We start from the raw sequence: 61,478 nt of genomic DNA on the forward strand, positions 1-61,478 counted from the left end.
TCTTATGTCAGTCTGGTTGACACAAGAACGCCCACTGCAGCACATACAGCTCTCCAGCCAAGAGCACAGGAGTCATTACAAATGCTGTGCTGTGTATTATTCATGGACACACTCAAACCATCCGTCCCACTACACATTTCCCGGTGAGCACATGGAAAATTCTGTCCTGCCACGTTTCGCATGGAACCTGATTTTAAGATAGCACGGAGAATTAATTTAACATTCACACTGGGACTCGAGACATCGTCAAGGAACACTTACTGTAGGGTCAAATCATCATTTGAGACTCTGTAAACACATTCGGCTGCAATTATAATACAGCAGCAGAGGTCATACATGACAAAGAACGTTTCCATCTAAGTCATGCCAGCCTTAATTTAACATGGCCTGAGAGTGTAAATGTTGTCCTGGGATCCCATTCTGTCAGATGAATTCAAATAAGCCTCCTGGGTGAAAAGAACTACATGCAACTTGGTGACCCAGACAAACTTTGTTGTATTTGGTTGAAGATGCTTTAGACATATTACCTTTTAGTGAACATTCCTTTTTAAGAAGGCAATACAGTAATATAATGCTGTGCTTGTGCTAGAATAACATCCAGAAGTAGGAGAGGTGTAGCCAGAGCCTGACAAAAACATGGGAAGATACATATACTCTATAAAAAATATGAATTGCTCCACATCCTTCTTGAATTTAACATATTTTGTTGTCTTTACAGAATAGGGTTGCACCAGCTGCAGGCTATATATTAAGTTGTAAGAAATGATCATCAATAGGAGTAACAATGTATGAATGAATGAACGCGCACTTTGCAATGGAAACATGTTGTTTCTGATGTTTTAGCTTCAATCATCAGTATGTCAGTTTTTGTTTGTTGTTCCTGTGGGGTATGACTGGAAAATGACAATTTACTAAAACCACATTTTAAAACATTTTTTGTGAGGCAAACACAAAACTACCGATTGCAGCAAAATGTGTAAGGGAATGAATCAGAACAGGGTCAATGCAGGCATGAAAAAAAGAATATGCTCAGGAAACTTTTAATCCTGCAATGTTTATCATAATGGCTCCCTCTCAAGGATGCCATTACGATCGCTTCTGTGAACCCTGCCAGCACCTTTGGGTTGTTATCAGTGCAGCCACGTGTTCCTGCAGTCTCTCTCTGTTCTGTTCTGTAGGCACATTTTTGCTAAATATTTCTGCTGTCCTGGCTCTGAGTCCAAAACTAGATTCTGTTCAACTGGCCACACTGTCGTCAGCATGCATTTGAGTGTCTAAACTCTGTGTTGACGAGTGCCCAGATACTGGCGCCTGTGATCGACCTTCTGTTCAAACTGTTTGTTGATGCCAGAGCTGCAGGAATGGGCGCTGTCCTTCTCCAACAGGGAAATAATTACAGATATGTGGGCATTTATTTCGCAATTCTATTGGCAAATGCATGTGCATGAGATGGGTGACATTGTATCAATATGTGTTTGTGTGTAATCTGATTTGTAAATGTGTGACATTAACTTTAAATGCTCACTGAAATCTGTGATCGTGTGCAGGGATCTGCAAATGTTTATTCTGAACAAGAGTGTGCATAATGGGATTTGTAAATGCAGGAAAATCTCCAAATCCATATTTAGATTTGAAAATGTAGCGAGATTCATACACTTGTAGATAGATCTGCACATATGTACAGTATGCATGAAGAATCCAAATATCCACGTGTAACAGTTCGGCGCCAACACAGGCTTTTAAAGTCCCTCATTTACTCATGTCTTGTGCAACACAATATTGTCTGGGCCTTAGTAGTGATGCCAAACTACTAGTACAACAACTACTTTGTTGGTGGCAGCACATATCAGACTAGGCTTCTTCTATCTAATATTCCTCATCATCATCACCTCTTAGACATGTTTGGTTCCACCTTTGAAAATTCCATTCAGCGACATTGGCAAGTGTAGTGAATGAATGCTTGAAATTGTATGTATGTGTTTTGTCGGTCTTTCCTTACATCTACATTTTGCAAATATTGATGTTATATGGATATTTGTTTTATAAGTATTTGTTGGTAGTACATGCAGCTGGTTGAATCTGATTAAGCTGGTAAAGCATGTAAGGTCAGAGAAAGTGTTCTCGCTGACATGACATCTCGCTGCTAGTTTTGATGTGTGAATCGTTTTTGCTGAAATCATATGATTTGCATACAGATGTGCACTGCTTCCAGTTGTTTTCTCTTTCTGTCTCCGTCAGGTGGACTACTCTCTAGCTCCTTCACACCTTCCCTTTCTTTTATCCAGTGTGCAGAGCACCTGAAATCGTTTCTCCACCAGAAATGAGAGAACGGGAGGAGAGGAGCAGTGGGAGGAGTCACACGCAGAGAGACAAACAGCAGAAAGAACAGTTAGGGGATTGCTTTCTTTGTCCCTTAATCTATTTTCACCCTGAGCGTTTTTACACCAGCCTGTTTATATGTGTGGCGTTTTCGTTTGGTTTGGAGCTCCCTGGTAGTTCATTTCCAAGAATTTATCTTGGTTTAGACTGGATTCCATGTTTTAGGTAGCTGGAAAAGCTGGGTACAAAGTCTAATTGGGTGGCTGTCCCCCCCCCCCCCCCCCCCCCCCATCTTTTGTCACTTTTTGATCTCTAACCGCTTTTGAGCTGAATGCTTCCAAACTATGTATTTCCTTATAAATAAAACTTGTGTTTTCTCTTTTCTGATGATTTGATGAGGCAAAACACTTCACTTTCCTTTACAGCTGCCTCGTTCTATTTATATGTCTATATTTACTCGTACTTGTACTCGTTGCCTTCTGCGTATCCGGATTTGGGTTGCGGGGGGGCAGCTGCATTAACAGAGAAGCCCGGACAACCCTTTCCCCAGCCACTTCCACCGTCTCTTCCAGGGGAATTCGGAGGTGTTTCCAGGCCAGCCGAGATATATAATCCCTCGGCTGACTATGTGTATATGTATATATATATATATATATTGGCATTTAAAAGAATAAGACATCACCATGGCAGACAGCAGAGATGAATAAAAAATATGAACTCCACAGCTGCTGCAGCTTTGAGCACATATTTAAAGCAAACTGAGCTGCATAGTTTTAACATAACTTAAAGAAAACACCACACTCTGGCTCATCATGTTTTTTGTACTCACTTGTATTAATGCCATCCTCTGAATCTTCTGCTACATAAAGAGTTCCTCATAACGGTGTCTGAACGTGTCTCTGTTTGAGCGCTCTACTGCCCAGGAGGCTCAACCTTTACGGGCTGACCTATCGTGGTATTAGATACTAGCATATTGGCCCTAAAATATTTTTCTGATTTTTTTTTCATTGACAACTTTTGAGATGCTAATAATTCCCTCTTAACCATGCTGCCTATGGAGAATTTAACTTGTTGGTCTTCTTTGATGTCCCCAAAATTGAAAGCAAATGTTTCCTCATTCACCTCCAGCTGATTGTGTCTGACTTGAACCCTTTGGTTCTACTTGTAAAAAGTTGTCATGAAGGAGAAATAAAACTTATGCCCCTGTGGAGTGGACACTTCACTTTTTTCATGAAATACAAACAAACAGACTTTTCGAGGTAGATGATGATAGCGGGGCTCTTTTGACCATCAGCCTGTCGCTAATGCCTCGTGGAAGTAAACTGTGAGGTCAAAAGGGCATTAAACCAGGTTCTCTGGAGTAGGAGCCGGAGAAAGAAGATGCTGACCAGGAGTCATAACTGACAGACCTGAAAGCAGGGAATCTGTTGATAGCATGACGTGCAGTTTTGGTGTTGATGCTTGTTTTCTCCAGATGCAGTGCACTGACCCGGGAGGAGGGCAGAAAGTGTTCTGGAGGACTGGACCTGGATAAGTCCAAAATGATCGATGTAAACTGGTATAAAATAGGCAGTTCTGCCTTTTATCATGTCAAGTTATGTATCTGTTTGAACATTTTCACTTGCAATTATTTGAATGACACGTTCTTATTATATTGCAAAACTACATTTAAGAATGCATCGATTTGCAATACGTACTTAAGCATTAAGAGGCTCACCGATAGGGGTTTGGAGCCAATCCCAGCAGACAAGCAGTCACACCATAGACATAGAAACCAGCCAATCATTCAATAATGCAGGCAGAGTCACTGGTGAAGCTAAATCTTGATGTTTTGCAGGTTGTGGGACAAAACCAATGTAGCTGCAGGGAGGACATGAGGCTCCCGCAGAGATAGTCATCATCACCCACTTGATGCAAGGTGACAGAATCAACCACGGCTAAACCACAGTACCCTATGCTTACATTTTATTATTAAAAGCTGTTAATGGAGCGTAGCCGACAAACCGAGTCGGTGCAGACACCGCGAGAAAATGCTGCCATACGCATAATACATTTATGTGCATGATAGACCAATTTCTATTAAAAGACATCAACCCACTCTCAATTAGTGGTGGATTTAAGGTGCGACAAATGCTGCTACGTACATGTTGCTGCCGCACCGTGAGCCCAATCGCTACCCCATAATTCACCAATAAGCTTCAGTTAACAGGTCTAAGATGCAAACTCAAATTACGTTATGCTGCCACATAAAGAAAATGTTTTTCATTGTTTGAAATGTTTTTTTTTAATGCCTAATGCATAATTTCAATATTTGTGTTGTAGGCTCATGTGGACATAAGAATGTATCAGGTGGCTTAATGTCAGTGAATCGAAGATGACTTGTATGCATCAGTTTCAAATCGCAGGTTGACTTTACTTATAAAATGGCTCCCTTTATACATTAATTTAATATTTGCTCATCTACAAATGTCTTTTAGTTGGCTTTCCTTCAACCTTTTCATAAACCATTTCTCTGGCTGTTTAAAATATCTGGATTAAAAATGCAATCCATAGGAATGAAGGAGACAGTTGGCGAGCCACAATTTGCAAGGTGATTTCAAAAAACAATCAGAACAGAACAAACTCGTTTTGCAGCCTTGACATGCCTTAATCTCCGAGCAAGTCTGCTGCCTTTTGTATCTGCTAAAGCCAGTAGGCACACGTCTGTGCGGCGTCAATCACACAGATGCTGTGCATTAGGTGGGCTCTTACGAGACATCAATCACAGAAAGGTAACTCAAGGCACCAACATTATTCTCTCTAGGATTAAGCTGCTTTTAAATTGGTTGCGGTGAGCAAAATGAGCTGCAGAGCAAAGAAGTAAGCCGAGGATGGGGGGGGGGGGGGGGACAATGCAGCGGGTAATGAGCTTTGTTAAGGATGGAAAAATTATAAACTATGATGCTGTGTTTAACTCTGAGAATTATAGTCCCAGTTGTGTGAAATGAGGAAAAACTTCACAATTCACTGTGAAACTTTAAATCGGCTAAATAAATTGCTTTCTCATTAACTGCTCTTGATCCCTCCGGAGTGCAGCATCCATTCTTATTTGTTTCCTTCGCCATAACTTTGTTAACATCGAATGTGATATGTTATTTTCTTATACTACATTGACTGAAGTTACAGTCATTAAGAAATAATAAAAAGATTCGGAAAAAGGGAAACAGAACAGAGTTTAGAGATAAATATTTCACTTGTTTTAAATTCTTTCCAACTGTGCTTATAAGTTAAAATGTCAAAAGTTTCTTTAAATGGAAAACTTTATGGTGTTTGGTGCATCTGCTGTGATACTGTCAAAAGATCGCTAAGGCTTAATCTCCATCATATTTACAATAATAATGTGTGCAAAACAATTCAACTGTAAAGAGCGATGTCAGAGAGAGTCCATTACACCCACTGGATCAATAAACTGATGGAATCTGTTCAGCATATTGATTTTTTTTCATTTTATTTTTTCAAATATAGTAAGTTAATATGTCTGGTATCTTTTAAAACTGATTTAAACGGGGAACTGTTACAAATGATAATAGAATAATAGAAATAATATTTAAACCACAATATATACATGTTCTCGTATTTAAGTCTGAGGAGTTTTCGTTACAATTAATTTAATTGTCACTGAAGGACTGTATTTAGTACATTTCCTGGTTGATTCCATTTCACTTGCTTTTGTTATTTTTTAATACATAATGTCATGCGATCTTATGAAATATATACTGGAGCATGCAGTATGCATGAACACAGTGCGTACGACTACCTGGCAACAGTGTGATTTGAACTTTGACATGCTTCCTCATATATCTACTGCAGTCTATACACAGTCTTGTATTATGTGGTAGTCATTCGTATGAGTCGCAACAGATATGTAGGCCTTGTAATTACAATTGAATTAATGAATCTGTCAATGATTCAATGAGCGTCAATGAGCCATCTGTCAGGGCTCTACCGGCAGTTGACTCAATCTGACATTATCTTCAGCTGAGCGGTGATTGTGAGTCAGAATAATGAGAGAAGGAAGCTGAATCTGAATGGGGCAATTATTAAGTAGATGCACATTTTATAATCTGTATATGAAAAATATTGCTTTTATTAATTATAAACTTGATCACTTCCAGTATTATAAAATGTAATGAATTAAACTTTACTGGTATCAAACCAAGACATTCAAACGCAACCCGAGACTGGATGAATTGGAATCGTGCTTATTGTTTAAGGCAGGCGGATCGCCTTCAGTAGACACGTGTATCAGGTTTACATCTCATTGTCTTCGAGATATAAGCAGCATGTTCCTCATGTTTTCATGCCCTTCTTTTCATAATTATTTTAATAGGCAGCTTCAAAGGCTCTGCTGATGGAAGGAGTTACCTCCCCAGTCCCCTGCAACTGACACTCCTTCAACACAAAAGGAATCACGAACACAATTGGATTAATTGCAGAAGAGACAGACAGCTGGCAGGAAGGTGCTCAGGCGACCACTGGCTGTTTAATATTAAACAGATCATCTGCACAAGATGAGAGGGAGAGAGCACTGTAAATAACCACTGCACACAGTCAGAAGCACAAATGGCTCTGACAAACTGTGTAACATGGCACAGGAGAGACACAACACTGAAAAAGAGAAGGGTGAGGTTTTCAAATTACAATGGAGCCCGTGAGTCCTTCGTGTCTGGGCTGCAATGAGGGTTGCTCAATTAGCCATTAGCTATATATTAACTACGGTCTCCTCCCTCACATAGAGAGATTTTTGTTTAAATTCAACATGGCAATTTTGTTTTAGCTAAAGCAAATACTGCATCTAATTTGTGACCTTTGGGAACTCCTTACAGTCCAAAAAAGGCTTTTAATGGAGCAACATTTAAAGCCTGTTTTCACACCGCCGTGTTTTGTAAAATGAAACTCTGCTCTGCTGCTCACGTAAAAATCCATACTAATGTGCATCTTAGCAAACATACACACAAACAAAAAATGCCTTTTTTTATTTAAATGTATATTTGCTTGCTCTCTTAAAATTTAATGACTAGGTAAGGTCTCTGACAAGGTTCACTGCAGCATCACAAGATGCACACTGCTAAAGGCTATCTTCTATGTCGAAATATAGTGCACATAACCCTACAGTTCTAAAATTATTCATTATCCAAAGTTATTTTGGATTCATTATATTTGCTTCATTTCAGAAAACTACTGCATTTTTTATGGTAGCGGTATGAATTCACAATTTTTGTTCTTTACCCTTTTGCAGACCGTGAACACATTTCTCAACTCTTTATTCATTTTGAGGTCAAAACACATTATGCAGATAATCCTTATATCAGCTATCCACCCACGATTTCCACAGATAAACTCCCTGCTCTCGAAATGCAGGTTATCTATTATTCTGCCGGTTTCGGCAAATGAAGGAAAATTAAGATGAACTCTGCTTCACATATAACTCGGAAGGAAATTAGAGGTGGTGGTCAGGAGGGCCGATGGCGCAAAGTGGCAGCCTCATTCCTGTCAGTCTGCCCCAGGGCAGCTGTGGCTGCAATAGTAGCTTCACCACCAAGCATGGAGTGAATGAATAATGCACAATGTAAAGCCTCTTTGAGTGTCTAGAAAAGCGCTAGGAGGAGTGGAGGTGCAGCTGTGGTCAAATCATATGGTCTGTGCTTCGATCCCCTTCCTCCTACAGTCAACATTTAACTTCATGTCATAGCATTGAACCGCAGTTTGCCCGCAATGGGCGTTCCATTTGTGTTTGTCGAAACAGCAGGCGAATGCAAACGTAGCGCTACACGCTGCATCCTATATATACGTATCCGTCTTCCTTAGCGCTCCATCGCTCTCAGTCAAAAAACCTTAAGCTCCTGCTGGAATGGCTCTTTTATCTTCAGTCAAAGGTCTTTCATCCTACGGAGTGGGAGGAGAACTTCTGAAAGATTTTCCCGAAAATAACAGCGAAGAACCGACCACAAAGCTGTCATAATAAATCATCGGCTGTGTAGATCACATCTTCTAGCCAGTGGAGTTTACCTTTCCCTGAGGATTCCACAGTCGAAAGCAGTTAGTGTATCGTAAGATGACGTCCTCCGGTGAAATCCCGAGGAACTATTGATGGCCCTGAACATGAAAACCCTATTGTTGTATAATGTCAGCACAATAACGTAAGTGGACTAAAAATACTGACTGACTGAAATGATGGGACGTCTGAGAAACATAATGCATCTCAGTATTTTTTTTTTTGCTGAAAAGTTGGGCATTTCACTCCCATCTTTAAATCTTTATAGAGGCTCCAGCATGCTAAAGATATGTAAATTAAAGACAACCTTCTACGAACTGAATGACCTGACTCCACGAAACAGCCACAGACCCGATTATCTGCTACAGAAGTTCCCATTGTTATTTCGGCTCATAACATTCCTCTTCTGACAGGTCCTTTATGAGGGTTTTTTATCAAAGCCCCTGTGCGTGCGTGAGAGTATGAGCGCACGCCCTCGGCATTGGACATGAGCAGTGCTACTATTCCTGCGAGTCACGTTGAGTTTGCCTTTTTTAAGAATGCATAAGGGGTGAACAAAATAACAGGGAGGATCGAGATTAGACTGTAAGCATATATCACCTGTGAAATATGTGAATAATAAGGAAATAGTTAAATGTTTTTTTTTGCTTTCGTGCAAAGTTACATGGTTAAAAACTAGGTCAGAACAATTTGTCCGTCCCACTCCATCTCCTGTCCTGCTCTCTTCTTCGTAAACGACCACCTCTGCGGTGAGAGATTCTAGTAATCCGTTTTCACACACATTAGCTCTTCCTATGTATTAGGATCCTGATATCAACATGAAGTGAAGGCATATTTATCTTTGTTACTTCTGCCTCCGTTCTTCTGAAAGGGAGGAAAAACAATAATTGTTTGTTAGTATAAACTTCAGGATATTCATCATATCTTTACATTAAATCTCTATCTTTTATACAAATTGAATTATGTGGCCTCTCCCCATGTGCAAGGGGCACAATGTTTCACTTTGTCTCTTCTCCTCTTCCCTGCATGTGACCTTCTGAGCAGGAATGTCATTCCCTCATAACTTTTATTCCCAAAGCACTATTCCCATTTGACACCCCTCCACCCCCCCCATTTTCCTCTCTAATGTGGATTTAGTGTTACGTGTTATTTGAGTTCACTCTTATTATGTCTCCCATAACGCAATAAAGGTTTCAAATGGCATAAAAAAAATTACAAAGATGTTGCTCCCCAATATTAGACAGTCAGCCACTGGGACTTTGTTGCCATGGGTACACATATAGACAGCTGCCCTACGGTCATATACTTTACGTACGGACTAAACCTTGACTCGCCAACATACATCGGGCATTACTACTTTGACAGCTCAAGTTGTAAACATTTGATGCTGTGTGATCACAGTGTGCTACCTGAAGGATTTACAGGAAAGCATCCCAATGAGAGGATGCTTTGCTATTTATGATTCACAAGAGGAATGTGTTTCAACTGTTCAATGACAAAGCAGCAGGTTTACAGTCCTTTGCTTTTGAGAGCAGCTGACGTTGTTTCCGAGTCCATGAAGGATAATGAACAGGTGCAAGTTGTCAGCACACCTTTAACTCTGCACTAAATATTTTTAATTATTAACATTATTTAGCTGATGTCAGAAAGTTGACAGATTACAAGGATGGCGGGGCTGAAATGAAGATGAACATTTTTCTTTTTTTTTTAAAACATCTGCTGGTCATGATTGATTTCCAGGATTAGCATAACATAATGAAATCCCCTCCATCTCCCAGCTGATTGATTAAAAACAACAGAGTCATGCGCCTCCTTCCTGGCCAGTGCTAATTTAAAACAGATGGCATCACCCCTTTTTGGCAGAGACCTTGGAACAAACAGAGCCATTAAACAAGTGAAAGTATGTATACTATATAAGAGTCTACTGGGATTGTTTTACCCTCACAAGGACTCATTAATTACTTGTTAAACGACAGTGGAGGCTGTACAGTAGATATCTAAAGGTCATCTAATCTGAGGGAGCCCATGAGGTTGAAGCGCATCAGTCAAAACACTTAAAGCTGATTACGTCATGATCGTATTTAAGGTTTATTCAAATCAATCGAGAACAACAGTACATAATTCAAACGGTGGCCGCTAATAAGGATAAAAGATGCCAAGAATGTTAAAATATTGAATGTTTCACAGAACTGGGCTCAATTCTGTGAAGTTTTCAGTCGTAGTAAACCTAAATGAGTAACCGAAGAGTCAGGACAAGTTTCAAAACATTCACTTCTGTGGAGTAATTATTACTAATTAAGTCATGAGGGAAATAAAGTAACTTTGAACATTATCTCTTTTTTTTTACACATAAAAGTCTGTTCATCCAGTATGCCATCAGATAGAGGCACTTGTGTAGTCAGCAAGATATCTCACAGTCCCTGCCAGTATCCCCCCCTCTGGGTGAACGCTATCTTGTAATGCTGTAGCCAAAGCAGTGGGATTGAGCAGGGCAACTCAATGAATGCAGATATATTTACTCGGAATTCTGCTCTGGGAAAAATCAATCCAATAGCCCCTGTTCCTATAAAGTTTGAGGATCATTAATCGGAAGAATGTGCTAAACGATTTAGGAGTAAGCACGCCTCTAACAGCATATATGTTCCACCCAAAGGGGCAGGGCTTATTAAGAAATACGCATTGAGTTTGTGTTTATTCGCAAATAAAAGAGCGTAAACACTTCACCAGTCAGAAAATGGAAACAGGATAGAATCTCTGAGTAGATCAGTCACACGGAGCATTGAAAGTTCTGAAGTCACATACATGCATAGTTAATTGTGTTTTGCCACTGGGTTGTCTCAGACAATCTAAGACTTATCTATTATATCAATGTATGATTGGAAATTAATATATAAGAAAACAGACACACAGCAGCAGCTGTGCTACATTTTAAAACATTCAAAACTCAACGAGTCCTTCCTGAATGTTACAGAAGGTTTTTTTCATTATGTTTCTTTAGCCACTGCAGGAACTTAACTGAGTTTATCCACTGAAATGCTCTGTCGAACCTATTTCAGCAGCAATCCTATACATGCATTCATTTTTTTCTGTCCCAAGAGGGCCTTTAATTTGAAACAAAAACATGTCTGAAACATCTTCTAGCATCTTTAGATGATGGTACTTGTAACAGCATTCGCTAATTAATGTTTAAACCTAATGTGCAGGCATGGTGTTGACATTCTCATCCTTTTTAATTTGAACAAAAAAAGAAAACAAATATCCGTTTCAGTTTCTGCAAGCCAAATTTCTCCCCCGGCTAAGAGTTTAGCTCCGACTTCTCATTCACAATTTATGCTTATCGCTTGTATGCCCATACAGCACACTTCAATTCCTCTCCTTTTTCTTACCCCATCCCCCAAACTGCACTACTGAGACTCAAAACACAAAATATGTCTTCATCATTCCATTTTGCTCTCAGCTAATGGCTTGTGATTTCTGGTACGTGTACCACCCCTTGTCACTTCCAGGGCAGACTGTCATTCATCAGCAGAAGACATTCAGTGTGCTCTCTGCAGCATTCTTCAAGTCTTGTTATCCTCTCAGCTGTGGGGACAAGAAGAAATGGCTATAATGGCAGCTTCTTCACATAAGAGTGGGCTGAGTACATTTTTGAGACAGAGTCCAGGGTTGTGCAGCCAATCTGGTGTATCAGTGATAGTTATCTAATCCAAGTACTGCTCTCAAGTCACTCTCTAATATGCCTTCAAATTGCTTTAGTCTCCGGCAGAGTGTTTTGCAGAACACACTGTGTACAATTTGAATGCCATTATTTAGAAACAGGCGCCCAGGGTAGCAGAAGTAATAACCTTCCTAATGCCCCTATCCAATGTCAGCATTTTATTCTCTTCCCACATGTTGGCAGCCAACAAACTGTTTAGTGAAACCAAACCTCCGTGCTGTGAGAAGCAAATTAAAATGCAGTTGGACCAGTTGGCCAGTGATCCTAATTAGCTCGCTGTGTTTAACTTGTTGGAAAATACTCACATTTCCCCCCCGTCAGTGGTGTAAATACATTTCAGAAAGGGAGTAGCCAGAAAAAATTCAGCACCTGAGGAGTCACGCTGGGTCAACACCATTGTTACGCTGGGGAGAAATCTCGCGTCTCAAATGGAATGCGATGTGAAAATGCAGGAGATGTATAGCAGCTCAGGGAGAAGGAATCGTCTTTTGATGTTAGTGTTAAGAGGCGCAGGGATAATAATCCACTTTGGGACTTTGGAGCAGTCGAACATTTTCTCCCAAATCATTATGATATTATAGGTGCCGGGTGATGGGCAGTGCAGAAGCTGAGACATGTATTCAGGATTTAATACATACGGAAGTCTATAAAAACAGCGATGCATTTTACCATGAACCAGTGATTTAATCCATTGTAGCCAGCAAGCTAAGTAGCACGAGCTCTCTTTGGACAGGGATTGCACAAGAACGCCACATTGCCGCTCTCCACTGTGCGATGTATGATAGTACCAGTATGCAGGAATTCGGAAAGCAAAAGAAACACGGAAAAAAAAAAGCACAGAAAGCGCAGACCTCCGCCAAGCAGCTCATTCCCCGCGTAATTGGATTTACACCAACAAAATGGTGATCCGGATCATCACCAAAAGGTTCTGCATTGTTATAACAAATACTTTTTTTAGGTAATATTTTTTTCCTCACCTCATTCTAGATCTGATCCAGATGAAATTCGGGGGGGGGGGGGGGGTGAGATAAAGGTCCCCAGCATACATGACTGTGTCAAATTCCGAAAACATTGGTCAATAATCAACCGTGATATTGAAGAACAAAATTTTAAAGCTTTCTTTTTTAGGCTCCGAAGTGTTTTAGGTCCCCTAGTTGTGGGTCACACACAACCCACCCCACTGGGTCTCTCAGTTATGTAGACATTGATTCCCTATGCTGCTGGCTCAGAATCTGACCAATAACCCATCTGTGAAACATTTAAATCGACTGGTGAGGAACAAGTCAGACCTGTTCTCTGTTCCTCCTTGATTCTAACATTTTAATTTAAATTGTCCCAAAATTACCCTGAGGTGTCACATTTTAGTCAGATCTGAATCTTAAGCAAATACCTTCCAAAGGTGAACTAACATGTAACAGAAGCGACACTCGCTTCAGACTCCTAGCAGATGAAAAGATGGCTCTGCAGGATGCAGCGCTGGAAGCCTAGTGCACTACTGACCACGGGGATATTTCTGGGAGGGGTTGGAGGAAAAATTCATAAGGCAAAATATTTGCACCAAAAGATAAAAGCGAAAACCCAGGGATTTGAGACCCACACCTCACTGAGCACCACTAGTTTGGTATTTATTTCCCAGCTCGATGAAGTCAGAATTTAGTGGAAACAGATTATTCACCCGTAACTCTGGCACAACCACTTAGAGCGTCAAAGCTCTACAACAGACCAGAATGTAAAACTGGCTACATTGAAGATGCTGATTGATGCTCAATGAAAGCTATTCGACATATACACTCTCCCAAAACCTAATCAGGCATTCATATCATGTATATTTTTTCTTACTGCTACTAATAAACACAGATTGGCATGGAAGACGCATTATTTTTTTGACAGTACAACGTGATTGCTTGTTTTTATAAAGGACGACTGATATGGAAAACAGCATCCCCCAAATACCAATTTTCAAATTCTGACATGATCTGGTGATTCTTAAGTGGGGGTGAGCGGGGGCTCTGAAACACTAATGAAAAGGGAATGGCTTCAAAACAGCCGAAAATGAAACAGAAATCCCAGAGTACATCCACCACAACGCCCCCCATCCCCCCTCCAATTGATTTTGTCCTCTCTGAAAAGCATCTCTCATTCGTTGCCATAGAGATGATGATTATTTGCAGTTGTTCTTGTGAAAACTTTGGCTCAAACACTTCGGGGACGGTAGCAGCATAATAGATATGCAGAGCCGGGTGGAAAGGAATCAACAGAATGCTTTAGAGAGAGGCTGTGTGGATGATTTATCGGGTCAAGAACATCAAGAGGAATGAAAAAGGAAAGAAAGAACGCTTTGAGAGAGTGATGCTTGAATTAGCATGAGGTCATGAATAATAATAGTATCTAATATGATGATACAGGTACCTTATTGTTCTTCTATTTAGTATCATATATGTAAGAAGATTTTAGGCTTTAGCCAACCTCAACAAGGCCACTCTGAAGCACGTCTGTCAATGTATCTGTTCTCTTTTTTTATCATGTTTCATGCCTTTTCAGCCGTGAAATTAATTCTTGATATTCTTCCTGTTTTATGCTTTTGCTTTAGTTTTGTGGAGTGTTGTGTGACCTCTGCTCGCTGTGGTCGTTCTCCTAAGTATCTTCTGTTTGGAATATACTATTGTGATAATCCGGATTTTAAATTCTAAATATCAAGTATCGAACAATTCTGATTTGTGCGTATTTGAAGGTGCAGGACTGGATCTGAAACACAGAGTACCAGATAAGCTGGGCTGAACATTTCCTGCAATTTACCCTTTTTTTCTATGTGGACTTTATTTAACAGAATTTGATAGTAACCATCTCCAGCCTTGGAGATGCTGTTATCACTTTGGCCCTCTGTAAAAACACTTGACTTGAGCTGCTCCACTGCTGATGCTCATTTTAAGCCTTCAGCTATACTAGGTTATTCCCACACGTGAACATAAACAGGACAGATGGTGGGAAAAGTAGCCAGCGTGCTCAGCTGAAGATGAATGGCAAATTATAATTTGATTTGTGCATTTAATCTAATGACAGCATGTAAAAAAATAGGAATAAATATGAGAACATAAAGCAGAAATTACAGAAAAGGACACCAGCCTGAGCCAAAAACAAAAAGGAAGAATCGACAAAAGCACAAGTGAAGCTGCCTGCTTTGCCCATTTGGTTATCGCAGAATGGAAGCAAAAAATACAGCCTGTAATTAAGGGCAAAAACATTGCTTAATGTAGTGACTTGAATTTTTTACTACTATGCTGTAGTATAAAATATAGATTTCCTTTCCATTTGACCCTGAGACACACACCCACACACACACACACACAACATTTATGAGCAAATAGCATTTTTCCAGAGTACAGACTGCTATGTCAGCCATTGTTGGCGTTATAGGACTCCCTGTAGGTTTAAGGCCAATGAAATTCTCCCATTTTCTTTCTTTTGTTGGCATCAAACCTGCAACCTTTAAATCACTGGAGATACCCTCTCAGCCTTTTTTTTAAAGTTGTTATATAGGAGCTGTTTCCTCTTTGGATTTTTGTCTACCTATCAACCTGTCCCTAGAGACTCCCTTCTGTACTTACCCTGGCACTGAATTTAATAAAGAACACAACACAGAGAAAATCTTATTGTGTAACGCCTGGCATTACTGGGTCCGTTGTTTTCACTCTGAGTGTGATGGACTCCAAATCAGTCGCTGGTAAGGGACCAAATAGGCTTGAAGAGGAGATTACTCCCCTTTCCGATGAGACTGGAAGCCACTATTTGTCAACATGTGATGCTCTTCAATCACTTCATCTAAAACACAGGTAGGTGTCAAAATCGATACGTCAATCGAGAGACATCTTGATGCAGCTTTTCCCAATAATTATCCTCTTCAATCATCCTCATGTGAACTGCATGTTACGACCTTTAGTGTCAGTGGAATTGTGCTTATGAGGTCCTTTAGGGATGTTAAGGCCAAGCTTGGTTATAAAAATCCACAAAATGGCAACAACTGGATCAATAAAACCGTGACACGGTCAAAAAAAATCATTTATATATAGGCTCCCTGGGTCCACTAGAAGGCTGAGCTTTATCTTTGAGTCTCTTTAGATTTAGAAAATTAACTTTATGATTTGCCTCATGTTCCACGGGATAGTCCTAGGGCATTGCCCGGAGCTACTAATCATGCTATGAAGAGATACATCAATCCTCTTGGTGAAGACATAAAAAGCTTGTAAACTGACATTTAAATAAGCACGAAAGGAGAAGAGGAGCTTTATTACACAACCTCATGTTACCTCAGTCTGATGCTTACAAAACTACAAAGCTGTGTAACACATCATGTTTTTCTGTGCAAGTGTGGGGGGCACAAATGAACACACGTTGATAAGAACGATGATGAGAGGATGGCATGCATGAACAAAAGCTGCACTCGTGCTGTGATTTCATGAGCTTGTCAGTCCTGCTCCTCCTTTTTCTTTTTTTGCAAATACCATTTGCAGCCGACAACGGACCGAAAGGCGACGCGTGTTCATTTTTGCAAAGCGTACCACAGCACATCAAAACTCATCTCTCCTTGGGATTATCCCACATTGCCGTCCTTCCCACTGGGACAAATCCTGATGAGGAGCGGCAATACCGACTGGATGGACATGATAACGCAGCGTGTGAGCTCATTATTAGAAACATTATATGGCTGGCAAGGGAGATGCACGTAAACTCGCTTGTCCTGTCTCCAAACTCAAGCGCATTCTCTGCTGCAAAGTAGAAACACAGTGCTGCTTCTGAGCATCAGACTCGACACAAAGAGGTTCCAAGTTTTACCTAATGCATTCAGCGTTTTTATTAATACTTTATAAATGAGTCACACGTCACAGTATCATTCATAGCACCTTTAAAAAGGCAATTCAAAAGTTCTTTATGCATAACAAATCAAAATACATTATAGGACAAGACATGCATGGGAGATATAAGACACATAAATAGGTTGCAAAAATGCCATAATCTGGTATTTAATTTCAGATTATTATATCGTTTCACGCTATTCACGTTTTGTAAGCCATCAGCAGTCATTATGTGCAATGATGAATGCTTAAAAAGTCATTAAATTTTGTGAAAGAGTTATCAATCAAGTCTGAACTTGTAAAGGTTAATAAGATGTTAATAAATGGATGCCTCTTTTTTCCAAACTTTAAGGCTTGAAAACTAAAAATCTTTCGCGTTCAGCAGATTAAATGAGCAAAAGGAGCTGACATGCATTCATCAACACAATCAATACACAATTTAAAATTTATTTTCTGTTCTTCTCATTGTCATGTGGTCGAAAAATGTGATGTCATTTGTTTATTCCATCCATAAATCCAAATGAAAAACATTGGAATCTGTCGCATGACAGTTGAATTGTTGTGTATCTGTCAATAAAATTAAAAAAGCAAATTAAATTCTGAAGGAGTATCAGAGAAAGAAACTATTCAGGATTACTGGAGATTATCCTAAAGGTCATAGAGGAGCTACCAACAATGTTTTTGAAGGTAATATTTAAAGAGAACATACCGGAAGTACAAATGTTAATGCTGGACTTCCCTTCTCAACTTTTACCTTCCCATAATTGATCTAATAATTATTTAACTGACGTGACAATAGAGAAATGTGTTGGCAATAGCTGTAGTGATGACAACGACAAGCATAACACAAAGTGACTTTGGTCAGCAGAAAATTACCATAACAATCACAAGATAGCAATAACCGTGTTTCAGAGAGCTCATCTCTTCAACAAAGAAATTGAACCTGAAGCTATTGATTGCTCCAAGATGGTGTGACCCTCGTAATGTGACTCCTTGACGATGAAAATCTATTCCTAAAAAGCGGAACCACCTTGTTATCAGCAATGTGGTTCCAAATTATTTGGTGTGGACACATTCTGATGTGTGGAAATAACGAATCAAAATTCAAATATCTACCATCAGAGCTTCTGGTAACCTTTCTTATATCGATGAAAACTGACCCAGGCTCATGGTTTCCACATGTTCCCTGGTCTGTGCTGCATAATGAGGTATAATAGTGTAATTGGTCTCTCTGCCAAAAAAAGCAAATAATCTATATCCAAAACTGTTCCCAAAATTACAAGTGTTAACAGCATATTGCAGGTCCATATTAGTCACAGACGTATTAAGCATTTAGGTATTAGTTACACTTGGGAAACCAAGGGTGCCTGGCTAGAAAGAAATAATTGTTAATTAATTATTTTTTAATAACTAAACCTAAGTGGATGAAAAACCTATCAAGAGATTTCTTGTATTTCCTGCCATCATAAACAAGACAAATAAAATATGTCCTGGCTGAACAAGAAAACAATCAACAGCTCACTGGTAAAAAATAAAATAATAATAAATAAAATAAAAAATATGGATCTCTGTTCCAGGATCCAAAGGCAGCCACTCCTGTCCCATTCCTTGCCCTCAATTCCCAAAGCAATCTCAAGCCAGTGGTTCTATTAACAATACTGCTTCATGCAAATTGCTACTGTCAAGCTCCTTGGTTTTATTTCTCATCCCTACCACTAGTCCCCAAAGCTTTAATGAAGATTGTCCAACCAGATCCTGCAGTGTAGGATCAACAGTCTGACAATGATATCCCATGTTTTCTGAAGAAATAGCCCAATATGTGACATTGAATGGATTCCCACTCCCGTTTGGGAGCTGCTGCCGACAAACCAGGGCATCAAAAGAACGAATGTAACCTGCACCTGCACCGCTTTTATTTTATTTTATTGTGAAAGAGCTAAAATAATTATCCTAATTGACAGGTGGCTTACTTGTGCAAAATGCAATGCTAATGTCCTACCATGCACAGTATTTTAGCTCCGACTCATCACTTGAAGAGTGAGGAAATTTAGAGTGATTTTTTTTTTTTATCCACCATTAATATAAGATTTATCTTGTCTGTTTCATTAGAAACATTTAATTAAGTGGCTGATTTACATGCTGGGCACTTTGGCACTGCTCAACCTATCCCCCGCATACATTAATCATAAGGTGTTGCAGTGTGAGCAAGGGCACTGGCAGAGTCCCCTGTTGAGTTCATTAGGACTGCCGTCTGCTCGGAGGAATAGCCTTAGCTCTTCAACTCATACGACTGACTTGGCTGAAGTCTGTGCTCTGCTTGTAATGAGCAGTGGCTTGCTGTGGATCAGTGGGTGTGTCTCAGTTGACCATTCATGAGTTTATAAATAATATATCTTTGCCCTGAAAGAATAAACTGTCAGCTCAAGGTTTCCAGTACTTTTGGCCAACAGGATGACATCAAAAGTGGAAAACACTTAGAATCAAAGCGTTCCTTCTTAGAGAGAAGATTGAAAATAGTCTTTTTGCAACAAATAACATCTGATAACTCAACAAACTGGTAATGCATTCAGCTCAAAAACAAGTTACAGACACCTCCGGCTTATTCCCTTCAAGGTGGATACTCTAGTATTTTGTAGGATTTCTGTCTACATGGCATTTTTTTATGAGCTTGATCAGTTCTACAGAGTAAGTTCAAGATATTATTTGACCTCATCAAGTAGTTATTTCAGGATATATGCATTCACAGTAAATTAAAACACTTAGACCTATAAAGAGGTCCAACATCTATAGTTCTTGGCTTCCTCGCAGCAGTAGGCCCCTCTGCGAATGATGGACGAGTTAGAATCTTGCTCATCCTTGCAGTTGAAGTGTGTCGGCGGACTAAGCGACTGCGATCAACAGGACGATTCAACGGTGTGCCTTGGATCCGCCGGGCTTGTCGGTACAGGAAATATGATCTGGACATGCACTGACTGCAGCCAACGCATTTGTCAGTGGAAATGTCTGCGTGCAGCTGGACTTCTGTGGCGGAGAGAATTGGGCTTCTCCCACACAATAATTTCTCCATCTCAAACTCCTTTAGGCAGAGGTTCTTGCATGTGGCCTGTTTTTTTGTTGCAGTCAAATCACTTTTCAATTTTGCACTCATGCAGGCAATGAAAAACATTTTGATTTAAGTTTTCCTGGATATGTTTGAAGACAGTAATGCCTTTATAAACTTTGTGCCAATTAATTACGGGTTCATGTTGTATGAAGACAAAAAAAACCACCAACAGGAAATAAAGTTCACATCTTTCTCCGTTACATATTACATACGAGTCAAGCCAAAGCACAATATGGGAAGTTGTTTAAGCAGAATCTTCTGGCTCTCTCAACAAGGAAGCTTTCTATTTCACTCAGTCATTATGTTAATTTGCTAATGCATATTAAAAAGCAATTGTTAAGAATGTTGACAGAAAATAATCTGTCTTGGTTGACTGCTGTGGCGTAGATAAGAAAATGCTGTAGAGTTGGCCAGTGAAGGCCATTATATGCTTCGTTACACTTTTTTTTCCCTCCTTGTGTGTCTATTTAAAAAACAATTCAGCAGGAGCACAAGTTATTGTAACCTTATCTTTACTTTTCGTTTGCCTCCACTCAGGCAAATCTCAGCCGCCTGTGTGCGTGCACCTCTGGCAAGTTTTTTTTTTCTCCCTATATTAAAGGCCAACTTGAAACCGACTTTTCTCACCGACATCATTCCAGCCAGAGATATCACCAGTAATTTCTCATCAGTCTGTCTGTTTTGTCCTCTACGTGTTACACCCAAAGCGAGTTTCGAGGACCCACACTTTATCTGAAAGGTCAACTAAGCTGAGAGGCTTTTTTTTTCCATTACAATTATTATTATTATGGGGGGCTAACGGCGGACATGTTGGACATTATAAAAAGCTAATCTCATTAAATGATTCTGAAAAATTCTAGTCATGATTTCCGAGAGGTCAAGTTTAAGACTGAAGATGTTTAATTTCCCAATCACAATGGGCCAAATAATATATAATTTGAGAATGTGAATTGAGCGGAATATGACGGTGACAGAAAGAGTCACTCGACCATGAATAAAATACTTGCTTCTGAACTTCCGCAGATGGAAAGCTAACCACCTAGGAAGATGCTCGGAGTCAGTTTGCCAAGCTTCTGTTTATTTATTCTGTACTGGAGCGTCCTGCACTACACCCCATTTAGACATTTCATTCAATAAGGAATTAAAGCAACACAAGTTAGAAAGCTCCAGGCTCAATAGGCTTAAAGTTTTTTCACCATTGTCTTTCTGTCTCGTTACTGCAAGCCATTTCTCTCCTGTGTAGCAGCTTATACAGTAGCTCATTTAAAAACAACCCAACTTCTGCATCCTTGTTCATGTTCGGATGTTATCAAAGTTTACATCGTGCTCGTTCACAAAGTCAGAAAGGCTTGTGCTATTATGAATCCAAGTGTTTGATGAATGCAAGTGGAGATATAGAAATAACACAACAGGACAATGATATGGAGAAAGATTTTCTTATTCAGGTGGACAGCCAGAGAAATGCTTGAGCACACATTTCAGTAGAGGACCACAAAAGTTACCATGACATTCTGCTTCAGCTGTAGATAGTGTGTAGAGGAAGATGAAACATCGACGAGGCTTTCATGCTGCGTACAATTAGCTATTCAGGATATCATTAAGACACAATGTCTTTGCAAGGTAGAGACGTTCATGGCAGAAATGACAATACAAAAACTGCATGCGAGCTTTGTGTTTGAAATAATCACGGTTTATTGTAAGGACAAATCCACCTCTGGGATCAGGCTGTTCATCTCAATTTTGAGGCAAGGGGTAAAAGGTCGGAGTGTCTTCTCACACAGCTTACAACATCTTCCTCTTCTCAAACTCCTGCAGAAAAAGAAGAAAGAAAATAAGACACAACATGAAATGAAGTGAGATAGACAGAAGGGAATGATTTATTCATGCAGAATTCACACGGCTCTGTTTTGATCCTGAGCACCAGATCCGCTGTTGAGGCAGGGAAACAGAGGCAGCTGGAGCTTTGGAGAGACTGTTTTTCCTGGAGAGTGCAAATCATGTAGCGCTGTACATGTCACTAAGTTGCAGTTGTCAACATTAAAAACAGCTCAGTTCGTGTGATTGATAGACTACACATCTGCAATATATATATATAAATAAATGGTTTATGAAAGGTCACATTTTCAGGAGTTCATCACCACACTGTGTGACTACAAATGAGAAAGTATTACGATAACCATTATAAAAGGATGTGACCGTTTGCATAATCAATGTAATAAAAAAAAATCACAAATGTGGGATGATAGCATGTCATTTTGAGAATTTTCTATTCCAGAGGGGGGGGGGGAAGACTTGATGCAAATGTTGTTTACCAGGTCTCGAGAACACACAAGTACTTATCCATACGACCCATTCCACGGTGGCATGCGATATGCCCGAAGGTCTACTGCCACCTTGAGGTAAAAAATATGTTCATCTTTTTAAATACTTGAGTGGCAAGCCTAAGAAAAATAAAATGAATGGGAAATACGGGTGAAGCGGTTGATTGGACTTTTGTGTCTCCTACTCTAGAGATTTTCTTTAAAAATAAGTGGAATAGGAGAGGAACAAGGATCACTCTTTTGGGCAAAGCTATAACAAAAAAATGAGAAGACAAAAAAATAAATAAAAGACAGGATATTCAGCAAAGCAAGAGGAGGGGGGTCATCTGTGACATGCAGATGGATGCCACGACCGGGGTAACTCATGGGTAGAAGTCAGGAATCATAGAAAGCATAAGCAGCAGCATTGTTGTTTTTTAAGGGAGGGACGGGGGGGGGGGGGACTAGCAGTCTTTTGTGACACATATTCACCATCGAAAAAGGGCGACGGAAAGCGAAAGCATGATTTGAAAGAAAATGACATCACCTGCTGGCAATGACAACAGGTTTGACACACCTGGGGTCAGATGTAGATGTCAACAACTGCAAATGCGGAGTGTGTGCTGCCTTGAACTTTGGAGTTTTGAATTTATTACACACGTAAAATAACTTCAGATGAAATACACATGCACAGGCTTCACTGTGAATATTTAGGGGAAAAGGATAATGCTATCTGCTGTTTGAGTTCCAGATATTCTGTAAACACATTGAGGTTGCACAATTAATCTACCGTGCATATTCATTTCCCTGATAAGCATCAGGCAGCTTTCGATACATTGTCCTTGCACCAAAGGCACTGGAAACCCCTTGGGATATCAGTGCAAGTATTATATGCAATGTTAAATGTTAAACTCCCTTTAAACATGACCCAACAAGATATATTTTGAGCAATGAGTGAGTCTTGACTCCAGCATGAGGTCAAACAGGTTCTGCATTTTTTTTCCCTTCCTTTGCTCTCTGGGCTTGAGTTGGGATTATTTGACCCAAAAAAAAAAAAAAAGATGTCACGCACGTACGGTAAATGTAGCAATCAGTTTGCTTGTGTTAGTATATGATTCAATCACATCTATCCCGATTCAAAGTTGTGGGGGTGAAAGTCAAAGCAACTAAATTTGAAAAGAGAGAAAATAAATCATTCAGGCTGTTTAAGTTTATTATGGTCATGGAAGCAGATGGAATGTCCGGCAGCCTTTCATGTTTCAGTCTTTAATTATTTGCTTCATTGCTGTGACAGATACTACCTGAGAGAGAAATAAACGCTTTGCCATCAGAGAAGGAAGCGCAGGGTCTGGATCGAAAGTAACAGATTTCTTGGTACCATTGCTGCCCAACCATTCAAGCAAACCAGCCTGACTGCCCTAGGAGGAGAATGGGGGGGGGGGGGGGGGGGGACCAGGATGGGAGCAATGCTTGTCCAGCTGCTCCTGGCTAATGTCCGGCCACAGCAAAATGAAATGGACGAAAAAGGACTCAAGCTGGCCAACCCATGAAAAAGCAGAGACAGTTGTGCCCACATTTCTACAGAGATCCATCTCCATAACAACATCCCAGATCAAGCTGTTGCACAGGTGGAGCCATATTCTGAGCGAGGGGAGGCGGCCTGTGCGTTTGCATCGATGATGTTTGATGATCAAATGCAAAGTTGATGAACAACAACACAGTCCACATTTCAAACTATAATATCTTCAGCATTTTATAGTGGCCATTGTTATTATCCAAACTCAAGAGCATGGAATGTTCTCCTGGATGCAGAAAAGCACATGTAAACAAGGAGCCGTGTTCAACTGCCGCACTTCTCATTTCATTCTGAATTGAATCATCTGTTTTTATATCCAAGCATCTGTTGTCCTTGTGCAACGCAATATTGCACAAGGACAAGGTGTGTTTTAATGCCGCGCCCCATTTCAAACCAAATTAAGAGCGTCTGTATTATAATGGATAGTTTAACTCTGAGGACAAAAAGGTCATCATCAGTGTTCTATTCAATTAAGTTCCTAATTTGTATTGTAGCCTAAACGCCACAAGGTACACAATGTAACGTACACTCGATGACTAATGTACTTGCAGCTTCATGCTCCTTGTTAGGAATGAAAACAAACAGCCGTTTGGACCATGATGAAATGAAGGAACGCGCAGGCTGGACAGGGAGGTCATTAGCTTAGCTTATTATGTTGCTACCAGAAACCACCCAACTGTATCTTCATGTATAATTGAAGAATTCAAATTAAACATGATGACACACGTATCGACCTTTTTTTTTGCAGATGCAGGTCTTTACCACTCCTGTCGAGGCTCAGTCACAGCAGAAACGTTCTGAACCTCCTGGAGCAGCAGAACCTGGGGGTGTCCATCATTCCATCCCCAGAGAACTATGTCTGCTTACATTTATGAATCTGATCATGGTGGTCAGTATCCTTAACAGAGATGGATGGACACAAGCCCAGCAAAACGAGCAACCCTGTTGCACACGTTTCATTGTGGCATGCGGTGAATATGAATTAAAGTTCGAGGTAGGAGGAGGGTACGTAAATCTCTATTCTCAAGCAGTTGTGCCGGCAGCGCTAATTAAATCACATGAAAGATGAAAAATGGTTGTAATACATGCGCTCACTTTTTACACGTCTTGTTAAAGGTGCTTTCCTAGAGATACTGTAAAATTCAAATCAAAAGGGCAGAGGTGCGAACTCCGCCACTGTCAACAAGCGTTTATTAAATTCTGCCCTAATGCTTTTCTCTCCAGCACATTTTGAGTTCAGCCTTAACTTGTACTCCAGCTATTTCCATTCCTAGAAAGCCCTGGAACTGCTCGGAGAAGACAGATGGTGCTCCAAGTTAACAGTAGCACAGGATATTTGGTGTAAAGACAAAAAGTAGCATTATAGCATTCATATTTTTACAAACATTATACTGCCATTACTCCTAATTAGTTATGCTGAAAGTCTGCTTATTCATCTCTATCTCGTTGTTGGCAACTGTTTTTCAGCAGTCTTTAACAGATGAGATAATCTGGATACTACTCTACAACTCTAATCTCTGATGAAGACACGTGTGTCCTTAATCAGTTTATAATTCTGAAAGTGCAAAAAAAAAAAAGATTTTGTATTTTGGCATTTCCGATGGAGATGAAGACAGACAACAACCAAGTCAGAAATGGATGAGATGACTGGTTGAGACTGCTTTCATAGTGAGTGATGTTCATATTAAAATCAAGGCTTGATTCAAGTGTTAAAAGGAAACACGCTCATAAGGCAGAATGGCCCCTCTTAAGTGTCGTAATATTGTCCCCAATAATATGTTGTTGGAACAAAAGGACTCGCCTTGAAAATGGTGCTGCCAAGCTGAGCTGGGGACATGCTGACAACAGCTCCAGCTGATTGGAGGGCTGCAATCTTCTCTTTGGCGCCACCCTTCCCTCCAGCGATGATGGCACCGGCGTGGCCCATCCTACGGCCGGGTGGAGCAGTTAGCCCCGCAATGAAGGACACCACTGGCTTTGAATTAGAACCCTGATTGTAGGAGAGGGAGAGACAAACAAACGTTGGCGCAAAATGGAGGTAAAACATGGACGGGAAAGGAGAAGAAGCTCGAGGGGAGACGGCGCATGAGAGTGCGGATAGCAAAGTGACAATGTGGATCAACAGTCGGAAAGAAGCGAGCAAAACAAGGGAGGGGAAATTGAAATGAGAGAATTAGTATTTAGCACCCGCATTTTATTCATTCATTAGAAATGTAACACCCCGTGTCCTCCCATTACAGAACCCCCCATGGAAACAGGCTTGTCTAAGCAGCCATCTTCATCTCAGCCTGCAATATTAAAACAAAGGGTCAATCAAGCCATTTAATTGCATGGGTTGCTGTATGACCAGATAGGGGGCTCGGGCTCCTGCCATTTTATATTATCTCATTTCTGAGACGGTAATTAGTCATGCAGTCACTGATTAGCTCAGCGTCTGTGAGCTGCGTGCTCATTGATGGATGTTCCATTCAACAGTTCGGACCATTTTCCAAGGTGACCAGAGCTAATAATTCATCTTCAGCAACAACATCATAGCCACTGTCTGCACAGCTAAGGCTTCGCACTTAACATAATTGTAGAAGACACACACAGAGACACACACATGCACAAAACGGCTACCATTTCAGCAACAATCTCATAAATTCAGACCCCACTCCAGACGGAGCAAAATGGAAGTCATTCGAAGAAAAGAAAAAAAAAAAAAGAAGAAGATGACTTTCAATAATTAAGACTAGCAAGATGTATATCAGCTGGGGAAATGAGGACTTTGGCTAGAAATGCACCGCTAATGAGACATAAACACTTGCACAGTTAGCAAGGAAATGAAGAGAGGGACCATCACTTTTAAGTGCTCAGAGTATGTTGCAGGCATCTGTTCTGGGCTTTGAAAGATTTTTGCAAGTACAAAACAAATTAGCAACGAACCTCGCTCGTTATTCAGAAGTCAAATCGCATCTTGAACAAACAAACCATCCCTCTTGTGAACCAAGTGTTAAACCTGCCTCAAACGAAAGTGCTTTAATTACTCTATTAATCCCTGCCTCTCCGGATACCAAGCACTTGCATTTCATACCGGAGTCGTACAGTCGTCCACCTCGTCACAATCTTTTAGCTTCAACTGTTACCGGGTTCAGATGCATTACCTTAATTATGAGGCCGATAAGGTAGCTGGCTCTGCGTGTGCCAACCTGACAGCGGCGTTTTGTTCCGTGAACACAGAGCGGCAGGCTTGCATGGCGGGGAAATAAATTCACAAGCTTAAAAAACCAAACCGAGACACTTTAACGCCCCAGCAAACATAACAGGTAAGCATGAATAAATCTGATGCGTCCACATACACATGGAGCTCACCGACACCCCCCTACCCTTGGTCTACAGCCTGCAGTTGTCGTCAGTGCTGCTTCCACAGACTTACAAGGGGTTTAAGTTCAGCGGAGACAGACTTGTCCGAAATAGGAAAAGAAAAAATCAGTAAATCTCTACGGGAGCTTAGGCTCCGAATACTCCACCCTACTTGATATGCATGAAGCAAATTGTAATACGGTTATTCTGCGTGAAGCCTATTTCTGACTTCAGAATCTCAGGTGATGGCAGGCAGCCCTTTGATACAGGTGACTTTTAAGACCATATTATGTTAGCAGACGCTGATGAAGACTGAACCTTGAAATATGCTCTGCATCATAAAATCTGACAGCAGAAGCAACGTGGAAAGCAAAATGTTGTTTTCTTAAGTTACACAGAATTAAGGCACCAATAGACAAACAGTCGGCTGTAAATCAGCTCTAACACGGATACTGAAACGCAAAGCTTCCAAACCTTTAATATCCCAGTTTCTCATAAAGGCTTAGCATATTTAATATTATTGGACACAAATGCACCAGAACACAGTTTTGGTGTTCATTGTGAGCGAAACTGTAAAGTTGATATTAATTTATATCAGGCTATGAGTGATGGCATCGAGCATAAAACAGTTTTATGTCCCGATTTGGTTTATTGCTGTGGCGAGTTCATCTCATCGTCATCACGTGGCCAGGGCTCAACGTAACACGGTGTCACGATACCATGGACTTACTACCATCCTTATGTTTGTCCTATTTATTTTTGAAAGGTTATTGTATTTTGCCCAAAACAAGCATCGTGTAAATGATTTTCACTTCTGCTTTTCCACTTCGCGGGTCACGGGGGTTGCTGGAGCCGATCCCAGCTTGTCATGGGCGAGCAACTGACTGAGATCAGCGTGTCACCACAGAAAGCAAGAAGTTTGGTTTTTTTAATTAACATTTCTGACTGAACAGTATGCGAGATCTGCTCTGTAGGGTAGGGGGGGGGGGGGAACACTGCCGACATTTGTTCTCTAAATGCAGGAAATGGTTTTCCACCAAGTCGAAGAAATGAATAAGCTTACTGACTTCCTTACCCAAGTTCAAGCCTACAAAATCCATACATAAGTAATGTACTGAATTTTTGGATTTTACAACCGGCCAAAGTGCTACATAAAAGCACAACTACTGGGAATCATCGTCTTGATAAATTAGAAGAGCTGTGACATTGCAGCAGAAACAATAAATCACTGGCTTGCCAATTTTTTGTCGCTTTGGCTGAGCTAACGTGCTGCTCTTCTTGTACCTTTTACATTAACAGAAAATTTACACATCGGCGTTGCCCTAGGTTAATCTGTTAGTGGTGTGAACTGAAACGTATTGAAATTAATTTAACTCCAAGGTTAAAAAAAAATATATATAATCTTTCTGCAGACTTGATCCAAACTTATCGTATTCTGCTTGATGTGCGACACAAATGACTTCCCACAGAGGCTCTGCAGCTCACTCCTACGCCCCGCTGGGTCCCCCCCCCCCCCATACAAGTGCTTCATTTAGACTATTCATTGCCGTCAACACTTGGGTGATAGGCTGGCTGGGGGTGGTGAGAGAAGTCATTTTCCTGAGATGCCAGTGGGAGATTTGCATGCATTACAGCAGCTGTGAGTAAATCATGTCAATTTCTCATCTCAACAACATCATAAGCATGTACACACACACTAAGAAAAAAAACACAGCACACACACACTCACACACGGCTTCCCATAGCTGGCCAAACAGCTGACAACTCATTCAAGTCCAGCCAGATAGCTTAGAATGCCAAGCTGAATATGATAAAGTAACAGTTGTGATCATCAAGTCGTAATTTACTATGCGTTTACATTTAACAACCAATCACCTCCTGCCTCAAAGCAACATGCTGTGGAACCTCGGTTCTCGAACACAATGCGTTCCGTAATACTCAGTTAAAAATAGCTCTGATCAGTTGGGAATATGTGTGGTTTTAAATATCTAGTAATGTTTATTTCAATAGCAGCGTGAAAATGAACCACAGAGAAAAAATAAAATAAAAATGTGCCCTGAAACGTTGGACAAAACGTTTCGCCATGCTTTCAGACAACCCCAGCTGGTTAAGCCCCCCACCCACCCACCCACCCCTCACCGGCTAGTTAGTCCATATCCTCACAGAAAGATTAAAAGCCATCTGCAAGGAGCAAAATGCCAAGTACAAGCCTGCTGAAGTTAAAAATGTCAATTACAACTTCGGAGCAACTTGGCTACATGAGCCAATCTTCACCCGCTGCTCTTTATCACATATGGGCATCAGAAAAGGGTCACTGCTCATCATCGCCGCAGAGTTCTAGAACATGCCCTTTGAATCATCCCTTCATCCCAGCTGTCACTCTTTGTATTATACAATTGACACAGACAACCAAGAGCGAAAGCCCGAGGCTGTGACAAAAAAGGAGCTAAACTTTCACAGACTTTCAACTTCTGAGAGATTTCAAGGGCATAACAAAGAGCCAATTTGAGAAAGGGTGGTACACACTCATATCCGCAGAGGGGTAGCAGCAATATCAAAAGAGTGGCGTAAAACAATGGGTGTTCAGTGCGTTATTTTCTTACAGAGTTGTTTTGTTTGAGGTACTCTGCCGCATTCTCCTCGGCATTCCCACCAATTTCTCCAATAAGGATGATGCCATCCGTCTTGGGATCTTGCAGGAACACCTCTAGACAGTCAATGAAGTTTGTACCGTTGAATGGATCCCCGCCAATACCTAAAAAAGATCATTGCTGTGAGCATTTGAGAATCATATTGACTGTTGTCATGGAATAAGAAGAAGCTTTGCTTGATATTGTGCGATATCTTTTTCAATCCAGCACTCAAATACTTTGTCTCATCTATTTTTGTGTAAACCAATTACATGTTTTTTGTTTTTATATTTTAACTACATTTTCAATTTTTTTTTGTCAATAAAGTTGTTCCATGTTCATGTAAAAACACAGCTTTAACACGATAAAGCGAGGAAGCAGGCCTGAACACTCCCCAGAACCACTGTAGATGATCAACTCTTACTTACACACATAACAGACAAAAATGTTAGATTGTTAATGTTGTTGCGGTCTGCTTTATAAAAGAAAACATATCGTGAATACTTTTCATGTAATATTATTCAACTTTATCTCATCTCAATCTCGCGCGATGTCTCGTCTCGTGGTATTTGTGTCTCGTCCCACCCCTACCATCCAGTCCTTTGATAAAGACTTCCTGGTTGCAGATAAGTTGCCTGAAAGGAAACCGTTTGTAAAATAGTTACATAATTATATTGCCGGTTTTGCCCGTGGTATCGTTACAGCATGTCAGGAGTGAGTGAAGTAATTAAAGCGGACGAATAAATATATGAATGTATTTGTTCACAGAAAATTACAGCTTCAAGCTGTGTTGATAATTCAAAAGAGATGTCAGTAAATTAGAGAAAAATAGTGCAGGAGAAAAGTGAAGTAATAACAGAATAAGCACATCAAGGGATTTTCCACATATCCACTAAAAAAAACCAAAAACGAGCCGGTCGTGTTCGCTTGTAATTCATATAGAGATGAGAAATAAGAGGAAGCTAAAAAGCTTTTATTAAAATCGATAACTTATTAATGGCTAAAGATGTTAAAAATATATTCATGTCATACATTAAAACATGGTCTTTCCATTAAAACCTCGATGTTTTAAAGCAGTAATATATTGCAGAAGCTCACTCTTACATTTTGGTGCACCAAAAAGAACACTGATGTTCTGGAGACGAAGGGCACTTTCCTCAAGAAATTAATTGTAAGGAAAAAGAGTTGAAAGCAAAGTTTCCGTCTTTCCCCGTCGTAGCCACTCGATTGTTCTGTTCAATCCCATGAGAGGAACTGTCTCAGGTACGTTCATCACTGGGTAAGTGCTTTCTCAATACAAAGTGCGAGCGCTATTCTCAGAAAACATCACCGCCTTTCATTGCAAAGTGAACTTAGATCACCTTCCTATGTCTCGTCAGTCCAGTAAGATGTTAATGCGAGTCTTGTAAAGGTGAACATCCTTAAAGCTAAATGAAACTCAAAAGCTCTCCCATTTCAAAGACTGCCTTCTTTTCCGAGGGCCCACCCTGCGCCACGATCTACCGGTTTTTGCGTGGTGGAGACGTTTAGATTTGTCTTCCCATACCGGCATTACGGACACCCCTCGGCAGCTGAGAGGTGAGAGGGAAGCATCTCAATTTCTTTTGATAGGATACAGAAAAATAAAGAAGTTCTCCGGTTGTAAAATAGCTTTAATTAAAACAAATTGTAGTTCTACTTATTATTACAACTTCTGCAACCATAACACTACAGCTTTTATTATAATGACTTTATGACTAATCAACAGATAAACTTCAGCTCCAAGTGTTGCCATGCAACAGGCATAGCATGTGAACGAGGAGCAAGGACAGCAAGAGCTGCTGAAATTCTCTATAGACTAGATCGTCCCACTTCACAGCACTCAACGCAGCCTGGCGCTACTTTCAGGGGACGAGGCTCCTGAAGTTGGACACAGCTATATTTTCTATGACTGTCTGTAAAGTGTCTTCAATGATTTCTTCAATTGACTCACGAATAGAATATTATAAAAGGAACAAGACAGACCGATGGGAACTCACCAATGCAGAGCGACTGTCCCAAGCCGACTTGTGTAGTTTGGTGCACGGCTTCGTAGGTAAGGGTCCCCGATCTAGACACAATGCCTTGAGAGCAAAAAGGGGAAATATAATATTATTCCTTCTGAAAAGTCCATGTTTAGCAATTCAAAAAAAAAGTATTTGATTTCACAGATTAATTAGTGAAGCTCACCAATTCGTCCATTTTTGTGAATGTGGCCTGGCATGATCCCAATCTTGCATTCTCCAGGCTGAAAAAAAGAAAAAAAGATCAAAATATTTTGTAAAGTAAAATTTGCATCCATATTACTGGACAGATTGTCTCCAGTTTAACATGTTTTTAAGCGTATATAAGTTCGTCTCCATAGCAGACGGTCATTTATTTAACTTTGTCCTATGCCAAAAGCAAAGAGGAAAAAATAAAGATTTACTCACTTCACACATTTTATTTGTCACAAAAGAAATGTTGCTTTATTACAACTGATGGCAATATTAAAAATTCTAACTTTATTCTTAGCAATATTCTTTTTTAATGTTCTGCAAGTATTTAGCTGACTTACATTCAGACCTGAAAAAGCTAACAGAATATCATTATTCATTAAGAATGGATTGCGCCTGGAACCTTGAGAGGGTGTTTGTACTTGCAGCTCACTCTCTAGAGCCAAATGGTCTGTGCGAGCACGTGGGTGTATATGTGCAAGAGAGAGAGATAGTGTGTGCGTGAACTTACATTGATGACTCCTGGGCAATTGGGGCCTATTAGGCGGGTGGTGCTTTGGCGCAGGAGCTTATGTTTGACTCTCACCATGTCCTGCTGGGGGATGCCCTCGGTGATGCACACCACCAGAGGCATCTCCGCATCGATGGCCTCAATGATGGCCGATGCTGCAAATGGAGGAGGTACATAAATCACCGTGGCATCTGCCCCTGTGCCCTCCTTTGCCTGGAGTGAGAAATGAAGGTATTGATTGTGTATTACAAATGGAGATTCTACAGTTATGAAATAGTGCCACCTAATGTTCAGTTGAAAACCATGTGGAAAAACCTTCAAACGGTCCTTCATGGGATATTAGCAGCAGATGCATGTCACACATTTGCCAGTAAATTTAACAGATTTTAAAACTGGTCATACATACCTCCTTCACTGAATTGAAGACGGGCAGGCCAAGATGAGTCTTTCCGCCCTTACCGGGGGATACACCGCCAACTAACTTGGAGCCATAGTCAAGAGACTGCTGGCTATGAAATGTTCCCTACAAAGCAAACGAGATCCGTATGAATACGAGCATCATGAAACGCAGTGCAGCCACTTCTGGAGGATCATCAACGCGATAGCATTGCAGACAGGGAGGAGGGAACATGTACCGGCATGCTGCCATGCAGGATTAATCGTTTGTTCTGAGCAGAGGCAAGGATACAAAATTGAATCAGGATTCTCCAAGTATTTGGACATGGTCTTATCAGGTAATTAATGAAGCAAGGCTAGTTTAATGTCAAATTTTTTTATTTTTTTAAAGCACCTCTTGAATATTCTTTTTATATCATCCAGCACTGCTTAAAAGATTATCTGCCCAGAAAGACTGTTTACATGTTATTTGAACTCATAGGTCACTTATTCCTGAAATTCATTTGCTCCAATCCAAAATGAGGTTTCATCATTTCACATGAGAGTTTTGCTCACCTAATGTCATCGTTTTCTTCACAATTCACAATATCACATAGATAAGGAATAGTTTGGTATGGGCGAGCTGCATACATAAAACACAAACTATAGCTTCAGCTTTAAATGTTGTTACTGACCAGAAATGACAAATCTTGCATAAATAAATTTAAGAATTTGAATATTTCAATCAATGTCAGATTCAATGAGGAGCTAAAACAAGCTGATGCACAACATACACTATATGAGATATATATATATATATATATATATCCATTTGTAGGGAGTGTGATAAAATGATGGTTTTCAAATCTTAAAAACAATATAAAAAAAGTCAATTTAGGCATTAACACATGTAGGAAAAGAGACACTGTTGGTAATCTCACATGACTCCAACATTATTACTTTGTTTTCATAGCGTTCTGTTTGGTACACATTCAGCCACCAAGCTTCATTTGAAATAGAAAAAAAAAAAAGAGAGAGCAGCAATAACACTAAAGGGAGTGGAACGTGGGAGGTGAAATCATCAGTGATCTTCGGTTGCATCTTCCAAGAAAATGTGATTCAAACTCGTTTCAAGTTTCAACTGACTTTTCGCTTGAACAGAGGCCATCAGTCTGCAGGCAGTTTATTACAAACGAACGACCTTGATGTAAACTTGTAACTAGCTTGTTGAGAGGAATCAAACTGTCCATGAGTATTTTTTCTTTAATCCAGAATTGTAATGTGCTTCTTCACCTTGCTAACTTCGCTAATTTCTTTTTTGCCAGTGATTATTATTATTGAAAGTGTTGGGGATAATAAATTTGAAAAATTGCTTGCTTATCAAGGCAAAAAGACACCACTCTGTGCACTCAATAGCCCCTGCTTCATTTCTCATCCCTTTCTAATTACCTAGAGTGTTCACTGGAACTATATTTAACAACCTTTTATTATGTTGAAGAGAAAGCGGAGAAAAATGAAATGTGCGCAAGGACAAAGCAGGGGTATATATATATTGTCGAAGTCTTCATTTCTGGCTTATTGAACATGATTGCCCAAATTTTTTATTCTCCTTGACTAGACAGGGTTCCAAATGAATCACCAGAAGTTTTTCATGCCATCTAAAAATAACAGGATGAAATAAAAAGTTGCCAGACAAATATTATGACTGAGTAAATGTAGAAATAATTAAATTCTACTGCATGAACCGTATCTACGTGAAGGGGAGATAAGGGTGCCTGAGCAAAACAATTATCATCGGGGAAACGCATCCAAAATAATTCCCTCTAAACAGGAGAACTTTAACGGTTTCTAGGTCCACACAAAACGAACATTATACGCTGCACCCTGAACGTATTTGAAACACATTCTCTAATGGCATAGTGGGTAGCATTACCTTAGCCTCCAATATGACAGGAGGGATTCTGGGAGTTAAGATGCATTAGAATTTTCCTTTCGACGACCACATAACACAAGCGTCCGTATTTCTGTCACCCATGTAACATTACAACAATAAGGCACAGCAAACCTCTCAAAAATACGCAGTCAGTTACTCGAGTAATTTGCTCCAAGCTAAATTAATGCAATGTCAAGAGGCTGACTTTAATGTCCTGTAAAAAAAAAAAACATTTTTCCTCAAACCCCTCATGAACGACTTGGACAAATACAGCGACTAATTTATATCAGTGTCCACTGACTGGAGGATACGCATTGCATGCAGCATTTACACAGATCATTAACTAAACTTGAGTGAGTAATTTAATTCTGGATGTATCCATTGTGCAGTAATTATATAAATGGTACTTGCATATACATCCATTACAATCAGAATGATCGTTAGTCATTATCCATAAGAACAAAATTACGACGGAGTATTAGGGACACAAATATTTTTTTTTAACACATTACAAGATTAAAGTCGTACTATTACGACTTTTATAACATAAAACAATTTATGATATCCATCACCACCTAAAACTGGTGCCAATTATGGCACCAATTAAATCGTTCCACCTTTAGACAATTCATTCATGCCTCCGCCGCGATCATACGGCACACAGTTGGTGAATCGCTCCGCATGCGTCATCTGCTTTGGAGCAGCAGTGCTCGGCCTGCCGTCTTCGTGTTGGAGGAATCTCGTGTTTTCAAAATTAACATAATTTTTTTTCCCCAGCCCTACGTACGAATAATAATAATAATAATAATAATAATAAAGTGTTTATGGTAATACGTTGTCAGTACAAACCTGCTTTCCTGTGAAACCTTGGCAAATGACCTTTGTGTCTTTGTTGATGTAGAGGTTATTTCTTGTCCCGGTATAACAGTGCCTGACTCCACTCTGCTGCACTAAATTGAACAAGACAGAGGGAAACAAACATTTACTCGTGCAAGAAAAATAAATCTACAGTTTAAAATTTCACTTTAGTTCTTAAACATAAAAACGACTTAATAAAAGACCAAACACTTGCAGACTTGTATTTTTTTAAATGCCAATCTGATTTTTCTCCATTAACAGATGAACGAATACCCTAACCGAACGCTGATACCTGCACCTTCAACTGGAGGCCATCCTTCAGTGCCTTAGTCTCCCTTAAGTTAATTACTCTCATTTATTCAAATAGCAAATCCCTATATCAAAATAGAGCTGGTTCAACTCTGCAAAGGAAAGGCATAAACAAAGGCCACCTTCAATCTTGCAGAGCAGTAGTGATAAAAGTCTTGGCATCATCCAAAGATTTGACAAAATAACAGGTTGTAATGCGATACAAGACGGGCTCCTTAATGCTTTGACCTTTGGTCCTCCGAACATAACAAGTCTAAGACAAGTTAGCAAAGCCAATGTACAAAGTTCAGTTGCCTATTTCGGACAAATGTGCTGACAAAGTGACAACTTCTAAACTACTGTTAAATCGCAACATCGATCGTGCCACCTAGTCCGGTCGAATGGCCACATCCACTTTGACTTCAGATCATGCTCTGGATCTCAGAATACCGAGTGACCACTTATCCGAAATGAAACGTGAGCTGCTCCACGAAAACAACGTCGAGCAAGCGAAAAAGACAGTAACGAAGGAAGGTGACACATTAACATTTGTCGGGTGACTGGCAGGGGATTATTCGCATATTTCTGCGCAAAGCTGACAAGTTGTCATTGAGTTATAAAAACACAAACTAGTGCAAAGCTAAAGAAGCTAACGAGCTCGGAAGCTAACTGCCAACCAGCCAAGAGGAGATTTGCTAACCAGGCTGTGATTGAGCTAAAAGACAACACAGAGCAAACAACCATGCCCCCTTTTGCAGCCACTAAACTGTCAAATTAAATACGTATTTACTAGAATACTTACAAAGCAGCCTGGCAAACAACCTGCTATGAGACATCTTCGGTCATTCGCCAATGACACTTGAACCAGAGGGCCTGCCACACATTTTATAGTTGACTACTAATATCCTTATGAAATATATAGCCCGTTTTAGAATTAACTTCTAAATATTTCCTAGGTTCAGATTGAAAACTCATATTTCTCAATGCCTTTATGGCGGATTAATTGTGTTTTTCTGCTACAGTATGATATAAATAACGATAGACACTTGAATTATATCAGGCGAAATAGTTGAACGCTTCTACTTGCATTGATTTCTGGATACTGTAGTTTTCTACGAGATGCATTCCCAAAATAGTTTCAGCACTAGAGGGCGCATCAATAACATTGATTCGCTTTTTAGTAACTGTCACCTTGACTGTGTTTAACTAATAATAGTTAGTTAAAAACTGGAAATTAACTTTTGGCATCTATATTTACAAAAAAACACATAAATAGGCAAATAGATGGGTAAATAATAAAGAAATGTCTAATGAAATGCGCAGCACTGTCGAGTTGACCCCTTATATATTATTTTTTAATAAACGTATTAGCGAGAATAATTATGTAGAATGTTGAACCATAGCTATCATTTATTTAAAAATCTTTACGTCTGTAAAATCCAAAATATACGAGGAGCACTGAAGTAGGCAGAGATCGGCAGATTCACGCTGAATTCAAGTTGTCCAATCAGGAACCACCAACTCTGCCGACGCTGATTGGGTCACGCTCTCTAGAGTCATGGGCAGCTGCTACGTGGATTCGCGAAAATATTAACGCACTTCCGTGAGCTGTTTCCCAAGTCTTACGTTGATTATCTACGTACCGGTTGCAAGCTGCGCTCAAAAATGAACGCAGTGACATGAGAGGAACTACCGCAAAACTTGCTACACTTAGTAATTCGACATGGTTTTAGAAAGTATTTCGCGAGTAATAAAAGTTCAGCTTCCAGCGTACCTTAAGAAGCTTCCTCTTCCTGAAACGATCGGCGGATTTGCAAGATTAACAGGTAATGAGCCGCAGCTGCGTCGCTATTCTTACTGTCCTGCGAAGATGTCTTAAAAGCCCATCGGGGACACTTTCAGGGGATACCATTAGCTCTTTAGCTAGCTTGCAAACGAAAACGCAGTAAAAAAAAAAAAAAAAGTTCTACTGTGGAGGTGGACGTGTCAACAGATAAATCAAGAGATGTTCAAAAATCTGTCAGATTAGATCAAATAAAATGATAGGTAATGGACAGTCTCAAAACAAAGGCTACTCCAAGGTCAGTGTTCAGAACCTTTTACTCATTTTTAGATCCTAAAATGGTCTGAGGGTTTCCTCCCCTAGTTCAGTCCAATGGACTTTGTTTCTTTTGCATTTAAAGATGTCACTCTGGGCTTTGAGAAATGGTGATAGATGTTTTATTTGTGACTTCCACGCCTGAGGGTTAAGGTGACAAATTGCCACATTAATGGATAATGGAGGATATTTGTTGCTGATCTCCTAAAGTTAAGCTTTGAATGATATTCTCGAAGCTCACGTGGACTGCAGTTTATCCTAAAGCAAACTCGTACCCAGATCAGTACAAAATATACGATTAAAGGATTTGTGAGGAAGACATTGACATCTGCTGGCTCCAGATTTTTGTTTTGGATCCGCACCGAATTGCATCCACTCATAGATATACTGTAAACCGCCCGGACATTTGACTGGCACTGTTTACACTCTTCCTACTTTTGGCTGCAACTGCTACACAGTTTCCTGCTGTAGGATAAATAACCTAAAATAGCCTAAAAAAAACCTGAAAAGTAGAAGACCTGAGCTAGTCCAACATCACTGAAAATACTTTGGCGACAGCCGTTATTAGCGCTGCTTGATAAAACTTGTGAAAGTCTCGACATTATTTTCTACATATTGTGATTCCTGTCAGTCAGTTCTGTCACTCACCGATGATTAGAAGATGAAAGGTTTGTTAAAAGCATCTACAAATGAGCTATAATTCCATAAACAGATTGAGAGTTTACGATTGTGCCATTAGGCACCAAAGTCCTTTCACTGAAATGATTATAATTGACATAGTTATTATGTCAGTGAGAGTTATTCTTACTATACAGCGTATAAGTTATTGTCAATAGCACAATTAGATAACTGTTGTTAATCCTCGCTGTGCTTCACTTTGTCCGTCCTCTCCATGTATGGTGGATAGAAGGATTGTTTTTTTCCAAAAGGACTTTACTGGGATCTCAAAGGCATTTCCTGTCATGGCTGCTTGTGTGAGACGATACTCCTCTGAGATCGAGTGCAGCGATAAAGTCGAAATACACACGAGAGACGTCAGACTCCTCCAACTGGTGCAGCAGGTTCTTTGTTCTGACCTGTAGTCGCCTCGGGAAGAAATTAGAACTACCGGTACTGTAGTCGGGAGTAGCAGAATTAAAAACAGCAGCAGTACCATTTGAAGCTCTTTTCTGTACGTGCACAATGGCGACCAACCATTGATCCGGGGCGTGCACAGGAAACCCTTTCAGATGGTACGGTATATACATTACATATCCTATATACGTGGATTATATGGCCTGTTTGGGGAGTCAACCAGAATTGATTTGTCTTATTTTACACCATTTATAAACTCTGAACTGGTTGTGGTGCTTTCAGATCTGAGTCTCCCACAATGCTAATCCTTTTCCTAATTGGAAGTTTAGGCTTTGCAAATTCAACAAGAGCTGCGAATAATGTTAACTTTGTTTAGTAAATGCATCAGTTCTGTTCTGGAATAGGATTTTGACAATAAATTATCCATAAATGGAGAACTAAACACAACACTTGATGTATGCAAACAGTTTATGAGTTCATAACCTACAGATACACAGAACGGCTTTAAGGGAATGTAAATATTCACATTAGCAGACCTGGAAGCTCCTCAGGAAATGACTGAAGTGAGTAAAAGAGATTCAGAATAGCAGCTCTGCACCCGACAAATCGACTGATTGTTCAAGCTTTGATTTAAAGCATCAGATTTTAGACCTCCTCTTGCTATAAATAGGACCAATATTCACATAAATAATGAACCTGTAAGTGTAATAATTGTGTTATAATGTGTGTGTGTAGTGTCTGAGTGGCTCCGGCTGTTGCCTCTCCTGGGTATCCTGGCGTTGCTGGGCTATCTGACCATTCGGCCATTCCTGCCTAAGAGGAAGAAGCAAAAAGACAGCCTGATCAACCTGAAGATCCAGAAGGAGAACCCTAAAGTGGTCAATGAGATAGACATTGAGGACCTGCACAGCGCGAATGTTTGTTACTGTCGCTGCTGGCGCTCCAAAACTGTAAGTTAATTGTTTCATTTCAGATCTTGTCTGTATCCATGGTGATATCGCAGCTCACTTGTTTTTATTATTATTATTAATAAAGTAAATGTAGTTATTCTTTTAAATGTGTGAATGTATGGAAGTGTATGTTTGTGTCTCGCTGATGGCTAATATTAAGATGTTTCCTGTTTTAGTTTCCTGTTTGTGACAAGTCGCACTTAAAGCACAATGAGCTAACTGGAGACAACGTGGGACCGCTCATCCTCAAAAAGAAGATACTGTAATCAGCCAGTGATGGGCGTTTCCGTTCACCTCCCAATCTTTTATTTTTTCCTTTCTTGACAGTTTCTGGCTAAGTATATGTTTTTCTACTTTTACATTTCTTTGCCTTATGTCATGTTATTGTTGGTCAAAAGCGTTGACTCAATTTCAAGTGGTCCTAAAACACCTAAAAACAAAGGACCCTGTCTGGTTGCATCAAATTTTAGGTGGTTAAGAAAGTTGAGGTTGTTTTTCTCATGGCCAATTTTTCATCCGGCTCTTTTGATGGTTAACAATAACAGCGATTAAATACAATTAAAGTTCCTCATTGGGACCACTTTGATGGGAAAACTTGAAATGTAATTGCAGTGACTTTATAACCAAGTAATCTGACCTGATAAATGGAAATTCAATTCTTAACCTGTTCATAGTTGCCACCCCATCAGGATGTGAAACATTCTTGTGTTTATAGGTTGCTATCCATATTATTCACATCTTCACTTGAATTTCTAGCGTCTAGAACGTATACCAGTTGTATGAGACTTCCCATAAAGTCTCTCATTTACTATTAGTTTTATACATAAATGGCCTTTTGTGATTAACTATTCATGAATCTCGTTCAGAAATGTACGGAATGTATTCAGTCTGCATATGAAATATAAAGTAATGTTCTAGCTGAAGTTTTGCACTTGTTTCTTTCCGGGAGAACAGAAGACTTTCCCCTTTTTATTTCATTCAGAATCACAGTATTTTTGAGTGCATTTATATACTTAAATCAACACATTCTCCCTTGTTCATGTAATTTTTCAGCTGATAAATGTAAAAACAAGAGCCTTCCTACATCAAGTGACATCGCGGCAGCCGCTGTTAATGTAGCTGAGAAGCAAACAAAACTAGTAGGCTCAGTGAGACGTTAAGTAAAACTGTCTAAATGTTTCAACTATCTTTGCATAACTACATGAAAGAGACAGACCATTATTGCTATGTTGTATTTATTATTCAAATAATGCTTGGTAGAAAACTAATGTTCAATCATATCATAAATAGCTAAAAACACAAGAACCCTTTACAGTAAATAAACATCTTAAGTTACACTGCATACTTATGCTTAAAAAACTGAAATTTGAGCTATATTTTATTTTTGGAAATAATCATTGAAAGGGTACATAGTGATTGATCAAAGTTTTAGCAGCACTGTGGATCGTTTGGATGTTTTCCTGAGTCTTAACCAACAAAACTTCTTTTCAACAGGTCGATACAGCTAACGGTTATGAATGCAGAAATACACAACGCATTGTAGTATAAGTGTTTTACTTAGTGCAGCACATCAACTGTGCAATCTAAAGTGAAACAGGATTCAGTTACATAAACCTTGACTGACCTGCTTATAATAAAATACAGCATACAGGATGTACTTAAATAGTTGTAAAAAAAATACATTTAATAGATGCTGTGAATGACAAGCAGAAACAATATCCACCTTCACAGAAATGCATATTACATTCATACCTTGTACTATTTTTTACTAATTAAACATTCATTTAGGATCAGAGACAAACCAGTGTGTTCACACAACCTGACCGGACAGATGCTGCGGTGAGGTCGTTCGTTTGGAGCCTGAGCCCTTAGAGGTTATAAATACAGAGTGAGTTCTGTGTCCCTGCAGTTGGGCCAACACCAGGAGCCGGTGGGGACAATAATCGTGTTATTAGAGTGTGCTCTCGTAGGTGACAGGAGTTTCATCGTCGTCTTCGTTATCTGCCGCTGTTCCGAGGGAAGAAACTGATGAAGGGGGAAAAAAAGAACAGATTACCTTCTATTCAGGTTCTCAAAATATGAAGGCAAGAGACTTTTAACGTGATTAACAAACACTATGCCTCTACTGAATGAAAAAGTACAGTTCAAGCTACACAGAAGCACACTGAATCTATGCAGCAAATCGTTGCTGAGTCGACGCATCCATCGCACGGGTGAAGCGGAGAGGATCTTTGAAGGACAGGATACTCACTGGTCCAACTACTACAAAGGTCGAAGGGATCGCTGAGCTTAGTTTCAATGACTGTACATACCCAAGAAAGGTGCTGATAGAGTGGGTGTGACTCGCTCACCGCTGGCAGAGCTTTTTGGCTTTTGGAGAAGAAGAGGTCCGGCGAGGCCGATAATAAGAGCTCCTACGGGAGCTGTGAGAAGGATGGCCAGCACGGCCACCGTCAGCACGTCCATGCCGTGCTTCTGCAGTAGTTTTTCATTCTTCGTCCTGGCCATATCTAAAGCTGTGGAGCCTATCGCTGCCTGGTGAAGACGAGCATGTTAGCGTTCTCTCTATGCTCCTCCACAGACAGTAATGTCAGTAGGAAGAAAAAAACACACACACACACACCTGTACTGTGGCTTTGGGCAGCCACGCTAAAGCTATGAAAATCTTTTCCTTCATGTTGAAGCCAGCACACAACACACAGATAAAGGTGAACAGGACCCGGACCAGCAGGGCAATGAGCAGAGTGGCTACGCCGAGACCTAAAAGCAAGACACGCATGAGTCACACGTTATTTGTACTTTGCTTTAAAGTTGTTGTTGGTTTTTCCTTTGAACAACTGTGGTTAAAGTATGGCATAGTAGTGGTGGGGGGAAAAGAAGGAAAAAGAATCACACCAAAGAGGACAGTTAGGTAGTTTAATTAGGTGCAAGTTATTTTTGTAATTCATATAACTGCGATGGACATAAATGTCCTTTTTAGTATGTGACATTTCATTGATATTTGACCTTGTGAAAATAAAATAAAAATCAAATGTATCCTTGAATGTAGCTGCTCATAATTTTGATCCAATATATTTCATGTAAGACATCCAGTAATGAAACACTTTCACTTATGATATACTGTATATGATAACATATTTTGGCCATGTAAATACATGTGCATCAATAAAGTTACATTTGAATCTCTTAGTGATAACAGCTGCCTCTCTGTTACATCAATGTGTTTGCACGTGTGTTTGTGCATGGCTGTCTCACCGACTGTGTTTCCGTCCAATTCGGACACTCGAATCTCTGCTCCGATTAGTCCGAAGAGTAGAGGCTGAAAGACGTCCCACGCCCAGCCCACCACCTCCTCCACACACGCCTGAAGACAAAACGCAGAAACGTTTATCTTTGCCAAGGAGCCGTGTGGACTGATGAAGACAGTGATGAAGATCTTCCGCTACATCCCATCAGGATTCAATTGAAACCGTTTCTCCTCTAAACAACAAGGATGGCACATTTCCCAGAACCCTCTTGGAGGCCCAGAAGCAGTATATCACATACGTTTACCTTTAAAATGACGGATAATTTATTTACTAAATACTTGTTATTACCTTTTCCTTGCCCCAGCCGAGGCCAGCCAGAAACGCCAGCACCAGAGTGCAGAGGCCTCCAGAACCAGGAAACCCCGCCACGCCGCTGCCGAACACGGCAAAGACAGACAGACCCAGAACCAAGAAGGTTCGCTTCATTACTAAATGTTTCTGGGTGAAACAGACAAGATAGTGATTAAAGATGAAACAAAGAAATTATAAATACAAAATATTAATTTAACCGTAAGACTTACTAGATATTTATTTGCTAATTAGAAACAAATATCAGATAGTCAATCAATTCCAGTCAAGGGTTTGGGCATGTCTTATTCAGGTGAATGGGAAGGTGTGGATTCTGAAAGCTGGTATTGTTAAGAAGCTGTGATTCATCACAAGTATTTTACACACACTGATTCAGGGGGAAGGATTTCCTGACAATGGGTTTCTTAATTCTGAGTGGCTATCAAAAGACTAGTGTGAAGTTGGAATAGCAGCATCTGATACGAAATTTTTTTTATATTATATTATTATAAAATCTATTACATTCCTTTATTCTGTGTTCTCATCTAAAATCTGAAGCATTTATCATTCTGATATCAGAAGTGAACTTCTGTGACCTTTTTATGTTTGTCAGCATCTGCTTTCACTTCCCAAATTGTGTTAAACACAGACAGAAAATAACTATCGTGGCCAATATCATGGAAATGGCGTAAAAGTATTCCCACCTGATCGACACTGGGAAAGTACTGGATGAGGAAGCCAAGAAGAATCCCAGCAACCAACCCACCGATCACCTCCATAGCGCCTCTCAGGAGGTTGAACCAGGTGGAGCCTAGAAAGATCACATTCATGGTGGAAAGTTCAGAGCAGAATGTCCTAAAATGACAATTAATGAGTAAGTGGGAAAATACAGATGTAAAACACCACAAAGAGCAAAGACAAACAACCAAGCAAACAAAGGACCAAAGCCACCAATATATTTGGTTTCAAGATAAACAACACTTATGTTCCATCTATGACACGTCCACAAGCCCACCTGTGGCGAAGGCCATGCCCAAACATGTGGTGAATCCTGTGATGGCAAGAATGTCATCAAAGCTGCCTGCAGCCATCAGCAACGTGGGGATTCCCTGCTCCACACCGTAACCGTCTCTCTGCAGAAGCAGCATGGAGGGAACCACCACTGCCGGAGACACGGCACCCAGCACAAAGCTACAACATGGAAAACATGCATCCTTTTATTTCCGTACTCCAACAGAGAAGTAATAATATAAAGACATATTTGAGTATTACGACTAATTCTTAAAAAAAAAAACAGGAAAGTTGCAATCTCTGTGTTTACTTTCATGGCCAGTTCATTCTAACTTTCAATATGATTTATTATATACATTTAAATAATTACTGTAGCTTCCTGAATGGAACCGTGTGTCAGTGGAGCAGGAGCAGAGACAAACGAGGGAGCGTTCTCATCGCTGCATTTACCCCAGGATGAAGCCCCAAACCCAGGGCAAGCCCATGAGGAAGTGAGAGATCAGGGCCGCAGTGCAGGCCTCTATGATGCAGGGCCCAGCTGCCAAACGGATACACACCGATTTTAGCTTCCTCAGCGCCTGAATACACACAGACACGCACAATAAATTGGAGGGATTTATTGCATAGAGTACAATTAGAAAGAGATTAAAAATTGCAGGGACATTTGGTAATAAATAGAGAAATATTTATATACCTGAAAAGGGATTTAACACTACTTATATTCATTCAGACCATTTGTATAAATACAGCAACACATTACCTAAATATAATATATCCCTCTTAATATTTATATATATATATTTACAAAACAGATACGGTTGCAGAGACAGCGGCATACCGTGGGATCCAAGCCTAGACCCGCTCTGACCAGAATGACAGCCAGAGCAATGTTCCTCAGGGATGCAGACCACCTGAAGTCTATGTACACCCCATCTGTTACAACTGGGATGTTTCTCAACAGGAAGCCCATCAGAAGCATACCTGCAACACAGCGGGAGTTGAGGGAGAGGAAGGATCGTCTTTTATGATACACACACAGAGGAGAAATGAATATCGCCCGTTCTTTGAACTTGCATTGCTTGTTTTGAGACGCCGACACTCACTGTGGGACCGCGATCTGACTCGTAGGGAAATAATGTTCATTTATATGTTGCAATGGGATCCAACTCTCTCCCTAAATTCTCACATCTGCCAGTTCTTGAGTTGAAATGTCACCCCGCAATACTAGAAATTAACAGTTTAGATTTGTGTTAGCATTGCTACAGGTGAGTTGTCAAATTGTTTTCAAACATTCAGGGAAATTACTCTGATTATTTTTATTGTTAAAAATGAAAAATGGCACATTCTAAACAAGCAAAACAGTGAGAGGGAAATGAACTCCAACATCCATGTCACTTGAACTTCGCTCTCCCTTCTGATGTTGACTGTAAGTAAGGAGTGGCGCCAACTTTATCTTGTTTGAGATACAGCTTGACAAAAGATTTCCATTTCCAGACCGACAAAAGCAGAAATTCACACCAAAATAACATCTAATTTCTGAAAAAGTTCATCTCTAGATCAATACAGCAATTTATCCCAGTCGAGACCATCATCTTCTCCATTTTGTAACTATTATAAAACAGTGATTTAAAATGTCAGTCAACAGCAGCCCTTTTTTTTTTTTAAATACCTGGGTCATTCCATTTTCCAACTGGAATAATCACTGCACTGTAACGGTTCTGAACAGATATGGCTGGACAAATAAAGAGTTCTAATGCTGTAAATTGAAGATCATGTACTGTGTAACTATATATCTCTCTCTAGTAGAGGCAACTGCTTGACTGAATATGAAATAAGGGCAGTGCATAAAGTACAAATACTAAATCCTCAGCCTTACCAAGGAGGGGTGGGAATGGTGGTAGTCTGGGCAGACGGATGAAAGACATCAGTTTTCCACCAATCAGTGCACAGAGGAAGAGGACCGTAACGCCAAACAAGTTGCCCCCTGGAAGACATTCGTCCTCGGTGATCGACCACACCACGCCGAAGAGCACAGCTGCCAGAAGGACTGGAGAAGAAACAACGATGACGGACATGACATCATTTGATCTCTTGACGACAACAACAACAAAGAGATCCTCGTTTTAGAGGCGTTGCAAACGAGCTGAACAAAGCTAATGTTTGTTGGTCTGCTAGCAGGACTGAAACTCCCTATCAGATTAGGGTGAAACGTTGGGCTTCATTTCTAATCCCTAGTCTGGAGGTACTTATTCTCTCTTTTCTCCATTTTGGTGCGGATGACGGACATGTAACTTTTTAATGGTTGAATGTTGTACTTTTTGTACACAGTAATACTTGCCTCACCTGAGACGAGCAGCAATAAGTTGGGATATCATTGTCGGTTTCTATATATTTATGGGATACAGATGACTACCAGATGTGATGATTAGTTGTGATTGGTCTGCTACAGTTTGGACACACAATGTGCACGCATTTCTGATTGTTGCTAGCGATCCGGATATGGTGTGTGTAAGACTTATTGATTGTGTGTAAATTGCGTTGTGTCCTGACTGTGCTACAAGAAGCTCATTTTTGATTGATAAGCTATCAGTCTGTGATAACACATCGACGTGACCCTATATTTAAGTATTAGAGTGCATTTATAGAAGCATGTACTATTTCGTTATGACTAATATTTATTGCTAATAGGTCAAGATGCAAAAGTTACAAATGTCATCTGCAATTTTTCTCTTGTGGGGGGGGATAATTGATTGACAACATGCAACACATTTTATTGCCTACCTTTAGTAATGAGAGAGGCCAGAAGTCCTCTTGGTGGACATGGGCAAAACTTGCGGAGCAAGGGGCAGCAGACAACCGGTGGGTCCGTATTGGTGCCAGCATCCGCTACGGGGTTTCGAGGAATGAAATAGGTGGTCTCCTCCGTGACATTTGGAGTGGAGCAGCGTCGTACCACGACCTGAATCTGGTTGACATTTAGGTGCTGGAGAAAGAGGATCACAATGTGCTCAAGGACATGACAGACATAGCATTTGTCCAAGCCACATACTTCTCTGCCACTCCAGAATTTCTCACCACAGCTCCTCCCTAAGCGCTACGTTATAGTCCACATCTACAAAGACACAATGCAGTCAGATACTATACCTCCACGTGGTTTGGTGCAGGTAAAGCAATTCTGTCCAGGAGTGGGCTCGGCGATGGACTGGGTGCAGGGCTCGGCTCCGGGGTAACAACTTTGGGCTGAGTGTCCTCCATGGCGACAGGATCTCTGGTCTAATCACTTCTCTGTCACAGCACATCAAGCTGAGGGGCGGGGCTACCCATGGAGGGGCTGTTCCTGTATGCTCAGCTCTGACCACAGGCAGCATGGTTTTTATCAGAAGGACAACAAACGTATTTACTCAATAAATGTGTGCGGACAATGTAATATTTAATCTAACAGAGGACTGTTTTCTTTTAGCATATTCTGTACTGGGCTCGGCCAGGGGATAAGAAAACCGACCTATATTGGAACCACGTGACTTCCGGCTACAAACTCTGACGTCACGACATATGCTAGTTGCCGCGTGCTCGAGGCTGCCAGTAAACAACGTTCCTATGGCGCACTGCGAAACCTATATCTCATAACAATGGATAAATAACATTAATACCTATTAATCCAAGCTACAGTAGCGTTAGCTAGCAAGTCACTTTAGCCTAACGCCACTACAGTGTTTTGACATTTAAGGGAACAGACGGTTAATCCAAACACGAACACTAATCAATGCTTACAGCTTTGACCATATGGTACATGTTGCTCGAGTTAGCTCAATTAGCCGCCGCTATTGCAGAATGCTTGGATAAGTAGGTTAGAGTTAACTAGCAAATGCAAACAGTGACCCTTATCCAGTATGGGGCTTGTCTGAGGCCGAGTCGCCTCAAAAATGTGTTCGATGCGACACAAAACCGACGCTACTCGAACCAGAGCTAAAGCTAGCAAAGAGCTAAAACCACGTTTTACGATACATTTATCTAACATGTTGACGAAAATCACAACCGGTCGTTGATTTATGAACCGCTTTTCAATTGGTATTAGGCTGAACGTCCTGATGGAACCTGTATTAATCACACCCAACTGAATAAAGTACTTTATTAAACCAAACAATGCACGAATAACTCGATTTAACCCTAAACTATCAGATCGAACTGTACAGCGTTCGAACACGCCGTCTACGCTCGAGTGCAGGAATCTATTAAACCCAAATTTGAGGGGTTCCTTGTTTTATTTTTTGTCTACTACTGCATCCAAAACGTTTATCTCGACGGTCCCCTCACATAAGCTGCACAAAACACAGCAAAACGCACCTCGCATCGGACACATTGTCGTCGTCGCTGGGAGGGAAGGAAGGACGGGGCACCGGTACCGGTACCGGCAGCTCCGTGGCAGAGCGGCCAATTTGGGAACGGGAATAAGGCGGATTAGCGAAGGCAAAAAAAACAGACTACAAAACGTAGCCGGATACAAGTGCTTTATTGTGGGAAGATCGGTTGAGTGTGACTCGAGGGTAGCTGAGATCTAATACAGTCCTTTACAATGAGAACGTATTAATACACTGGTATTATAGATACTATTGCTTAAAATATTTTGTGCAACATGGAAAATAGATGGAAACAAAAACAGTCAACCCCACTGCTTCTGTGTTTGACAATATATGCTATTTAAAAGCAGTTTGCAATAACCTGCTTGCACAATAACATTTCGAATTATATGTTCCACATTGAACCCGAACTGCAAATAGTTATGTGGCTACTTACATTCCCAGAATTATTCAACATCCTTCAAAAGAAGGTGACCAAAAACCACCAAAAAAATTAAATATCCATGACAACATCCACTGGAAAACCATCGCAAGCATGTTATCTGGCGTTGCATCACATTTGCAGCAGAGCCTCTCTGAAATGTGCAGATGATTGTCATCAAGGGGTTAAGCCATTTTAAGATTGCATTAGTCAGTAGCTGTAGAATTTTGCACATTTGGGGGGAAAAAAATCAATTAAATATCTCATATGGAGCTACTGCAGGTACGTGACTTGTTGATTTGACTGTTTGATATGGTGTTTGCAAACAGCTGTAGCTCGCCGTAGCTTTCTCAGAGAGTCCACCCTCCATCGATGATTTGCTCTGTCCCGGTCACGTAGGCAGACTGTGAAGAAGGCAAGAATCATCAGATCACTATGTCCTGTATTGAATATTTGACGTTGTATATAAACAGTTAAGTCCAGGATTTCTGAAGTACTGATGTCATTAGTCTCTACTCTGAAGAGTATTTCAGAGATCGAATGCAGATCGAATGCTTGGTTGTTGATGTACTGTACCACACACGTAAGATATGGATCGGCTCACCTCATCTGAGGCCAGGTATACACAGAGATACGCCACCTCCTCGGGCGTGCACATCCTGTGCATTTTCTGTCTCGCCATGAAATCCTTAAAAGCCTAAAGAGACAAGGAAATGCTATTGTAGCATTTTTTTTACTACCCAGTGATCAAGTTTTTTTTGTCTTGAAAGAAAAATTACATGTACTTATTTATTGATTAATTCCAGCCATACTATCTCAGCATGAATGAAAATAATTACAGAGCAGCTGTACCTGTTCCGGGTCAGGCTGAGCCTGGATTCTGGCCTTGAGTGACGGGGTGTCAACAGTACCTGGAAAAAAAATATATAGAACCTTAAAATTCTTCAGGACATTGAAAATACACAAAATACGAACTGATGATTTTGCACAGCAGTCATTTTGGATTTGATTAGAAGGGACAAATTCAACCCTCGTGTGTCTTTGAAACACACAATGCCCTTAAACATGAAAAGCCTTAGAATCTTTCTAACATGCATTTATTTTTTCCAGGAATGTTCACAAAATATTGTAGAGGATGAGTACAGTTAAGAATAAGAGGGACACCGTTTTATTTTGCAGGGTCTTACCAGGACAGATACAATTACAGCGAATGCCTTTCTCGGTGAAATCAGCCGCTATAGACTTTGTGAGTCCAATGACTGCAGCCTTAGATGTACTGTAGACACACCGGTTAACAACACCTGTGGACACACGTCACACACACACACAGCAATTATCTCAGATAAGAAGATTACAATGAACATACTTCAGGAACTTAATATCCCTTTAAATAGGCATAATATTGGTTTGACAATTGTGTACTTAAAAGATCTGTGAAATATAATTTACCTTTTATAGTTGATGCAACAGATGCCATATTGATAATGTTTCCTGATCCCCTTGCCAACATCTAGAATGACATGATAAATTAGGATAGCACATAAACGGAACATAATTGGTAAAAATGTGAAGAGTAAGATTGTGCTGCATTCATAAGTTATTTTTTTTATAGCAAATAAAAGGCAAATGTGGTGAACTCGAGAATCAGATTCCTAGTTGAGACAATTTGGTTAGTTTAGGGCTAAAGCTGGATTAGTGATCGGGCAGTCGCCTCCCCATCATGTCAGAGGCTCAGAGTAATACAGATAATCCCAATGGATGAGAAGAAAATAAAAGCACATGTCGCTTAATTTACAGAAGCACCTTTTTAATTCCCTTGACAACAGGAGAACCGCTAAGGATTTTGGTTCAGTGGGAAAAAGTCACCTTTGGCAGGAAAGCCTTGGACATCAGGTACATACTCCGGACATTCAAGTTCATAGTGAAGTCCCACTCTTCCTCTCCGCAGTCTAAAATGGATCCGTGGTGCACAAATCTGCCAAAAGTAGTTTGAGCATAAACGTGGAGAGTAGCAGAAATAATCACCGACTATATAAATGGAATATATAAGTTAAAGGTTTAGTATCGCAATCAAAGTCAAATCAAAGCAGTGTCAGACCAAGCTGATACAGCAGCCAGTTCAAAGAGTGCCTCAAACGTAAGGCGGTTGATTTTACTGTGGTATCAATGGAGAGATGTTGAGTAAGGAGATTGACTAAAAAAGCATAAGATGTATAAACATGCTCAATGTGAAGCAGTGTTGACAACCAAGAAGAACTGATTGTATTTCAATACTGACATACAAATGATCCGTTGCAGTTGTAGAAGTATTTCATTTATGTATATTTACTGCCCAACAATGGCGTATCAAACAGACTGAAAAGAAAATACATGTTGTCGTGCATATAGTCTTGGCAATGCAACAAAATGAAGAACGGAAAGAAAAGTACCCAGCAACATTGAACAGCACATCCACATGTTCATGCTCGTCGGCAAGGCTTTCGACTTGGTCCTTCTTAGTCACATCCACGACCTTGGTCCTGATCCCTGTTGGTGAAAACAAAACAGTTTGTTCTGTATTGAAGAAAAAAATAATCCCAATTATTTTAATATAATAACAGATCTAAAACAAAAGAAGAAGAAGTCTTCGCATCGGGTATGATTGTCTGTGTTCCATTGGATACCCAGCAGATGGCAGCCTTTGACCAGTACAACCTACCATCAATGCTGTCCAGCTCTTTCAGCTTCTCTCCATTTATATCTGTTGCTGTGACAATAGCTCCCTCCTTCGCAAATGCCTGTGTGTGAAAAGCACTCGAGTCAGTTCCAAGCAGCTTCACATCGTCATGGTAAAAGACCCGCAGCACTAAACTCCCTGGTAGAGAGAACATTTCATCATTGTTAAATAAAGGTATGGATTATGGAAAGTCATTGGAAGACAGAGACAACCAATACTAACAACAAAATAACACCAAGATCTCATTATCACATATCTGTAGACCTAGAATGTCATTTTGGAACCCTAATCCCACAACCCTCAGTTTTAATTCTCTTCCACCTTTCATCAGATTATAGTCAATGGAGTGAGTGCCTCATTAACTGCAAAGAAATCATATAAGCATTATACAACATTTAAATTCTAAATGGAAATGCTTTTTTTTTTTTAATAGAGTGTGATTTGAATCTAAAGATCCGAGAAGCTAGTACACATTTCTGCGTTTGAAATCCTCCACGCCACACTACCACGGTTACACACTTCAAGGCACCACTTGAAGGGAATGGATATCACAATGACCCAATCTACAGAAGGAACTGTGTGAGATTATCAAGGGTGTTTGCTATCTTTTTGGCAATGGCAAGAACGTCAGATGATTGTCTTACATGTGTTTTTACAACACCACAAGATTCACTATTACAGCACACAGCTACTCACACCACATGCATGCAGAGTGGGAAGCTCTTCATGCAAAGTGAAAAAGGCGTAGTTCCTTTTTTGTGTGTAAAAATGGGAAACTCTTTTGGAGTTGGAGAATATATCCTGGAATGTCTGAAAAAATGTAAATCTTTGGTGTGCATTTTTTAAAAACCTCACACAGTCAACATACACAATGCTACGAGTATGATCTCCACAGACTATTAAATAAACTATGTTCCTGTGTGACTTAATAGCAAGTGAGAAATTCCCATTACTATTGCTGCAGCCCGTCCAATCCCCTGCGCGGCGGCTGACAGCACAATCACTTTCCCATTGAGGCGGCCCATAATATGCCCTTCACTGCTGCTGTGATCAAAACAAACAAATACACAAGACACAAGATTACGACACAATGCATTATTGGGTAATTATCCGTAAAAAAAACTAAACTAAAAATGAAACAGACTACCAGTGATTGCAAAGCTGAGAAAGTTCTTTTTTTCTTCAGTTTGACTTCAAAGCTTCTAGTCTATTCTAAACTCATGGGGCTATGACAGATATTAAATATATGCACGTCTATTAACGCCCGTGTGTAATATGTCAAATTCTATTAGCTAAAATGATAGTTTTACTAAATATGACGGTGAAAACATCTAAAATCGTTAACACGGAGCGTGATTCCAGACGCGCCCGTGATTGCTTGAATATGCTTTTCATTTGTTTGATGATGATGATGAATATATTTATTAGATAGAATGTTAGAGTACTTTGAACTCGTCTTGCGCTCTTTCACTCTGAACCGGTTGAACCGGAACTAAACCCGTTACTAACTGTACATGCAGGTGTCGAAGGTGCTAATTCGGTGTTGCAAATGTAAATAAAAGCGACAAAAACCAACTTTAGAAACTCACCGCTCCTCCGCCTGCAGAAACGAACGTGCCACGTTTGCGTCATGCGTGGCTATTCTTAACCAGGAAGTGTGCGTGACGCAGCTTCGTCACGTGACACCATTGACAGCGCTGCCACGCCCACGCGCACCGCGGAGTCCACTTTGCAAAGTATGGGAAACGTGTCGTAAACTGATTAGAGATGGTGTTTCTCAATGCAAAGAAATGCATGTTTAGTCACGTGCAAAACTCGAGCAGCAGAGATTCGTCTCTTTTCTCTCTCTTTTTCTGCTAACAGCTACTTTTCCATTAAAGGCGCAGGTCAGTCACACTGACCTTTAGGATCTGAGTGAAGTTATTGCGTTACCTCGTAGAGTTAATGGTTTGTAGAGTTAAGGCTCATATGGCTGCTGGCCTGAGCTACAAATTACTCTCCCTTTATGGCAGGAGTGTAAAACTCTGATGGGAGCTATTGCTGTAACTTAGAATAGAGTATAGAGAATAAATTAAAGTGGTAGGAAATGCCAAGTTATAAATGCATTACCCAGTTGTGTAGTAAATGATTAAAAAAGACACTCAAATTACAGCAGAAAACAGAACAGAGTCCATGGAGGAAAAAAATTCCTTTCTGTTTAAAGCTCAACTGAGATACATTAAATTAAATTAAATTAAAGTATTAAATTAAATTAAAGTTCAAATGTACTCTTATTTGAATCAGTGTGTCTTTTGCCCTTCTAGACAGACTGGCTTTATGTACTTGGAGGGTTTAAGATCTTTATATATAACTATTTTGAGTGCAGGACTTCGACTTGAAGGCATATATTTACAATGCAAGGAAACACACTTGCTTTCGTAATGGATCTAAATACTTCTTGCACCAAAAACATGATTGCATCTGGTATTTTGAAATATTTTTATTAATCAACACTGAATGAATAAAACAGCTGTTTGTCATGGAGCATTTTTCTGTTAGATTTTTTTGAAGGAGGTCCATCTTCATTTCCTCACTCTATAGGCACTTGCAATGTCATTTTGACTTCGGACTCCGAACTGTTATTCCAGGGAGCTGTTTTCCGACTGATATATCCGACTATGTCTCCCAGGCCTTTTGGAAATCTCATGCATTTCTTCAAAGGGAATTACAGGGACTTGCTTTAAATTACTACTGCCACACTCCTATAAACATCCAAATGAGCCAACTAGAAGGTGAAGTAGACCCCTGATAAAAAGAAATCATGATGCCCGTCTAACTTGAGAGCACTGATAGAGTGCATACTTCCACCAACAGCAGTGTTGCTAAAATATGATCGATCTGAAAACAGCCCCCAAGCCAAGCCAAAACGAAATGTAATCATTTTCATCAGCAGGCTGCTGATAGAAGACATCGACACTTAAAAGTGTGCACAATGCATGCACTTCATTTTGCAACCTCAGAGAGTTATTGATTGCTGTGCTGTATTGTTGCACCCAGGGCACAGTGCGCAGTCTGTCACACTGATGCTGTTGTTTACTTGGATCAACCTCATGTCAGATGATGCAACTCCACATGGACCCCTGACTAGTATTTTTGGTATTGTGTGTCATCATCAGTGCTAATTTGATATTGGCAAAATTACAAATGTTCCCGATCCAACACAAAGTGTCACTGTAAATCTTCCCCGATGCTGGACCCACCTCAAACAAAATCCCATCCCGATCACACTCCCAAAATATAGAAGAAACTGTGACCACACTTGGTTGTGAAATATCCTTGCAATTAATATTTAACCTTTCTTCAAGCGCATGTCAAGACTTCACAAGGATCTCATTGTCTGCCAGGAAATCACAAAGGACTAAACAAATCCTGAAAGCAAAACTCGTGAAGAACTAAAGAAGATAACAAATTAAATGTTTCTTTGGCCTTCTGCCAGGAGGTCTTTTGTCTAATTTATGTTTAATATGTCTGTTTTTGAAAATGTATAATTCATCCTTGTAGCTAAAATTGTAGCCGCAGCTGCCGTGCGGCAGACTGACAGAAGCGAGGCTGCTAATCTGCCTGTCGGACTAATCACTTCATGAACATCACACAAAATAAAATACAGTATACATTGTATAACATTTCTAAGATGAAATAGCAAAAAACAAAATTGCACATGCTAACACTATTATTATTTCAGGCAGTTCCTAGCCATTTGGAAAAATGTTGATTTGGCCAAGCTGCCACTTGGCCAATGACACAACGTATCACCCTTTATAAATAATCCCATCTGTTGTTCTTAAACCATAATTTGCTTTTTTATACACTGCCATCTGACAAACTATATCCCACCAATACTAATTCTTCCTCCAGCAGGGCCTTCTTTACAAAACTATTTGAACACACTGAGCAGTCAGCAAGGTGGGGGGGGGGGCAGATATCCCTCTTCTATCTATAGAAATACTTTAAGTATGAAGATTTTAAAGGAAAGCATTGACATTTCAGGAAATCCACATTTTCACTTTCATGCCAAGAAAGGACGGGGGCATAGGTAGTCTGATACTCTGGTGTCAGTGCAGGGAAGTTTAACTCCCCCAGGCAGAGTGTTGACTTGAGTTTAATGAAAAGAACATTAGACATTGTTGAAGTCTGGCTGCTTCAAACGTCTCTCTGAATAATGTCGAATGGGGTTTTTAATGTTAAAATGTTTTATTTTTTCCTGACATCATTCTGGATCTGATCTAATGTTATTGAGAACCAGCCCAGGGATAGAATTCCTTCTGCCTTTTCATTACTCCAACCCTTTGAGGATTCTCAAAGCAAATCCTACAAATCCTTCCAAACAGTCACCCTGCCCAACCTTTCTGCTGGCTCATGCTCCTCTCATTGCTTCATTGTCTTTAGTAATTTCTACTCCCCACTAGGCGTGACAACCATTTACTCAGCCTTTGCCGGTGAAGTCTGCCCCATGAGCTCTGCTAATGACGAAGATGACAGCAAGAGAGTACAGCTCTATTTTGCAACGCCAGATGAAACCGGTAGGGTTAACAAGGTCGCCAAATGTCTGCCTCTGCCCATCAAGCCTTAGACACATGGGCAGATAGACTCGTTCTCAGTAAATGATCTATAGTGAAGCGACTGGCTCCATGAATTTCATGAATGAGGTTTTTACTTCACACATAAAAAGTTTGTTGATGAGCAGTCCTTGTTCTTCTTAAAAAACCTACCATGTGCCTACAATCAAATACGATGCTGCTTTTTTTGGTGGTTATATTGCACACTGTGTATCATTTGGATTGCTTTTAGTCAAAGCTCTTACTGGTGATTTTACGCTTCATGTTATACGGGATATCGAAGCAGTTTCCTGCATTACAAATAGACTTGACTGACTCGGCCTTTTGAACTTAACCGATTATATTGTCTGGTACATTCTTGTTTTTGTTTGTGTCTCATCCTTTTAAACTTCATACACAAAGTAAAAACAAGGGTCATCATGTTGTTTCCATCTAATCTTCTTTCCACTGTCAGTTATTTTTGTTTTGCGTTATTTCTGTATTTCCTGAGCAGAAAGTTAAATTCTCCATGTTGACCATTTTGCTTTTCATTTTTTCTTTGTTCTGTCTGCCATATGGATGTACAATCATCAATTGGTCTAGCATTTGCTGTTGTGTTTGTGCTCCTCCGTGTTCTTCATTTGTTTCCTTTTTTTGTATTTTTTGGGAGTTATGCCTGTTTTGGACTTTTGTTTTCTCTTTGTGCACCAAGCCTGGCTCTTTAATGCTATTAACATTTACCGCCTGTAAGTATTAATAATTTTTAGTCATTAAATCTTTGAATTGCTGCCAACATGTGCCTCCTGCTTTCTGTGTTTTGCATTTGGGTCCTAACAATTTTGCTAAAACATGGCGCTTATTGCCCCAATGAGAGTTGGAATATTTCTACAAAAATAAATTTCTCACATTGATTCATTAATTCATCAACATATGAAATCCAAGAATAAAACTCCAGGCTCTTCATGGCAACACTTCACAGTCTCAATTTTAGACACGAGGAGCTCAAGACTGTAATATCTCTGATAAATTAACAAAAATAATAATGGATTAAATAACTTGTCTCTGTTGATCAGATGCTACAGCATCCTTTATTTGCTTCCTGATGCATTAAATTGGTCTCAAATTTCCCACACACAAAAAACAACTTCGTACACATGATAGTAGGAGAAGAAACACGTTTTGAGGCCGCACGATCTGCTCTGCAGGCATCCGGCTATGACGTGCTTGTGCTTGACCCCTCGCTACACACTGTTGCACACTTGCTGGGCGGTCAAATCTTTTCTGTGACGTTAACCTGAAACTATGGTGGGGGGTGTTGCAGAGAAGCGCTGGAAGAAAATCTTTAAGTGAGGATTTGTACGTGCTATATCAAAGGCTTTAGGTAATGTCTAATGCAGCATTACAGCAGGACACGTGAAGGGAAAGTGGGATTTAAATTCAACACATTTAATCATGCACCACTAACTGCGTTCAGGTTGAAGGTTTAAATCAGAACAGATTGAGTTTTATTGCACATATTGAGAATATCCTCCATTCATTTGCATGCATTCATTATGCAGTGATTTGGGTTGATGATAACAGCAACATTTATTTCTGCCATGTTTTTTTTTTTGTCACCAAACAAAGACAATGATTGATTTATATTTGTCAGAACAATTAAACACCCAGATTAGTTTTGTCTTTTAAGTTGCAAAAAGGATATTTAACAGCATCTTGATCTTATATTACTCAATTAAATGCAGTATAGAATATATATTATTTACAGTTTAATTGCTCATTCAAAAAATGACATAAACAAACTCCAATATAATATGCAAAAACAATTAATCAAGCCAGTGTGGCAGACAAATCCAACTCACTGGCCAGAGAGCAAAATGGGCAGACAGGAAAAACCTTTAGATCACCGACAAACCCGTTAATGGCGAACAAGCATCATGAAAACAAGAGGGTCTGCAGCACAAGTCAAAAACAAGCATGGAAAAACAGATCCAAAGAAATATCTGGATGTCAAAAGAAGTCAACTCTGAGTGGAAAATAAGAGCCTAAGTCCTCTCATGTGTCAGGTGCAGCTGAAGCAATTATTGACTTCAGGTCATCAAGAGAGAGAGAAGGCAGAAGCAAACTGAAGAGTAAAGCAGTCAGCCATGACCTGCACACACACACAGACAGGAAAGACAGGAGCATGGGGAAAAGGAGATATCGGAGAGAAAAGGAGGGGCAAACTGCAGGGTCTTTGTGGGAAGAGCAATTATATTTACTATTCATTAAAAAGAGGGTTGATTGAAGATGCTTATCTCATGCAAATGGTTAATAAGATAACACTGTTTTTATTATAACAAGTCCATCATTGATTTCTGATTGACCAGGCCAGCTTTTCTCTGAGTCTCTGCCGACTGTTAGCCAAATAAAAGAAGCAATCAGTCATAATTGTTGAACCAAGCATTTGATTAGCAATCAGAAATAAATATCCCGAGGGCTTTTAGAGGATAGATTATTGTTAACTATGTTACAAATGCATCTGAGTCGAGCCCTTGCTGCAGCATATTCCAGAATGAAGAACACAGAGAACTTTATCTCTTGTGCGTATCCTTTCAGAGAGCCCAGTGCTCACCAGCATTTTGTCACTGTAAACTCTGACGCTTAGCAGCAGGGAGTCTGCAGATGATTCATCACGGTAAACCCTTAATAGCACATTCTAGACTTCAGGCATTCATGGTCTCCTCAGGAGGATGTTGCGAAGGTCAAACAAGTCCATGCAGGGTACACCCTCGATGAGATGGCAGCTCGTCGTGGGGCCATGCGAAAGACAAACAACCACTCACGCTCACTTTTACCCCTACGGACAATTTGGTGTGACGTGTCGTGTCGTAGTGTTTTCTTTGCTTGCTTCAAAGCTTTCTGAGTTCACATGGCATCCTTTCACACATACCCGGCAAATATGACAAATATGCCAGGGCAGTAATTTGTGGTGTAACCTTTCAAAATCAATGTTGCAGAATAAATTTATAGTGTTGGTTCAGCACATCAATTTTGGAGGAGTGTTAATAAGCTCAGAGACAAGAGCACAACATTTAAAAAGTCAGTCTGACATAATTTTATTAACTGTCTGCTTATCAAAAAGGCTGGCAAAACATTCCGTAAGCACACATGAAGCAGGGCTCATTGTTTTTTGGCGGTAGTTATTTTTTTTAAATACAGACATAAACAAACAGCCAAATTGCAAGCAGAGGTTCTATTTGTGCATGAAACGGTCATTGTGCAAACAACCCTTTCCCCAGAGCGCATATTCTGGCAATCCCATTGTTGCCATTGAAGTCACAGCCAGCCGGCCAGTCGAATATATCACATTAACGCCTCTGACTTCAGTAGAGGTAAATAAGAATATTAGTCACAATGTGCGTCACTAAGGAATCAAATCGTTATTTGAGTGAGTATTCATGTCAAATGTGTTTGATTAGTCAGAATGTCTAGTATGATGTTCTATTATCTTCAGACATCCATACAATATTCTCTTGATGCACGGGCCTTATCTGTTCAGCATCTGTGTAATATATTTGAGTTAATAGAGCAGCCTATTGTCAGGCTCTTGTCACTATGACGACAGTGTGACAGTACACAACGAGGGCCTGAAACGAACATCCGTCTCCCTGCATGTTTTTTCCCACACTTGTGATTATCTGCTCTGCCCACAACAGCATCACCTGCAGTGTAAATCCTTACTTTGATGACAACAATTGCCTTGAATCGTAAAGGTTTTACGACTTAAAATAATTTCTGCTTTTACAAATATTGAGCAAAAGAAACTCCAGGGCTTGTTGCTATTATTATTTCATTAAATTGTTTAAATGGTAAAATTCACAATGTAGAACAATGTGTATCATTTATTATATAATTGTGTGTGTGTGTATCTATTGAGTTACGAGGTCGGTCCAGGAGCGAATTATACCTGTATGTCAAGGTATTATTGTGTGTGTATATACTCAGGATTACCATTACCATATACTTTGGTCTCAACAGTGCAAGTGTTATGTTTCAAATCTTCCCCACCAATGCAGTGGGTGAGATGCTCCTTTAAATATGGCTGACCTGCCAAGTGGTTTGACACAGACCAGAAGTAACAATTATCGTATTTAGTGGTGCAGATCAGATCCATCCTCCATGATCGTGTAAAATAGCACATTTTCTTTTGAATCTCATCATCGGGTAGGATATGCAGTATTTTCCAGGACCGGAAGCAAGGAAGCAATCCAAAAAAATATATAACTTAAAAACTCCCACATCGACATATTCCTTTAGGAGCAGCCAATAACATGTCACTATATTATTTAAAATATGTACTCCACATTCCTATCTTCAGTGCAGAGTAAAATAATTGTTTAATCCATCCTTCGTGAATAATGGAACAATGTTTTAGATATGTGTGCCTTAGAAATTAATATTTCAATTCCAGCCAGTGAAATATTAGTTTCACAAGTACGATCTGAGAAGTTGAATTTTTTCAGCATCTTATATCGCCGCACATTAATAAATTACATGTGTGGATGGCGTTTGAAATATATGAAGGAATATTAAAGATGAGTAGGATTTCCAGTACTGCTACCAACACGAA

At 40.0% G+C, this 61,478-nt stretch overlaps 4 protein-coding genes across 4 annotated transcripts; 1 reads left to right on the forward strand and 3 right to left on the reverse strand.

Moving 5' to 3' along the window:
* Positions 1–21,446: 21,446 nt before the first annotated feature.
* On the reverse strand, positions 21,447–36,949 carry LOC137912804 (succinate--CoA ligase [ADP/GDP-forming] subunit alpha, mitochondrial-like). The gene is made up of 9 exons (XM_068756943.1): positions 36,874–36,949; positions 35,775–35,875; positions 33,024–33,140; positions 32,618–32,830; positions 32,081–32,138; positions 31,891–31,974; positions 29,846–29,997; positions 25,702–25,890; positions 21,447–21,833 (listed from the first exon to the last, which is right to left on the reverse strand). The coding sequence occupies exons 1-9, from the start codon at positions 36,905–36,907 to the stop codon at positions 21,807–21,809; spliced, it is 975 nt and encodes a 324-aa protein (XP_068613044.1). The 5' UTR covers positions 36,908–36,949; the 3' UTR covers positions 21,447–21,806.
* A 759-nt stretch (positions 36,950–37,708) lies between these two features.
* On the forward strand, positions 37,709–41,105 carry LOC137912795 (CDGSH iron-sulfur domain-containing protein 2A). Its single transcript, XM_068756935.1, has 3 exons — positions 37,709–37,897; positions 39,979–40,193; positions 40,370–41,105. The coding sequence occupies exons 1-3, from the start codon at positions 37,795–37,797 to the stop codon at positions 40,457–40,459; spliced, it is 408 nt and encodes a 135-aa protein (XP_068613036.1). The 5' UTR covers positions 37,709–37,794; the 3' UTR covers positions 40,460–41,105.
* Positions 41,106–42,144: 1,039 nt separating this feature from the next.
* LOC137912794 (sodium/hydrogen exchanger 9B2-like) lies at positions 42,145–48,055 on the reverse strand. Its single transcript, XM_068756934.1, has 12 exons — positions 47,945–48,055; positions 47,582–47,783; positions 46,677–46,847; positions 45,639–45,781; positions 45,251–45,378; positions 44,805–44,980; positions 44,494–44,600; positions 43,790–43,939; positions 43,449–43,557; positions 42,817–42,953; positions 42,506–42,728; positions 42,145–42,218 (listed from the first exon to the last, which is right to left on the reverse strand). The coding sequence occupies exons 1-12, from the start codon at positions 48,053–48,055 to the stop codon at positions 42,145–42,147; spliced, it is 1,731 nt and encodes a 576-aa protein (XP_068613035.1).
* Positions 48,056–49,294: 1,239 nt separating this feature from the next.
* On the reverse strand, positions 49,295–53,934 carry LOC137912806 (dehydrogenase/reductase SDR family member 6). Its single transcript, XM_068756946.1, has 10 exons — positions 53,885–53,934; positions 53,249–53,336; positions 52,278–52,356; positions 52,009–52,105; positions 51,446–51,554; positions 51,029–51,089; positions 50,767–50,880; positions 50,432–50,490; positions 50,184–50,276; positions 49,295–49,983 (listed from the first exon to the last, which is right to left on the reverse strand). Exons 2-10 carry the CDS (start codon positions 53,318–53,320, stop codon positions 49,930–49,932), a joined length of 738 nt encoding a protein of 245 aa, XP_068613047.1. The 5' UTR covers positions 53,321–53,336; positions 53,885–53,934; the 3' UTR covers positions 49,295–49,929.
* Positions 53,935–61,478: the final 7,544 nt, after the last annotated feature.

This window comes from Brachionichthys hirsutus, unplaced genomic scaffold, assembly GCF_040956055.1.
Source record: "Brachionichthys hirsutus isolate HB-005 unplaced genomic scaffold, CSIRO-AGI_Bhir_v1 contig_247, whole genome shotgun sequence".
Taxonomy (NCBI): Eukaryota; Metazoa; Chordata; class Actinopteri; order Lophiiformes; family Brachionichthyidae; genus Brachionichthys; species Brachionichthys hirsutus.

Excerpts from the sequence above, each read along its gene's own strand:
- LOC137912804 (XM_068756943.1), bottom strand. The coding sequence starts at position 36,907 with ATGTCTCATAGCAGGTTGTTTGCCAGGCTGCTTT. Across the intron at positions 32,139-32,617 it reads ATTGCCCAGGAGTCATCAAT|CCTGGAGAATGCAAGATTGG; the intron begins GTAAGTTCACGC and ends TCTTTTTTTCAG. Across the intron at positions 21,834-25,701 it reads TTGGCAGCACCATTTTCAAG|GAGTTTGAGAAGAGGAAGAT; the intron begins GCGAGTCCTTTT and ends CTTTTTCTGCAG.
- LOC137912795 (XM_068756935.1), top strand. The coding sequence starts at position 37,795 with ATGGTTTTAGAAAGTATTTCGCGAGTAATAAAAGTTCAGCTTCCAGCG. Across the intron at positions 37,898-39,978 it reads CGGATTTGCAAGATTAACAG|TGTCTGAGTGGCTCCGGCTG; the intron begins GTAATGAGCCGC and ends GTGTGTGTGTAG. Across the intron at positions 40,194-40,369 it reads GCTGCTGGCGCTCCAAAACT|TTTCCTGTTTGTGACAAGTC; the intron begins GTAAGTTAATTG and ends TTCCTGTTTTAG.
- LOC137912794 (XM_068756934.1), bottom strand. The coding sequence starts at position 48,055 with ATGGAGGACACTCAGCCCAAAGTTGTTACCCCGGAGCCGAGCCCTGCA. Across the intron at positions 47,784-47,944 it reads CTGCACCAAACCACGTGGAG|CACCTAAATGTCAACCAGAT; the intron begins GTATAGTATCTG and ends CTCTTTCTCCAG. Across the intron at positions 42,729-42,816 it reads TGCCCAAAGCCACAGTACAG|GCAGCGATAGGCTCCACAGC; the intron begins GTGTGTGTGTGT and ends CGTCTTCACCAG.
- LOC137912806 (XM_068756946.1), bottom strand. The coding sequence starts at position 53,320 with ATGGGCCGCCTCAATGGGAAAGTGATTGTGCTGTCAGCCGCCGCGCAG. Across the intron at positions 52,357-53,248 it reads TTGGACGGGCTGCAGCAATA|GCATTTGCGAAGGAGGGAGC; the intron begins GTAATGGGAATT and ends TTTCACACACAG. Across the intron at positions 52,106-52,277 it reads AGAGCTGGACAGCATTGATG|GGATCAGGACCAAGGTCGTG; the intron begins GTAGGTTGTACT and ends TTTCACCAACAG.